The sequence below is a fragment of the Pleurodeles waltl genome, chromosome 1_2 (genome assembly GCF_031143425.1).
Source record: "Pleurodeles waltl isolate 20211129_DDA chromosome 1_2, aPleWal1.hap1.20221129, whole genome shotgun sequence".
Classification (NCBI taxonomy): domain Eukaryota; kingdom Metazoa; phylum Chordata; class Amphibia; order Caudata; family Salamandridae; genus Pleurodeles; species Pleurodeles waltl.
In genome coordinates, this window is record NC_090437.1 from 879,459,274 (window position 1) to 879,531,362 (window position 72,089).

Below are 72,089 nucleotides of genomic sequence, written 5' to 3' on the forward strand. Positions count from 1 at the left end.
TAAGGTGGCTGGCATCACAAATACTCCTCAAACAGACTAATTTATTGACAAGAAGGAAGACATACAAAGATGAACCGCAATGTAAACGTATACCACTCCTGTGTCAACTGAAGCCTGACTTAAAACGTGCTAGGTCTGCTTATAAGTCATGTAAAATACATCCGCTCTTCACTAGCTTTATCCTTAAGCTTTGAAAGTTTTTTTTTTTCTTTGATGGAGGTTGGTTCTCTGGGGATACATCACTCTAAAAAAACATCAGAATAACCACCTAACTAGTGGCTCTCCTCACTTCAGCTATACACTGAAATCACAAAATTTGCATTGTGGTTCAAATGCCCGCCCTGCAGTTTGGTCAATGTGTTGCGAAACCTCAACCCATGTGGGCTGTTGTTATGAAGGCTATAAACATGTTTTTATGTTTAAATATGTAATGGTATTTCTACAGTGGAAGCCTAGTGGTGAAAGAACAGAATGCATAATAATATGGGGGAGTTAAATGGGAGGCAGAATTACTAATACTTTCTAAACAATGGAATGGTCTTTTTCAATGGAAATGATGTGTGGTAAGCAATTGGAATGGTTACCTTGGGGCAAGGTTTTTCTTGCAGAGAAGGTCTTCAGCTTCTTCCTCAATTGGAGAAGTGAATGTGTTTGTTGGATCTGTGATAAGATGGAGATTTAGATCTTTGGTGCATGTAAAGAGAACGCCTGTCTTCTCGTCTTTTTCCTCTTGTATTTCTATGTTTTAAGTCTGGCATTACCCAGCTGCAAAGAGGAACATCCAACACCAGAGGACTTCATCTTGTATGCTAGGTAGGTTGATGTGACAGAGGTGACATCTTTGCATATGACACCACAGGTGGAGTTACCATCTCCCCAGATTGTAGGATAATCAGATCGTACATTCTCAATCTCTTGCAGCTGCATTGAGAACTATCTTTGGTTTAGTGAGATGAATGGCTGGGATATTGGCGAGCAGGGCTATGTGTGACAGGACCATAGCATGAGAGGCAATTCTGAAGTCATATTCAAGTGGTATTCTTTGAATTTGCAGAGAAGTGGAAGCTGTTGCTGAGATGTCTGTCTGTACTGTCCTAATGATGCGACTCTTGCAGCTGAGACTGCTGTTGATGAGAAATCTGAAGAACTTGATACTGAGGCTCGAGTTCGTTTGCAGTCACTGGTGATCAAAGTAAATCTTATTTTCAGAGGGTTCAGAAACTTCCTTCTTTGCATGGAGTGGTTACATATGTTACTCAAATGTGAATTTACCTTAAAAACTAGAATACATGAGGCGTTTGGCAAAACAGGAATTGTTTGTCTTGTTAAACCTACAGCCAGGAGAGCAGCTACAGAAACGGGGTCTGAGCACTGTCTCTCAGTGTACAATCTATCTGAGCGGTGTTTTATACATTTCTTTGGGCCCAATAAAACAATTGCAACATTCCTTTCTGGGTAAAGCATGTGACCAGTTGTCTCGACCTGGCATGGACACAATGTTAGTCCGTTGGTAATGTGTCAAATGTCCGGCCTGAGGGGCGCGTGGTCACTGCGTGTTGCTGTGATTGATGTGTTCTGATTTGATAATTGCTGCTAAGTACATGTGGCTTCCAACTTTATGGTGTTTTTGCGAATGCTCGCACCGCTCTAGCCATGTGTGTTTTATTGGGGCAAATTTCCTCGGACCATTGTTGTATCGCTGCGCCTATCTGGGGGACTCCTGTTCACGCATTTGTCTGCCCGCTACACACCACCCCACCTGTGACCTGTCAGTCAGTATCCTCAGGCCGAGGTCTCAGAGCCTGCCTGACCGCATATTTTTGTGCCAGAGTTGATGGAGAGTTCATGACGGGGGAATCCAATAATGGTGATGCAACCTAGTTCTTATATATGAATTTATTGTTGTGTGTTTAGGAAGCTGTCCCGGTGTGTGGTGGGTACCTATGGTACTTACACCTTATACCAGGTCCAGGTATCCCCTCTTAGTGAAGTGTAGGCAGGGTCTAGAAGCCAGGCTCTCTAGAGGTAGCTGTGGATGAGCAGCCAAGGCTTATCTAAGAGACATGCAAAGCTCATGCAATACCACTGTAGTCACGCAGCACTTACACACATGAAAGAAAGCACTCAGTTGTACAAAAATAAAGGTACTTTATTTTGGGAACAAACTACCACAAAATACTAGACAGGTAACCCACCCTTAGGAGGTAAGTAATACATTAAATATATGCACTAGCAATTAGAAATAGGCATAGAAAAGGTTAGAAAACAGTTCAAACAGCAATAACCAATAGTGACACTAGAGAGAGCACAAACCATATAATAACATTTTTTAATGCGAACAGGGTACCCCCACCTAGGTAAGTAAAATGTGTAGAGGCGAGCTGGGAGTACTAGAAAACCACAGAGGTAAGTAACACAATACCCCCCAGCGACCAGGAATGCAGGAGTAAAACACTGGATTTTCCCCAAACCACCCAATAGGAGGAAAAGAAGACACCCAGAGAAGACTGCAAGAAAGCCAGTGGTGGAATTCTGAAGAAAGAAGACCTGTGGAGAGAGGGGACCAAGTCCAAGAGTCACAGTGGAGTCGAGGAGGAGTAGGAGGTACTACCCACCCAGCTGTGGATGCAGGAGTTGGTTGACTGTAGTGAAGAACAGGTCAGTGCTGCATCCCTGGAGCCAGAGAAGAGTTCCTGATGATGATGCAGAAGATGTCCCACGCCAGAAGGAAAATTGCAGATGGGTGCCAGTGCAGGATTTCCACCAACAAGCCTTGGCAAAGGCAAACTAGCAGTTAGTGGAAAAGAGATGCTGCCAGGTACCAGAAAGGCCCAGGATGACTCAACCCAGGAAGGGGAGTCACAGGGGACCCTCAGCGTCGCAGAGTCCACAGGAGTGGAGGCAGCAGCCACAGGAATCCCACAGGACGGGGACATTGGAGTCGCAGGAGATGCCCATGCAGCACTACAAAAGAGGATCCAACGCCACAGGGGAACCGCACAGAAGGCTGTGTTTTTCAGGATGGAGTGCTGGGAGATGGAGCTACACATCGCCTGAAGATCCCTTAGAGGAGATGCAAACATGCCTTAGCTGCTGCAAGAGACGCGGTGCACGGGCGTACTGTCCTGTGTGGGAAGGCAAAGGCTTACCTCCACCAAAGTTAGACAGCTGGCAGACAAGACCAAGAGGACGACTCTGGACCACCACCCGTGATGCAGGATCCATGCAGCTCAGCAGGAGAGAAGATCCACGCAGCTGGTCATCGCTTAATGTAGGTGCCTGCGGTTGCAGGGGAGTGACTCCTTCACTCCAAGAGAGATTTCTTCTTCTTCTTTTGCAGGCTGAAGAGTTGCTGTCTTCTGAGGATGCACAGCTGGGGAAATGCTGCAGAGCTGGCAGGAGTCTTGGAAGCAATGTTTCAGAAGCGTCTTCCTGTGGATCTGCAGCTTTGTCCGTTCCTGAAGGGTCTAGTCCCGGTTCCAGTGGACAGAAGTCGAAGCAGAGGTTGCAGAGGAATCATGCTGGAATCTTGCAAGCCAAATCTGAGGACCCACCCAAGAGAGAATCCCTAAATAGCCCTGAAAGGGGGCCTGGTCACCTAACCAGGTAAGCACCTATCAGGAGGGGGCTCTGACGTCACCTGCCTGGCCACTCAGCTGCTCCCAGGGTTCCTGACTAACCTTGGAAACAAGATGGCAGAACCCAGAGACCCTCTGGAGGAGCTCTGGGCACCACCCAGGGGTAATGATGGGCAGGGCAGTGGTCACTCCCCTTTCCATTGTCCAGTTTCATGGCAGAGCAGGGACTGGGGGTCCCTGATCCGGTGTGTACTGGTTTATGCACAGAGGACATCAGATGTGCCCTTCAAACCAAACCAGTGGCTTGTGGAGGCTACCCCTCCCAAGCTAGTCACCCTTATTTCCAAAGAGAGAGGGTGTTATCTCCCTCTTCCAAAGGAAATCCTTTGTTCTGCCTTTCTGGGCTTGATCAGATCAAGCAACAGGAGGGCAGAAACCTGTCTGAGCAGTGGCAGCAGCTGGGCTGCCCGGAAAACCCTGTAAGACTGGTGGTAACAATGCTGGGTGTCCTCTAAGGAGCCCCCAGAGTGCACAGAATCATCATTCCAATACTTGCAACGGTATTGGAGTATGATTTCGACATGTTTGATACCACAAATGCCCAGGTTCATAGTTAACATTATGTAGCTGGACATAGGTAGTGACCTATGTCCACTACACAGGTACAATGGCATCCTCGCACTCACAAAGTCCAGGAAAATGGATCTGGAGTTTGTAGGGGGACCGTTGCTAGTGCAGCGGTACCCTCTCACACGGGTACCTGCACCCTTCCCTCTGGGCTGAGAGGGCCTACCATAGGGATGACTTATAGTGACGTGGTGTAGTGACCTGTAGTGAAAACGGGTGCATGCACCCGTCTCACACAGGCTGAAATGGCAGGCCTGCAGAACCCTTTGCATGGGCTCCCTATGGGTGGCAGAATAACCAATGCCCTGGGTACCTAGGTACCATATACTAGGGACTTACATCGGGGGACCAGTATGCAATTTTAGGAAGAAAAAGGTACAATTTAGGGGAAAGAGCAAAACTACTGGGGTCCTGGTTAGCAGGAACCCAGTAGACACAGCCAAACATACTGACAACAGGCAGAAAATGGGGGTAACCATGCCAAGAAAGAGGGTACTTTCCTACACAACCACCCAAATGAAGGACAAGAAGGCTAACCTTTCCCAAATTAGTCTTCATTGTCTAAGTGGAAATATTTGGAGAGTCCTTCTGCATTGGACTGGTTACTCCCAGGTATGTGTTCCACTGTATAGTCCATTCCCTGTAGGGATATGGACCACCTCAACAATTTGGGGTTTTCTCCCGTCATCTGTTTGAGCCATAGAAGGGGCTTGTGGTCTGTTTGAACAATGAAGTGAGTCTCAAACAGGTATGGCATCAGCTTCTTTAAGGCCCAGACCACAGCAAAGGCCTCCCTTTCTATCGCTGACCAAGTATAGGAGGCTATCTTCCCAATACACCTTGTGGGTGCCACTGGCATCCCCTGCTTCCTGAAGGACAGCTTGTTGTCTTAACGATTCCAGTGTGGGACAGATGTGCTGTGCCCTGCTGAACTCCTCCCTGGCAGCCCTGCACCTTCAAGTTCAGCTGTATCAGCTTTCAACTCTTCAGGTGTAGGTTCTAGCAAGACAGTGGATTCCTCCTCCTAAAAGGGAGAATCCTCACTGGAGAGTGGGGGTAGAGGGCAAATTTTGTCCTTTCTACCCTTGGCTTTGGGAGACTCTTGGGCCATTGTTCCAGGCTCCATGATTCTTTTTTAGGGTTGAGCGCAAAGCGCTTTGTCCCTGGTGTAATCTCTGTATGGGCTTTTAACTACGCCCATGTCAAGCCCATCAGTTTGGTTGGTTCGTGGGCTTGCCGTTTAAAATTAGCTTGATTTAATTAGTGAAAGGCATGCACATGTCATGCCTTTTCCGGTGTTTTGCCCTCCCCGAGTGCACCGGCCAACTAACTACTGAAAACATATGAGTCTCCATGTTTTCCGAATGGTTTCTCTTTATTTCGTAGGCAGCGCGATCTCGCTGGGCAATAGTACTTTTGCTGGTTACATGGATAATTGCACTTTTGCCGGTTACATAGATAATTGCACATTTTCCAATACGTTTCACTGTGAGCAAACTTCTGTTTCCTTTTGTGTGTTTGGTTTGCGCTCATGGCGGCTGTTGGCTCGCTTATGTGAAACTGTTTTACTTTTCATTTTTAATTTATGTGGCAAAAAAAGTCTGTTTAGGAGTTTACAACGCTAATAGCTTTAACTCTAGTTACCGCAAGACCCATTGCATTGCAAATGATTGTTGTTTTTGCTTCTTGGCCTGAGCTCTGGTCAAAGCAGATGGGATTCGCAGCATTGCTGCATAGGCCTCTAACTCCACTTCAGCCCAAGCTGAAGTCTCCATGTCATTCCCCAAAAGACACTCTACAGGTAAGTCTGTGGACACATCAAACTTCTTTGGACCAGTAATGCCAGTAAACCCCCCCCCAGCTGAAATCAACAACTGCCATGGGGTGGCATACAGTGTTGTTGTGGGCGTCAGCCACTTGGTACTGATGACCAAGTAGGTGTTTGCTCAGGGGACACCAGTTTTTCAGTCACCATAGTGACACTGGCACATGTAATCCTGTAGGCCTCTGCCTGAACACCATTAATCAAGGGCAGCTGCCTTTACTTACCAATATTAAGGGGGCAGGCAGCAAGGGATTTAAAATCAATGTCCCCATCTGAGACTAAAACATCCTCAGTAGTTTCCCTAACTAAGACAGCCCCCACCACACTTCCTAAAGTGAGCCCAGCTAGACCCTTGGAATGGCTATTACTGCCCGAGCCACCACTACTGTTGTTGCTAGGGGCACTAGTGGTAGAGGTGGGGGTTGTAGTGGTGGGTGGTTTGGTGCTTTTCTTAGGTCAGAAGCTGTCTACTGGCCTATGGCCCGTGTTCCTACAGACATAGCACTAAGGCTTTTTGTTATTGGAAGAGGAAGAGGATTTGGACCCACCCCCAGAGGAATTTTGTGAGCCTGATGAAAACTCTTTAGTTTTTGTTGTATCCCCACCCTTGTCCTGAGACTTACCTGCTTCCTTTTTCTTGTCACTGTCATCCCCAGTGTGAGCTTTTCTGCTTACCCTTGTTCTGACCCACTTGTCTGCCAATTCTTGGGAGAGGTCAGATCTGAGTCTACCAAGTACTGGTGCAACAAATCAGACACACAATTGTTCAGTATATGCTCTCTTAAAATCAGATTGTACAAGCCCTCATAATCACTGACTGCTAACATATAAACCAGCCCCCAAGGCCTTCACAGAGCAGTCCACACAATCAACCCAATCTGGGTAGGACTCTTTCCTAGTGTCACTGAACTTAATTCTGTACTGTTCAGTGGTAAGACCAAATCCATCTAACAGAGCAGACTTTAAAACTGTGTAATTGTCAGCAACCTCCTCTCTGACATTAAGACAGTAAGAAGCCTATCCCTATCCTTGTCAGAGAAGGAGCACCAAAGGATAGCAGCCCACTGTCTCTCGGGGACCCTCTGAACTTTTCAGGCTCTTTCCAGAGCAGAGAACCAGTTATGGATGTCATCCCCCACCTTGTAGTGGGGAACAACCTTGCTAAGTTTTCTAGGATCAAAAGAGTCCTCCCTGACCCTACGTTCCCTGGAACTAAAGGTGCTGCCACCATGGGGTGATAACCCCAATCCCTGCCTCTCTCTCTCCACTGCCAAGGCCTCCCTTTCTATGGCCTGCAGTTGCTACTGCAGCCTCAACTTAGCCTCCTCCAGCCTCAATTTCCTAAGCTCCCTATCTAAGGAATCATCTTCTGGAGTTGAGCGGTTTGTCCCCTCTGATACAGAGGTGACATGACAGTGGCAGGATGAGTATCTGTCCCTAGGTTTGGTAACCCTCTTAACTAGTCCCCTGGGAACAAATGGGGGGGGCTATTAACATGGCCACCTTTGGCACTACCTGTAGTGCTCCCAGCTACACTAGGGGGTTTACTAGAGACCCTGAGATCTTCTGAGGGACTCTCCTGACCCTCCTCTGTGTCCACATCCTCTCTTTCTAACACTTGGGGTTACAGTCTAGCTCCCCTTCCCTCTCCGCCTGGCTACCAGCTTGCTCCTGGTCATCCTGGAGGAGAAGTCCCAAGAGCAGACTCTTGTTAGGGTTCCTCCCTGTCTTCAGTTTCCTACTCTTACAAACTTCCTTCAGTTCCTGAAAGGTAAGGTCCTCATAGTGAGAACCCATGTTCTGAGATGTGCTAGGTAATTAAGACATTTTAGAGTGGTGTAGGGTGTGCCTAACCCCCCTAACTTCTAGTCTGTCTTACAGAAGTTTGGAGCAAGGGCTATGCCTTGACTCCTCTCTTACCCAAACCCTAGAGACTATGGGGCTCATTATGACCCTGGCGGTCCTGCTCCACCACGCCGGCAGTGGTGGCTAGACCACCAAATTATGACGACGGTAGTGAACTGGCTGCATTGACCTCCTTCGACCCGGCAGTCCATCTAACATCTCCTGTGGTATTTTGAGCAATCCTACCGCCAGGGATTCCGTGGCGGCAGCCCCACCACAAAATCCCTGGCGGTAAGGATACTGGCAACAGGAATACTCATTCCTGTCACCACTACATGACTCCCCAAGCCCCCTCCATACAGGAGCCCCCTACCCCATCAGAAGCCCTCCACCCCGATCCCAGTTCTGTACCTCTGTACCCCCCCAGCCTCCATCCCCATACTGTACCCCCGCCCCCATCCACGCACGCACACACCACACTTGCCTACATACACGCACACTCATTCACACGCCCCTGCAAACATGTCCAGAACACTCCCCCCACATATACGCAGTTACACAGGCACAGAGACACTTGCACACAAACACACACAACACCCCCCCACCATTCACATACGCACCCATTTACGCACACAACACTCAACACCCCTCTCCCCTGTCGGTCAATCACCTTACCTGGTGGTCGTCCGGGAGGGAACGGGGTCCATGGAGCTTGCTCCACCACCAACGCCCACCAACACAACACTGCTAGGCCGTCTACAATGTAGTAATACGGCGGGCGGTGTTGTGGTGACGTGGCGGTGGCGACAGAACAAGCTCCACTAGACCGCCGACTGCCAGTATGTCTGCTGGTGGCTTCCCCGCCAAATAGTAGTGCATCGACATTGAATATTCCAATATTAACATTCCCCTCTCTAGTTGAATTTGCAACTACACCATCTAACCCATACTTCATGACAGTCACATTGTTGGGAGCTACCTCCCTAGTCAATTCCATTCTACCCAATTTGAGGACTACTTTTTAATAGCAGGAAACGCACACTTGCAGGAAACCACACAAAAACAGTAGCAATATGAAAACGGGCAACAATGATGTGCACTGACCAGTCAGCCACCGGGGGATCCAGGAGAACCAGTTGATGAACTACTCCTGCTCAGGGACACCTCCTTCTTCATGCATGTCTCTTTGTAGTCAATACAATGCTTAAATGGCAAAAGTCAAAGTCCCGCTGTCCATGTCAATGGCAAGTATGAATGTCCAGCAAGATGCACCGATCTTCTTGCTCATCCCACCCTCCATTGCAGTCATCAAGTCCAACACATACTGATGTTGCATCCCCATGAGGCGGATGGCTGTCAGTTTTGCCTTGCCTGTGTTAAAGCACGCTGAAGAAGGGTATAGACCCTCCTGCTGTTACTTGTGCATTGGCGTACAGTCTGAATTCATCTGTAATGTACTTGTACTGAGTCTAGCCAAAATTATTAGCAGTTTTTTCTCTTGAGCCTGATGCAAGAGAGTCGTTGTCTTCCTTAGCGGGTGTTGGTACAGTTCTGACAGATCTTCTCTGGGAATCACCAGGGCGAGGGATGTATGGTGAGGAGGGAGCAAATGCCACGCCATCCAGGGATGAGCTGAGTGTAAGCAAACTCACCGCATTGCCAGTTAGTGTCCATCAGCGTGGAGATGCCCCATTGCCTGTCTGGAATGTGTGGGATTGTGTCACATTTTTCATTCGTGCCCAGAGGAATTGTTCCTTTGCCTCTAAAACATAAGGAATGCAGCACAAATTTCTGTACAATTAGGGATTGCCCCGTCCCTTCTATCCATGTATACCTATCTATCTCAATGTCTCAGATTTCCTGACAGGGGTTATCCATGCTGTTATTTAACCCTCCCTTACAAGACCCATTTCCCTTCGTATTATCGAGGTGGATGGCCCTGCACTGAAACTTCATGTCTGGGGTCCACTTGTTAACAAAGACAGCCCCAGATACGCTAAGGGCCACCCTGGGACCACAGATGGAAGTGGACATGTTTATATACTGGTTAGGTGTTTTTTTACCTGCAACAATCTCTTTTCTGGAAAATACTGAGGCCAAACAGTATCCTCTCCTATAGCGCCCTTTCTGGGCATTCTATCTAGCTCAGTTTGGGTATCACCAGGCTCAATGAGAAGGTATACTGCTGTGGGATTGGTCTCAGAGTGGGTCAGCTTTACTTGTACCCTGTGGGGTTCAACTCTGTAGAGTTGTATCTTGGCCCTAATCCTACATAGGTATAGATGGAGAAGACATTTAGCTTTTTCAGGGGCTACCTCTTGGGACAAGTAAAGCCTGTCAGTGCCTACTGCACGCGGTATCAGCGAACAGACGTAACATGACCCAGCTGATGTTTTGGAGCCTACTGCAGTCATGTGCTGGTACCATGTGTTGTGTAAGAGGGTGCTGAGTAGTGCGTCTGGAATGCTGGTATTCTGTTCGGTGTAGTTATAGGTAACATAGGAGAGGTCCGTACACAAGCGTGGTGACATTTTCTGAATATACTCTATTAGACTACGTCACTCTTTGGTATGAACTTGATGCTGCAGTACCCATAACAAACAGAGAATGTACACATGTGCAAAAATGCATAACTTTTTGAACATCTTGGGATGAATCCAGGGAAGATGTCTGTAGCCCTCTGCTGGTTGGAGTTTCTTAGTTTCTACGGATCAAAAAGTTTGGAGTTCTTAATGCTGTTGTGATTGTTAATGTGGTATAGTTCGACACAAAAGAGTTCACAATACAGTTCAAAGTAAAAGGTGGTCCTGTTGGGGTTACTGATGTGGTTGTTGAAGAGATGATGGTATGCTGTGAAGGTTGAGCTCTTGGAGGCTCGATTGTAGACCTGTTGGAAAAGAGCTAGGTTTTAGTTTGTTATTTGAAAAAACATTGCATCCTTTTTTGATATGTTTATTAGCATTATAATGTCTGTATTTGACATACATAAACGTATGATACATAGACACTGAAATATATACAATAGAAGAAGAAACTTCCTAGCCAAGTGTACCCAAGATAGGAAATTATGATACATTGGAGCAAGATATAACCAAGGGGGTAGTTGCGCTTGGAATGAACAGGTCTGCAATGTGTCCAAGCAATCACAGGATAATCCAAAAGTCATGTAACATAACAGAGGAAATCAACATTATAACATTATGTAAACCATGTAATAACTGAGTAATAGAGAAGACAAAACGTAAAGGAAAAAAAAGTCTGGGTAGTGTGGTATGTCCGGTGTGCCCTGACCCCCATCAGGAGCAACAGTGGTGGTGGGGAAGGGATGATGAAAGGAGGAGCGCCCTGGGTGCGGGACATAGGCCCTCATTACAACCCTGGCGGTCGGTGTTAAAGCGGCGGTAATACTGCCAACTGGCCGGCGGTAGAAGAATTGGAATCATGACCACGGCGGAAACACAGACAGCCACTTTAACACTCCGACCGCCACGGCGGTAACAACAAACACCGCAGTGGTAACCGCCAACAGCCAGGCAGAAGACAATGTTCCACCCTCCCCATTATAACCCGCCCATCAGCCAGCACTTCTGGGGCGGTACCAATGCCATCAAAAGCACGACAGAAACAGTACGTTGAAGGGAAACCACTCACCTCTCGACACCCAAGGAAGAACCAGGACGCCATGGAGCCCGAACTACAGGTGTTACCCATGCTGGTGTATCTTCTTATATACCAGGAGTACCAACACCGACGACGACGACCACGGTAAGTACTGCACCTAGCACCTAGGGGAGGGTGGAGGAAAAAGAGAGTGACACACACATGCAACACCCCCACCCTCACTCACAACACTATACACACAAACACATGCAACAACATTACAAATACACCCCGTAACAGTCAGGAATAACGCAAGGACAAAAGGAATAGACTAAAATGAGTGTTATACTAGAAACAGTCAGAAATTCATAAATATTTCAAAAACAGTATTTACAAAATATACAATATGTACAAAAGGTGAGACAATGTCCACTCAAAATGTCCGTGGCCCATTGGGCCAAAAACACATAGGCCAAGCCCACACTTAACTCCTGCCTCAATACTTAGAGAACACTGCAGGGGCATCAGGTCAAAAACACACAGGCACCTCAGGGGGACGGGGAACAGGGGGCACCTCAGCCGGAAGATCGTACGATGCCACTGCTCCTGGAGGGGGCTCCATGCTCACAGCGATGTCCTGGGGAGTGCAAGGCCATAATCTCTCAAGTCTCTCAAGTGGGTGGTACAACCACTGCTTGGTACTGGGGTGTGCAAAGCCACAGTCTCTCAAGTCTCTCGAGTGGGGGTCCTGGGGAGTGCAAAGCCACAGTCTCTCAAGGCTCTCAAGTGGGTGGTTTGCCCACTGTGTGGTCCTGGGGAGTGCAAAACCACAGTCTCTCAAGTCTCTCAAGTTGGTGGTTTGCCCACTGCCTGGTCCTGGGGAGTGCAAAGCCATAGTCTCTCAAGTGGGTGGGTAGCCCACTGCTTGCTCCAGGGGAGTGCAAAGCCACAGTCTCTAAAGTGGGTGATTTGCCCACTGCTTGGTCCTGGGGAGTGCAAGGACACAGTCTCTCAAGTGGATGGCTTCTCCACTGGTTCTTGAGGGGGCTTTGTGCCCAGTGTGCTTCATCCTGCCAAGGAGAGGGTGAGTGGATGCCTTTCTCCACTGGTTCTGGAGGGGGCTTGGTGCCCAGTGTGCTTCATCCGGCCATGAATAGGGTGAGTGGATGCCTTTCTCCACTGGATCTGGAGGGGGCTTTGTACCCAGTGTGCTTCATCCTGCCAAGGATAGGGTGAGTGGATGCCTTTCTCCACTGGGTCTGGAGGGGGCTTTGTGCCCAGTGTGCTTCATCCTGCCAAGAATAGGGTGAGTGGATGCCTTTCTCCATTGGTTTTGGAGGGGGCTTGGTGCCCAGTGTGCTTCATCCTGCCAATGATAGGGTGTCACCTTGGGTCTGGCAGCTGGAGTCTTTGAGGTGGCTTTTCTGGGTGGTTGTGGTTCCTTCCCCTTGCTGGATGCTGTCCCCTTCTTCACCTTGCCAGGTGGCGGAATGTTCTTTGCCTTGGCAGGGGTTGGTGCCACACTGGCTGGGCTGACGGGTGCCCCCGTTGAGCCTCTGACAGCTGCAGGAACCACAGCGGACGTGGACTTGGTGGCTGAGGTGCTGGCCTGGGTTTTGGCCACCCTGGCCTGAGGGGACGGACGTGGGGGGAGTGGTCAAGGGTGGCTAGGAAAAGCTTCTTAGGGACATTGGGGTGGGAAGAGGGTGAAGGTCTGGGAGTGGAGGAAGAAGGAGTGGTTGTAGGAGGTGTCAGTCTGCTGTGTTTGGCTGCAGGTGCATGAGCTGGATGCTATTGTGAGGTGGATGGCTGGTGGGTGGGTGTGTGCTTGCATTTGTGTCCTTTGGGAGGAGGGGTCACAGACACAGTGGGAGAGGACACAGGGGACGTGTGCATGGATGTGGGGGTGGTGACTGCCAGTGAGGGGCGTGATAGGCATGCTGGTGATGGAGGTAGTGGATGTGGATGTAGTGCATGCAAGTCTGAGTGGAGATGCTACTGGGAGGGAGGTGGATGAGGAGGAGGAGGGGGACACAGTGGAGGCAGTAGATGTTGGTGTTTCTGCATGGGGATGGTGCTTGTGTGAGTGCCTGTGAGATGAAGTGTGGTGCTTGTGTTTGCCTGAGACACTTCTGTGTGTTGATTTGGGTGAATGCTGGTCTGAAGCTGTGCTTGGGATAGGCTGGGGTTGAGGGGATTGGGACTGGGTAGAAAAAGTTGGGAGGCTAGAGACAGGGACAATGGCTGCCATCAATGCAGAGGCCAGAGCCAGAAATGCTCTCTGTTGGGCCGCCACGCCAGAGTGAATGCCCTACAGGTATGCATTTGTTTGTTGCAAATGCCTCTCGATACCCTGGATGGCATTCAGAATGGTTGACTGCCCAACAGTGAGGGATCTCAGGAGGTCAATAGCCTCCTCACTGAGGGCAGAAGGGCTGACTGGGGCAGGGCCTGAGGTGCCTGGGGCAAAGGAGATGCCCACCCTCCTGGGTGAGCGGGCACGGGAAAAACTCTGGGAGGGCGGTGCTGGTACGGGGGTGGCTGCTGTACCTGTTGTTGGGGTGGCACAGAAGTGTCCGCAACCACGAGGGAGCTTCCATCGGAGGAGGAGTCGCTGTCTGTGGAGTCCCCTCTTGTCCCCGTTGTGGTCCTCCCCTCGCCCTCTGTCCCACTGGTGCCCTCACCGTCAGTGAAATTGGCCTCCAGGCCCAGGGATGCAGCTCCATCTCTCCAGTGCCTCTGCTCCTCCGCCAGATGATGCTAAAGCATACAAGAAAAGGGTGACAAAACAAAAAGTGGGGGGAGAGAGAGAGGATACAATTGGTCAATGCCAGCAACAACACTACCGTTGGTGTACACAACACACAAGGAGCTGCCCTGTGCACTAGGCCATGCACTACCAGTTACAAAGTTAATCACCAGCCCATGGGGTACATTGCCTAATGCCATTAGCTGCACAGCAGAAACCCACAGGACCCTGCCCAGTAGTGGATGCCCCCTAACACTATTGGGGTTGGAGTGCTTCAGAGCCTGCCCAACAAGGGACCTACCCTGCCATGTTTGCACTGGCCTAGGGGCACCCACAGCCCACATCCCCCACCCAGGTAAACCTTAATGCGCGCAAAGTCAGGATTCTGAACCTGTACTCACCACCTTGTGGCTGCTGTAATGCCTTCAGGCGCCCATCCAACTCCAGAGAGGCTACTGCCAGCATGTGGAACATCAGGGGGGGGCCAGGGTACGATGGGCACCCCTTCCTCATTGGGAGGCCAGCCCCAGCTGGACCTTCGCCGTCTTCCTTGCCCAGCAGCGCAGGTCCTCACACCGTTTGCGGCAGTGGGTGCTCCGCCTGTCAAAGACCCACAGGGTCCGCACCTCCTTGGCGATGGCATGCCAAATACCCTTTTTCTGATGGGCGCTGACCTGCAGGAAAAAGACAGCAGAAAAAGGATTAGTCATACCATCCGGACCGTCACACTCATGGCACACTAGGTCCCTCCTATCCCCTAACGCACATGCATTGACCACCATGCATGCAGCACTCTGCCCAGGACACCTCAGCCCCCCCCTACATGTGGCTTACACACACAGCACTCCATACATTCATGGCCCAGGCATCATGCTCACGGTGTACTCACCTGTTTGTCTAGAGGACCATAGAGTAAAGTGTACTGTGGTAGGACTGCATCCATCAGTCTGTCAAGCTCCTCCTCAGTGAAGGCAGGGGCCCTTTCCCCAAACACAAGAGCCATTGTCGCTTCCGGACACAGGTCACAGCAGCACTTGCAGTGTAGGTCCTCTCCTGTTGAAGGTCAGGTAGCAAGTGAGTGAATAGATAGAAAATGGCGGTCATGTCTCCGGCGGTGACAGTACGCACAGCCGCGGACATGACCGCCGGAGTACCTCACCATAGGCTCCTGGAACACATAGGACCCAATGTTAACCGATGCGAAGTTACGCGGTGGTCATCGACCACCGACCGCAACGGCGCACAACGCCAGCGGAATTACCTAATTTCCACTTGTCTCTCCACACAGGTCAGGCAGCCGCCATTTCAGTGGGGGCACAGGACATGGCACCTAACTGCGTCACAGCAGACATTGGCACATCAACTGACTCTCGAATTCACATACAGTTTATGTAAAGGAAGAAATGCATTATTAATTCAAGAGATGTGTGAATATGTCCCTCTGCTCACCATTTTTCTCCCTAGACTTCAACCGCTGAGGAGGAAGATGAGATGGAGACATCCTCCCGTGTACAGACCCCTGGTGGACCTGACGACAATGGAGGACAGACATATTATCCTAACCTACAGACTTGTTAGGGCCACAACCCAAGAACTGTGTGCCCAATTGGAGCCAGACCTGATGTCAGTTATCCGCCACCCCACACGTTGCGGGTCCTGTCAGTGCTCCATTTCCTGGCAAGTGGTTCCTTCCAAGCGACAGTGGCCGTGGCATCAGGGATGTCACCGCCTATGTTCTCAAACGTGTTAACCAGAGTGTGGTCTGCCCTGCTGAAACACATGAGAAGCTACATCATATTCCCCCAGGTGGAGGATTTGGCCACAGTGAAAGCTGACTTTTATGCACTGGGACATATCCCCAACATCATTGGTGCCATTGATGGTACACATATAGCATTTTTACCCCCCACCCACGGAGGAATGAACAAGTGTTCAGGAGTAGAAAAAGCTATCACTCTCTGAATGTGCAGATGGTGTTTTTGGCGGACCAGTACATCTCCCATGTGAATGCCAAGTATCCTGGCTTTGTGCATGATGCCTTCATCTTGAGGAATAGCAGCATTCCATATGTGATGTTTCAACTCCAGAGGCACCGGGTGTGGCTAATAGGTGAGCCCATGGTCCCCACCAAGTTGATGTATGTATATGGGTGTGGGGTTGTCCCTAAGGGTGAGTGTATGTCTAACAGGTATCCCTCGAATATTTGCAGGTGACTCTGGTTACCCCAACCTCTCATGGTTTCTGATCCCAGTGAGGAATGCCAGGCCAAGGGTAGAGGAACGTTACAATGAGGCACATGGGCGTACAAGGAGGATAACTGAGAGAATCTTAGGCCTCCTAAAGGCCTTGTTCCGGTGCCTCCATCTGATAGGTGGATCCCTGTACTACTCACCCAAGAAGGTGTGCCAGATCATCGTTGCATGTTGCACAACCTGGCCTTGAGACGGCAGGCGCCTTTTCTGCAGGAGGATGAGCCTGGAGATGGTCTTGTGGCAGTGGTGGAGCCTGTGGACAGTGTGGAAGAGGAGGCAGAGGATGAAGATGTGGATAACAGAAGCTCTCTCATACAGCAGGTACTTCCAGTGACACACAGGTAAGACACTAACTTCACCTTCCATTTAAGTTTTCTGTTGGACAGTGGATGGGGCAGTACAATTTCCTTATGTCTACGGCCACTTACTGTACCCTTTGGCATCTCTATTTGCAGGTCTCTGTGCCCAACTCTGGCTCCTGGTGTGTTAACTGCTGCCCACTACAGGTCATACCAATGTGTATATATAATGGTACATATGAATTGCAATGTTTTCAGATTGTTATACTAATACTTATTTCAAACAATTGACAGACTCCAGATTGGTATTTGTTCCAAGGGTGTTTATTTAAGTGCTAATAAGTAGAGGGGGATGTGCAGTGGGCAGGGGGGATGGTGGAGGAATGTCCATTTAGAGTCCAGTCTCTTGGTATCACAGGTGCATTGTCCAATGGGGCATAGGAAGGGGGGCAATGGCAGTTCAAGGTGGACAGGGTGGCAGAGTGGAACAGATGGGTGACAATCAGGAGAGTCTTATTTCCTGGCGGGGGTTTTGGCAATGTTCTCTGCTTCTGCCTGGATCGCAGGGACTGTTTTCGGGGTGGTTCTCCTTCCGCAGGGGGTCGGGTGGTGGTGGCCTGTTGGTCCAGTGGCGGGGCCTCCTGTCCACTATCGCCGGCGGAGGTGGAGGGCTGTTCATCGGTGTGGCTAGTATCAGGGGCCCGTTGTTGTGCCACTGCCTCCCTCATGGTGTTGGCCATGTCAGCCAGCATCCCTGCAATGGTGACGAGGATTGTGTGGATGTGTTTGAGGTCCTCCCTGATCCCCAGGTACTGTCCCTCCTGTAGCCGCTGGGTCTCCTGCAACTTGGCCAGTATCTGGCCCAAGGTCTCCTGGGAATGGTGGTATGCTCCCAGGATCCCTGCAAGTGCCCCGTGGAGAGTGGGTTCCCTGGGTCTGTCCTCCCCCTGTCACACAGCAGTCCTACCAGCTTCCCTGTTGTCCTGTGCCTCTGTCCCCTTATCCATGTGCCCACTGCCACTGACCGCAGGTTCCTGGTTCTCTTGGGTTTGCGGGGTTGCCTGGGTTCCCTGTAGTGGTGGACACACTGCTGATTGACGTGTCCTGGGGACAGTGGTATGGGCCAGCTGGGTGGGTGCTGTGCTGGTATTTCCTGAGGGGGGAGGCACTGTGGTGGTATGGGACTGTGGCAGGGTAGCCGACTGTCCAGAGGTCCCTGATGGGCCAGGTTGGTCATCATGATTCAGGCATGCAGAGCTGCTGTCATCACTGTGGGCCTCTTCTCGGGGGGGACTGGATGTTGGTGGCACCTCCTCTCCGGTGACGTTGAGTAGGGGTCCTGTGGGGATGACAATGCAGTGTTATTGTATCTACGTGTGTCATCTGGTGCATGGGTATGTTTCCCTCTATGGTTGTTATTGGCAAGGCAGCTTTGGGTTGTGTGAGTTGTGATTTGGTTGGCTAAGTGATTGTCACTAGTGTGCATGCTGTGGTGATGGGTGTCCATGCAGGTCTGTGATGGGGGTCCATGTATTGGTTTTGCATGCAGGGCTTGGTATTGGGATGGGTAGGTTATGATGGTGGGGTATATGTGAGGGGGTGGAGTGATGGGGTGAGGGTAGGGGTAGGAGTTTGAGATGGCATGCAGGTAGGGGGGTGAAAGTAGTAAAGATTTGACTTACCAGAGTCCAGTCCTCCTGCTACTCCTGCGAGGCCCTCAGGATGCATGATCGCCAAGACTTGCTCCTCCCATGTTGTTAGTTGTGGGGGAGGAGGTGGGGTCCACCGCCAGTCCTCTGTTCGGCTACCTGGTGTCTTGCAATGACGGAACGCACCTTCCCCATAGGTCGTTCCACCTCTTCCTGATGTCATCCCTTGTTCTGGGGTGCTGTCCCACGGCGTTGACCCTGTCCACGGCTCTTCGTCATAGCTCCATCTTCCTTGCAATGGACGTCTGCTGCACCTGTGATCCGAATAGCTGTGGCTCTACCCAGATGATTTCCTCCACCATGACCCTTAGGTCCTCCTCTGAAAACCTGGGGCGTCTTTGGGGTGCCATGGATGTGTGTTGTGAGTGATATGTGTGAGGATGTGTGGGGTGATGTGTTGTGGTGTGTGCTGCGAGGTGCATGGATGGTGTATGGGTGATGGTGTTTTGTGGCTCAGATTGAGTGGGTGCTCCTGGCGTGTCTCTCTCTCTGTTAGCAATCTTTTTTTTTTTGTTGAAAGGGTTGTGAGTAATGTGGGTGTGGGTTTTATAGTGGTGTGAGTGTGTGGGTGTGGTGTGTGTATGTAAGTCAGGTGTGTGTATTTTGAATTGTTCAATGTGATGTCGTTTTGTAAGTGTGTGTGTGTATCTTGAGAGCGGCGGTGTGTACCGCCAATGGTTTACCGTGGTTGAAAGACTGCTGCGGGGATTCGTGGGTCCTGATACTGTGGCGTATTTCTGTTCGCGTAACGGTGTGGGTTTTGGTACCGCCACTTTATCACTGACCTTTGGTGTGGCAGACTTGTGTGTGTGTCTGTATAGTGGCAGATTTCTCTGTGTGGGTCATAATACGGGTAGCGGTATACTGCCACAGTCATGGTATGTTGGCGGCTGTCAGCACGGCGGTAGGCGCCATTTACCACCAAGGTTGTAATGAGGGCCATAGTCTCCATACATGTAGCAAGTACCTGTAGGCGTATGGTCATATATATTGTAGGCGGAGAACAAAAAAATCATCCAATCTGAGTGACATGGTATGTCAAGTTGAGGTAGCCAATACAAGTGCAGAGTGAACTGTCAGGCTTCATCATGTGTCATGAGTGGGGAGTAGTTTATCAAACAATCGAAAGACATACATGTCCCATGCCGTAGCCACATTTGTGCCTCCATGAGATCTCCGATTTCGTGTCATGCCTTGGCTTACGCCTGTGCCCATTTGTGAGTCTCACAAAGCCAGCAATCAATAATGGGAGGTTGTGATGCTTTCCAGTTCATAGCAATCAGACGTGTAAAAACGACTGTCACCAGATCATCAAATTTGATATAATGTTTACTGTGTTTAGTTCGGGTTATTAACCTTAAGAGACAGATGAGGGAAGTCGGGGAATCTGGACCTTTATAATCGAGGATATCAATTCCATCACCTGGATCCAGGCACAGAGCAGTGGAGGGCACTCCCATACCATATGAATGAAGGTCCCCTGTTGAAGACCACATCTGGGGCAACTAAAGCAGATCCCTAGAAACATTTTACTCAAGCGGTGCGGTGTAAGGTAGGTCTGATGAACATAACTGAATTGTGTATATTTCAGCCGTGCGTTGCGGGAAACTCATTAAACGTGTTCCACGGCAGTGGCCTATTGTTTGGAGGTGGATTCTACATGAAGGCAGTCGTCCCAATAGAGCTTGCTCTGACTGGGGGGACCGCCCTTACTTTGTTGCAGTGTTGTGTAGAGGTGCAAAATGGCCCTACAGCCGAAACCATGTGTAAGAAAGCATTGCAGCGCAGAGTACACTGGGGGTTCCACTGTTCCTGGGGATCAAATATTTGCAATCATTGATCTGATGGTTGAGTAGTAGAGAAAGACGCCCATCCCAAGGTCATATTGTTCCTGTAGGTCTTCAAAAGAAAGGAGAGTGCCCTCTCGATATAGATCCCCTAGATGAGTCAACTCTGCCTCTCTCAACAGGGAGGGATCATAGATGTCTAGTAATTTCCTCATGGTTGGTAATCCTAAAAAGGGTAGCTGAGGTGCGGATGGAACCGGGGTTCACCTGGGACAGATATAATGAGTCCAGATGAGTTTAGCTGTACGCATTAGTATCCCCTGGTTTACTGCCTGGTGTGTTGGCAGAGAACAGCCATTCTAAAAGGGTCATGCTCCTCAGGTCAGCCTGTATCAACCTCCCCTCTGCCATCGCACCACCTGCCAACCAGCACATGGGACATTGGAGCTGTGCTGCTGCGAAATACAATTCCAGGTCAGGAACTCCAAGAACACCCTCTATCCAGGGATGCTGCAGTATCAGCAGCGAAACACGTTTGCGCGCCGAGCCCCACACCAGAGCTGACTCTAGATTCCACAGGGTATGAAAGAAGGACTTAGATGGCATGACATGAAAAAAGTAAAATAATTATGGGAGCACCAACATTTTACACGCTGCCACTCTGCCCATCGCATCCAGAAAGGGTTGATTGGCATACAGAGGACAGGGCTTTCCCCTGGTTACCATCTGGTAGATCTCTGTCGGTGTGATAAAAGTTCATCCCAAGGTATTGAAAGGTATCAAAGGACCAGGGGAGGCGGCCTCCAGTGAGCAGATCACAGTGTTCCTGATCGACCCCTCACAGGGAGAAGATGCAGCATCTACCCCAGTTTACCCCGAGGACCGCTAGATCGCCAAAGTGTGGAAGGAGGACAAAAAGGGACGACAATGTAGAAGTGTGATCCCGCAAATAAATAAGGATGTCATCCGCATATTGCGACACAACATTCCAAATCCAACCCCTGATACCCTAAGCCGGGCTGCTGGAATGCAACCTGACAGACAGTGGCTCCATGGCTACAGCAAACAACACTGGGGGCAGGGACCAACCCTGATGAGTCCCTCATTCTATAGAGAAGGAGCGTGAGATGCACTGCCCGGTGCGGACTCCTGCTCTCGGACAGTGTATAGGAGTTTAACCCATTTTAAGAAGTTAGGACACTGGGCATAAGCACGCAGTACCTGTAATAAGTAGGACCAATTGAGAGTGTCAAATGCCGTTTCTAAATCTAAGGCGACCGCCACTTGAAGATCGGATTCCGAGGTAATGAAATCCATGATATGACATAAACACAAAGGTTAAAGTGGGTAGACCTGCCAGGAATTAAACCATTTTGGTCGGGCGAACCAGGGCACCTAACAGTGGGAGTAACCTATTGGCAAAGATTTTGCTTAAGATCTTGTAGTCAATGTTAAGCATTGACAAATAAGAGCCTACTTCCAGAGGATCCATGCCAGGTGTCAGGAGCACAACGATCAAAGCCTCCTGCAGAGATTCAGGAAGAACACCATTACAATGAGCCTCACTATAAACCTCAAGCAGTTAAGGAGCAACAGTGGCCTTGAAGGTTGTGTACAATTCTACTGGAAAGTCATCGGAGCCCGGTGTTTTGTCTCGTGCATTTGCTGTATTGCAAGTGCAACTTCTTCAGTTTGCAGGGTCTGCTCCACTTCCCGCTGTTGTAGGGGAGATAGAGTAGTGAGCAATCCTGCTTGCAGAAATTCTTGTATTTGGGCAGGTAGGAGTCTCCAGGGCAGGAGTATAAACATTTATAATATGCGGTGAACACCTCATTGATGTCTAGCTGGGTGTTTTTAATGGTCCCCGTCGGGTCACGTATGGCTCCTACCACGGTCTTGGGGACCGTAATAACCAAGCCAATGTACATATCAGTACAATGAATGACCTATAATCTAGGTTTTCCTGCCGTCTTAGTTCTTCCCAATACAGGCGTCGCAAGGCCACCAAACATAGGCGTATCATGAGGTCTGTGATTGCCGCCAGTTCCAAAGAGTAAATCGATTGCTCTAGGTCCAAGACATTGCGAGTGACAGTGGATTGGGTATCCCACGTCGTGGATATGCAGAGCCCTTGCATGACTACTTTCATGGTCTCCCACTCTGTCCCTCTGATACTACCCATGCCTGCATTCTCAATGAAGTATGTATAAATGTGGCGGGCCAGTGTGTCTCGATAAATTGTATCCTGGAGGGCCTCAGTTGGCAGGCGCCAAGAGGGGATAACGATTCGAGGCCTCCCCCTTTGGAACATGACTTTAAGTGGATTGTGGTCCATGAATGTCCTGCCTAAATATTCAGAGGAATGCACCAGTGGCCAGCAGTCTAAGTTACATGTATGAACTTGATGGCCTGATGCATAGTAGGAGTACTCACGTTCACATGGATGGCTCAAGACCCATATATTGTGCAAGTCTGATGACGTGGATCAGTGCTGAAAGTGCTTTGTTGCGTAAACACCAGCCTTGCCCGGCATCGGGGGCAATGATCTCAGTCAGTGTCATGTACACTATTAAAATCCCCTCCCCACATACCTGGTGCTTGTGGTGTAGATAACAGAGAGGGTGATAATGTGTCTAAAAATGCTTGTTAGGCGCATATAAGGATGCTAAATAGAAAGGGCGCCCATCAAGGTTGCCCTCTACCATCACATAACGACCATCAGCATCCATCAGGACCCTAGTTTTTACAAAGGGAACTTATGGGGTGACCCATATCAGGACCCCCGAACATATGCAGAGTACCCTGTAGCATATACTTACCCACTCCACCGCTTGTTGACTTTAACTAGTTCACCCTTAGTGCAATGGGTCTCCTGAAGACAGGCAAAGTGAACATGCCAATGCCTGAAGTAGGCACAAATTCTAAGTCTCTGAGTCAGAGAGGCTATGCTCCGGATATTATATGTAAGTACATTGTAAGTGGCAACCATGGTAATTGTGTATAAGCATGTGAATTCCGGGTCACCCCGCCACCCCAATCCCCACCCAAGCTACAGCTCCACGATGCATCTCCCAGACAATAGTAAAGAAAATGGTTAAACAGACATAAAGAACAAGTGCCCAATGGTACCATGCCAACCCCATGTAGGCAAATTAACTGATGTGTAATAGTTGCCTGCAATACAATCAAGTCCATACGGACTACTTCAATGGGGACCAGCCAAGTGAGGACAAGGGCAGTCAGAGCGTGAGCCCCTATAAGATAACCAGGCAAAACATCCCAAACTCTCGGCCCATGCGTCCCACATTTGAGGTTAAGTAAAGTATACTAAGCCCCAACCTTTCAGTTACCTGTGTATACCTTGCAGGGAGGAAGTACTCATCATAAATCATCAGCTGAGCGTTGAGTGATCTTTGGCCCCTGGTGGAACTTACTGCTGGACGACTTTGAGCCTCTGGATTCGGAGCCAGAGTCTGGTACCTGATCAGAGCGTAGAGATGCATAGGGGTTTGCACCATGTAGCGTGGCCTACATGACTGCACGTGCTTGTTCGGCAGCCACTTGATCTCTAGACTGTTTCACCTCGAGGGAGAGCCTGGGTCAGCCAGTTGGCAGATGCAGGCGCATCCCCCAGGGGACCAGATGAATTCTTAGTGTGTAACCAGGTCTACACATCTTCCGGGGAATGGAAAATATGAGTCATATCGCAGTCAACCACTAAGAGCTTCACTGGGAATAGTAGGGCATATTTCAATTTTACTTTACAAAGATGTTGTTTGACCTTGGTGTAGGAGTTTCATTGCCACTGCTATAGTGAAATCAGGATACGTTGTGATCGTGCTGTTGTCGTATTGACTTAAGTGTTGCAGGATCAAGTCTCAGTCCCGATACTTTAGTAAGCGAGCTATTATCAGGCATGGAGGAGCATCAGGTGGAGGAGGTCTGCCAGGTGTGCGATGCGCGCACTCAATGGAGAAGAATTTCTGAATTCTGTCCTCCAGGACCATCTTCAAAAGCCAGATTTCAAGGAATATCTCCGTACTAGGGCCTTCAACATGCTCAGGGAACCCTAAGAGGCGAATGTTGTTACGTAGTGAGCGCCCTTCTGCATTCTCTGCTGTGCGTTGCAGGACAGCAACCTCGGTTTCCACATGTTTCATACGGCCCTGGAGGTCCTGCACCATTGGTCACACTGTGGCAAGGGTGGATTCTGCCCCCCCACTTGGTCCACGAGTGGTTGGCTCACAGCAGGCCCACTTCTACGGATACTATGTCAATGAAGGTCTCAAAAGAAGTCTTAGTGTCCAGGATAGCTTGAAGGATGAGTCTCCTGCCCTCTTAGTCAGAGACTAGAAGGGTCTGGATTTTCCCATCATTGTATGTGAGCTCCAGCGAGGGAGGTTAGGTTAGAGGAAACTCAGTTCCAGAAGTTATCAGAAAGTTTGATGAGCAGTCGGTCAGACCTGTAAGGACGGGTCCCCATGCAAAGCAAAGCGTTGTGCGCAATGTCCATAAGCAGTAGCAGCAAGCTGCCTAAAAACCAGTGGTGTCGAGGCGCTGTCCACAGGGATCAGTGGCGACGCATGCAACGGATCATTTGCAGGCCTTCACAGAAATTTTGCGAGGTATGTCGTCATGCACTCAACAGCGCTGGCTCAAGCTGTCAGTGGCCAGTAGAAGGACCAACAAGGCCCTGTATGGCGAATATGAGTGCACTAGAACTGGTATGCAAGAGACTGCCAAGAGCTAAGTCGTGAATGCAGTAGTTTGTCATGGTACAGGGGCCTTCTGTGTAGAGCCTTACCTCTTCTTGCACTCTCCCTTTTCTATTTTTTAATCTTGGCCTGAACCTTCTTCTGATCTAATAAAATAGATGTTGACTTACTAGGTTTTGAGCCAATTTTACTCCTTTCTTTCATCTCCTATCCTACATGTACCTGTAGGTTGCGACTGACTACGGCACAGATACATTGGTAAAAAGATCTCCGGTTAAGAGCCCCCTCCATAGGGGGGCCAGTCAGACATTGCAGCGCCGGTCTGACGAGGAGCATGCCCAATGATGAAGCACGACATCCTATTGGATGTGTGAGGGTTTTTGCTTCTAACAGAAGAGTTTCCCTGTGTTTTCTTTTTTCTTGTTGGAACATTGTACCTTATATTTGTTGCTCTTTTGGCATTGCCAGTCTTCCAGTATCCTAGCGTGTGCATTGGGTGCCATCTGTGTGGGCAGTGTTTTCGACCTACAAGTGCGCGGGGATGTAGAAAGAGGAGGTGTGTCGCACTGAGCATTGGTTGGCGATCACAATGTGCTCTGGGGTCACGTGCGTCCCCCTTCAATCCCAGCAAGTGGCGTGCAACGTGACCCTCTTTAGTGGTACCAGGTGTCTTGACTACGCCCTTTTCTAAAGCCTTCCTTTGTGGTAGCTTGGGCTTCTTTTTATTGGTCCTTGGGTGCTTCCCTAGACCTTTGCATAATCTGTTTTCTTAATTGAGGTGAACCAGAGGGGGTCGTAGAGTTGTTCTGCAGCACCCATGTGCCTCTGATATTGCAATGTTTGAGATTGAGATTGTAGCTCCCTCCTGACAGTGTGTGTAAGCTCTTGTGTGTTGGCTGATTTATAGGCATGTAGTGCTTCACTACTTATCTCGTTTTCAGCACTTACATAACATGTCAGGAATGCACTTCTGAGTTCAAAGAAGACTTTTATTGTTGTTAATTCTTCCCCAACCGCTATTTCGTAAGTGACGAATCAGTAGATTTCAAGCACACGTTAATGCACAGTTTGCAATATACACAGCAGGTTATATTTATAAGATATTGAATGCAAAGCAAAACAAATACTTCACTGTGTGAGGAACTATTTACAGCTTCATCTTTCTAGGGTCTGCAAGTTGATGACTCCTTGTCAACTGTGAGAAAGAGATTTATCTACCCACACGGGATGCTGGCAACTGGCGCCTAGTTTCAGCACGAAGTCAGGCAGATTCGAATCTAATTCTCTGAAGCCTGTGACATCCGTTACAAAGATGTGCCCCCTCCTCTCAGACTCGGGAAAACTACGCAAGCCTTTGGAGACTGGCCAGATCTCCTAGACTGCTCATCTTCCCAAGCTCGAGCAGGATGGTAAACACCACCTGTACTCTCTCTTATCAGGTCTAGTCTAGTGTGCGAAGAAAACAGCTTGGTTCATCTTGTGCAAAAACACAGCTTGGAAAAATACAGCTTGGATTCTCAACTGCAATGTCTAACTCCACATTAAAGGCAATAGGCAGCTAACCTAAATATCAAATGCAATGTCTAATGTCATATCAAAGCCAATAGGCAGCTGAGCTGAATACAGCATGTCAAAGCCAATAGGCAGAATACAGAATGTAATGGCTAATGCAATGTCAAAGCCAATAGGCGGCTAAACTGGATACAGCATGTCAAAGCCAATAAGCAGAATACAGAACGTAATGGCTAATGCAATGTCAAAGCCAATAGGCGGCTAGACTGGATACAGAAAGTAATGGCTAATGCCATGTCAAAGCCCATAGGCGGCTAAACTGAACAAAACATACAATGTGCTACTGGTGAACATTGAGCAACTAATATGCGCATTGGTGAAACACAAAGTCATTGGTCAAACTTAATCAATGGCAGGACATTCCACCCTTTGACCAATTAATTTTTGTTTCACATATCTCTTGTTTCAAACAAAAACAAAAACAAAAAAAATCAGCACAAAAAAACATTATCAGCAAGTCAGATTTGAATGATCAAAGCAATCTCTGTAAAGCAATAGAAGTGAATTAACACATTGATCTCATAACCTTTCACATCAGATACATCTAAACCAAAAAGACTGAACAATTTTTATACTCTGCATGAGATTATAGGCCCGTATTTATACTTTTTTAGCGCCGCATTTGCGTCGTTTTTTGACGCTAAATCAGCGCAAACTTTCAAAATGCAATTGCATTTTGGAAGTTTGCGCCGATTTGGCGTCAAAAAACGACGCAAATGCGGCACTAAAAAAGTATAAATATGGGCCATAGTGTCTCTAATTCAACAGTGTTAGCAATTTGATGTAGCATGAGTTCTACTCATGTAAAGGTGCACGGTCCACCTGAAAGGTTTGCTGGAAGGTAAGCAAAAGTCAGCGTTCCATACGAGAAGGAAAAAAAAAAAACACAGCTTAGTTCCAGTGGAAGAATGCAATCAAACAAGTTGAACTTGAACTGAAGGCGCCATTTGCGCAAAATGGATCCATGGTGCTGGCACTTTACTCAGCCAGGTTCAGGTTGGGGGTTCGGTCCCTTCCCCGACCCCACACGCACACACCGGAAGGGGGACCACACAGCACACTCAGGGACTGTGGCGAAACGTGGTAGGATCTGCAAAAGAAACAAGTATGACATTTCTTGAAAATAACATTTGTCATTTAAAATGTACCCTTCCTCTTTCTTTCCCTGTTTTATAATCAGCAGGACATTGTTGGGGCCCTCTGTTATAATTTCTGCAGGTTCTGGAGGATCACTTGGGGCTTCAACCCACACTGAGGTTTTTATTTGCTGCACCACAGCTTCCCTTTTCTTGCACTGTCAGAAGGGCTGGGGCAGACTCCTTCTTTACCAAACCTCCATTCACTGCACTTTTGACAAGTTGGGCCATTCTGTCTCCAATTTGAATCAATAAATCAGATTATTTTCTAGGTATCAGCATAATTTCGATTTTTCCTGGGTAATCTGCAGCAATCACTCTCCCTAAAACCTGATCACTTTGCCATTTCTGTCCTGGTAACTTTCCTCTCCCCAACTGCTCTGTGACTGCTTGCATGACAGATTGCTTTTGTGCGTGCTGCACAGTTTTTATCAAATCTAGGGGAATGGGCATCTCTCTCATCTCTGCCCACCTGTAAGTGTCTTTTTCTCTCAGCTGTTCACATTTCTGGGGCACCCACTTAGCCATCCCCACTAAGGCAGAATTCTGGGTGTACACTTCTCTCTCTGAATTTTTCTCTTTAACATCTGCAGGGTAATTGAACCAGTTAGGTGCAAGCCATGTGGAAAAACAAACAGCTAAAACATTAGCAATTAACCAAAAATCAGTATAAAAATGACACATCTCACGTAGCTCTTGCTTTAAAATCTGACACACATTGTACAACGCTGTTCCTTCTCCTGTGCCATAAAACAACATTTCAGTCAATGAATCATTAGTAAAACAAACATGCTTTTTATCTTCAGTGGACACGAATTCAAATGGTGCACACAATTTCACTAGTGACTCTTTTACCTGTGGTACTCTAGCCCTGTCTTGCAAGTACCAGATCCAATGTATGATCCTAGCTAGGGGCACTATTTTCTTCCCTTGTTCTTGAATTACATGTACATCAGTATTTTCCTCTTGCACTGCGCAGAAACCTAAGGTCTGAATTATTTCATTTGCCAAATCACAAGCGCGCAGCTGCATATAATTTTTCCCAGTGACCATATACCAAAGTGTTAGGATTTCACTCAAATGAGGGCTATTCTGTTTCCAAAAATCAAACAAGCTAATGAAACTCGGTGTCTCTTGCTTAGTGCAAACAGTAAACAACCCTAAAATCTTTCTTTTTACTTCCTTTTGCAACGGTAACTCGTAAATCACATTCTGAGCTCTCTCGTTCTCGTCCGTGTTATCAGTTAAGGAATGCATTTTGGCTGCCAAAAACCCTGGCTCACACGAAGGCTCAAAGCAGCTGGAAGCTGTCTTAACTCCCTCATTACTTGAATGGGAAAAGAAAGATTCTTCTAAAACAGCATTTTTATAACTTTCAGCATTATCTTGAATTAATGTATTCTGGCTAATTTGCCCACGTAAATTCCTATTTTCATGTTCCAACTGCCTACATTTCTCCTGCATTTCTCTGTAAGCAGATAAAGGTAACCAAACCTTTCTGTCATCATTGCTTCCAAAAGGCACATTTTCTAAATATGCTTCATCACAATAAATATTTCTCAAAGCACTATCAGGCAGTTTAGCTACACATGCATTTTCAAACATGGTCTGCCGTGCTTCTGTAATTCCCCAAACAGAAATCAATTCACAGTTTTTCATAGCACCATCGGGCAGTTTAACAACACATGCATTTTCAAACATGGTCTGCCGTGCTTCTGTGATTCTCCAAACAACAAAAAACAATTTCTGTAATTCTCCAAACAACAAAAACAATTACACTTTTAAAGTGTGCACTTAGAAATCTACTAATTCGTCAAACCCCTTAACCGCCTCTTAACCACCCCACTTCTGGTACCAAATGTAGTGCTTCACTACTTATCTCGTTTTCAGCACTTACATAACATATCAGGAATGCACTTCTGAGTTCAAAGAAGACTTTTGTTGTTGTTAATTCTTCCCCAACCGCTATTTCTTAAATGACGAATCAGTAGATTTCAAGCACACGTTAATGCACAGTTTGCAATATACACAGCAGGTTATATTTATAAGATATTGAATGCAAAGCAAAACAAATACTTCAACTGGCGCCTAGTTCCAGCACGAAGTCAGGCAGATTCGAATCTAATTCTCTGATATGGGAATGAGCATATTTCTATGTTCTATTCTGCTTGGAGCTGTGATGGATCTTTTTGGACCTGTGGTTCCTGGATGTTACTTGAAAGGTCTTGAGGGAAAGGAGAAGGCAAAATATAGCTGCATGGAGAGTAAGGTGCAAAACCAAGGGCTCATCAATCCCAAATTACGGGAATGGACTGGTGTGGCTGGATGTTCTGGTGAAACACCTCTCTTGAAGCAGGGCCATGTGATGCTTCGCAATCTGCCCAAACAGCAGTTGTTGAAAGCTGATATCGAAGGACTGCCGTCAGAACAGCATACTTTCTGCGGAGGCACCATTTATTTGGAATATCGGTCGAATATCGGACCTGTTATAATATCTCTATACATTGAGATTTATGAAATACAGATCTCTCTGACCTTTGGAATATAATTTGGCTCAACATTCGGTTTTCTAACAACATTCATAATAATAAGAAAGCCTTGATAAAGTCCTTTATAAGGACGAAACACGTGTCGGCTGAACTTGGAAGAACTGGACAGTTTCCTTTTCTATTTGGATGAAGATACTTTCCCTGTATCTTAATCGTAGGAGTGGACAATTTCTATCCCCTAACCTCTTCTCCTATTACTTTGGACATTGAATGGTCATATTAGGGGACCACCGCTCTTATGTTGATTTAATATGTAATGTGTTTTATGTCGGTTTAATGTTTGTATATATTGTATAGATTTTTTGTCATCAATTTCCAATTTTTGTCTGTGATAGGCTATTATGAAATCAACTTTCTTTTTAAATGTCATTCATTCTATTTTTCACTTATTAAAATTCTATTGTGCTTTTCTAAACATTGTAATGGCTACATCTTGTACTGATACCATGCTAGTGGGAATTCGTATTATGTTTTCTTGAAAAGACTCAACGTGTAATAATCCCTCTTCTTCTTTTTGATTATTGAGAATAGAGGGTTCATACTTACCTTTTGTGTGCTCCATTCGCTTTTTTCTATAGATCTAATTTGTTAAGCTTTTTAGCCTGCATGGGGAACCTGGTTTGCATATGCTTTAGTGGTGATTTCATGATAACTGGGCAGTTTTTAGGGGACTGATACATGTCTAGCCTTTTTAAGTAATTTAGGGGAACCTTAACCTATATGCGTCTAACTTTTCCTGATTTTAGGCAATCTCAAACTTTACTCTGGTAGTGGGGAAATATATACACGAAGATTACAAGATCTAATGAGCTCAGCCTTATTTACAGATACAGCAACATAAATATTTAACAAACAGAAATAACAATGCATATGAAGGGTCACAACCTAGGAGAAAGTGCAGTTGTTAATTCACACTTCATGCAATTTGACATCAAAATAGCTAGCTTTACTTTGGCATCAAATAGCAATTTGAGAGCATAACCAACACCTTCATCTAGAGCATTAAGTAATTGACAAAACAAAATACTCAATACAAAACACAGTTGCATTAGTTCACCAGTGCCACAATGTCAAAACAACACCATTTCAACTGGCACAACACAAACAGTGATGACTTTTTCAAAAATACCTTAGCCGGCTCCTAGCGCATGCTATCCTGTGACCAGGAGAAGTTCTGCGCAGTACTCGGGGCTAAGTGAGCCTGATCATCTTGTTGATATGGGCTCCGGGGCAAAGATAACAACAATTTATGTGGAGGAAAAGGAATAACTTCAAGAATTGTAAGGCCTTCTTGGTCAAGCACAAGCTATGCCTAATTTCCTGGATCCAAATCATTTTTCTTCCCTAACATCCACACCCCATATCACACCCAGGGGTCATGCACACCATTGTCCAGTGGTCTAAGCAAACACACTTCTCACTTCTTTCAGATACCAGCAGTGTTAAGAAACCAGTAGCACTGAGAAAACCCCTTTAGACTAAAAATAAGATTGAGGTGTGGGCCCTATATCACATACAGAGCCAAGCCGTACCATCTGTATAATACCCAGTGGTCCAAGTGGTAGACACCTCGCAAAATCAAGATGCCAGCCCTTTATCACTCCCTGGGCCTATATGTACCAACTGTGTAACATCCAGTGGTCCAAGCGACCACCCCTGAGTCATACTCAGGTGACAAGCGACAAAACAATATTTAAATAATTCAAACAACATTCACCTTTTCTACTGTGCCTTCTATCAAAAAAGGTGACTTTCGCAAGTTATGTTCCTTCCTAGTTTGCCATAAGCCAATTGCTAGGCTAAGGCTCTCATGTAGTCTCTTACCCTTCAGACGGCAGACCTCCATCCCACAGATTCAGCAGAACTTCCAATCAATTGCTTTCTTACTGAGCAAATATAAACCAGTACGGGAAGGTCCACTTTCTTCGGTCACAGTCGGGCCCGAGGAACCAATCAGCTCCTGGCTCACCAAATGTTTGCTTGATTGTGAATTTACCCTAAAAAACAGAAGACAGGAGGCGTTCGGCAAAACAGGAACAGTTTGTTTAATTAAACATTATGGCCATGAGAGCAATTATAGAAACGGGGTTTAAGGACTACCTCTCAGTGTACAATCGATCTGAGTGGTGTTTTATACATTGCTTTGAGTACAATAAAAAAATGATAGCATTCCTTTTTGGGTAAGGAATGTGACCAGTTGTCATGGAGTCATAAACAAGGTCCTCATAACACAAGCAGGTGGACCTCGACCTGGTGTGGACACAATGTGGGCCAGCCGGTAATGTGTCCAGATGTCTGGCCTGAGGGTGTAGTGTTGCTGTATGTTGCTGCGCATGCTGTGTTCTGATTGGTTAAATGTTCCTAGCTTCATGTTGGATCTAACTCTATGTTGTTTTGAGGAATGCAAACACCCCACTGGCCGTGTGTGTTTTATTCAGGCCAATTTCCTCTGACCATTGTGGTGTCGCTGCACCTACCTGTGGGACTGATTTAAGATTCTTGTTTACGCATTTGTCCTCCAGTTACAAGCCACCCCACCTGTGGACTGTGAGTCAGTATCCTCAGGCATAAGTCTCAGAGTCTGTCTGACCATGTATTTTTGTGCCAGGTTTGATGGAGCGTTCATAATGGAGGGAATCAAATAATGGTGACATGACTTCATTCTTATATATGAATGTATTGTGTGTGCATCGACTAGTCCAATGTTAACATTTATGTTCCTTAGTCTAGTCCATTTAATAAAAAGAGAAGCATGTGCCCTCTCCCACACTGTGTGGCAAGCTTCAAAATATGGGTGCTTCTTTTCCAACACCAACCGGTGCAAGGCAGGCTCGTCAAGAACTGTTGTTTACAATTAATGTGAAATGGTGGTGCCAAGTTTAAAATTGTATTGAGTAGAATAAAAGATGAAGTTTATCAAATCTTTTAAAGGTTTAAAAAATTGAAAGAGAAAGGAGTGTACTGCGATTTTATGACACCTTCCTTATCTCGATTAAATGGTAATATTTTTTCTGCCCTTCCTAACCTGTGATACCATCACTGGGCTAGCACCCCCTCTTTTTGATCGATCTATCCCATCCAATGTAGTGTAAGACAGAATATGAAAGTTACCTTTCTGTCAAGTCCATCTTGTGTTCTACAATCGGTCCTCAGTAAGGAAAGTCATAGTCCAGAGGCAACTCAAAATAGGAGCCACCTTCCTACCCGGTGTTACAAGCTCTGGGTCTGCAATATGGTGTGCTCCCTTAGCTAAACCTGGTTCAAAACTCCCACTCAAAAGAAATGAAGGAAGAAAGAAATGGAGGAGAAGAAAGAGAGGATAGAAGAAAGATGGAGAAGGAGAAGAAAGGTTAGACAAAACTAAGAAAAGTAGAGGAAAGAAAAAGGCAGTCAAATGAAAAAGAATGCGGTGAAAGGGAATGAAGCAAAAAATGAAGAAAAATAACAAAAGAAGGAAAGAAAAAAAAAGGAACAAGCTTGACGTATGAAAGGGGAAAAGAAAGAGAAAGAATGAGCCTTGTTACACTCCTGAAGGTAATGAAGGCCAAGGTTATTCCAACCTTGGCTTATGGCAGCAAGAGTGTGTTGGGGAGGGATGGGAGGCTCCTAAATAACCTGGTCACTAGGATCGACAAGGTCACCCCTCGCCTGCTGAGACTTTCATCAGCCAGGCAGATCCGCTTGGAACTTGGCCTCCTCGACCACTGGCTGGCGAGGGCAGGTGTGGTCTTACATATTTGCCACAAACTCGCCTGGCCAGAGGAGGAAGCTTAGTGGCTCTTTTGTGACATGAAATGCAGTCAGGCGGGGTCAGACAGCCTCACTCCTTGTCCCTTGTGGAATGCTGCGATCAGCTGAATGCCACAGAGCTCTGGAACCTACATGTATCCCAAAATATCTTCAAGCAAAGTATCAGAAAGCGAGTACGATTTCACTCGCGTCAGCTGCACATGGATGCTCTAGCAAAGCACAGGCACTCCTGGGCAGTTATTATGTCCTACCAACAGAGGATACAACTACCTTACCTTGACTGTACAATCTCATAAAACATTAAAAAAAGCTTAAACTCTTGGCTCTCAGGATAGGGAATGGCCGTTTTTCAAACATCTAGCTAGGCTGCGTAGATTATCAGAAGCAATGTGTAGGGGCTGTGGAATTTATGAGGAATCATTTCAAAACATTGTCTCATTGTCTGCTGCTGCCCCGACTTGTTGGAAGAACAGAAAATGCTCCTAAAACCAGAATGGAATAAATTAGGTGTCTGCTCATGCCAGCAGGACGTCATCAACGCCCTTAACTCATATAACACTGTTGTGAAAATTCAGTTTGTAAAGTTTGTGAATTTAGCTGTCAACAAACTAAGTAGGCAGCAGTGCTTGATTTGTCAATAAAAATGTGTAGGTGCCCAAAGCTCTCCTCTGAAACACGCAGCTGCTGTAATTAAATGTGTGAGCACAGAATACTGAGGCAGCATAATCCCCAAAAAAATTCGGGCCTCTTTAATCCATTTACAGCCACTCCCTGCCCCCTCAGCTCACACTTGCAGCTTTCTGTGTTCGCTTTGTGACGCTTTTTCGTTTTTCTTTCCCTCCTTACCTTCCCATATATGTCTTGTACTTGCAGTAAATGCCTGAGGCAGAAGAATAAGTATCGGCCCTCAAAAATAAGTTTCGGTGACCCGCACCGGAAACCACCGGCTCAAATTAAGAACTGGTAGGCAGAATGCACCTTGTGGCGAGGCACCACCCATAAACCTTAACTTCCAATACAACATCCGCTTTTTAATCCCTGGGGGCAGTACTGACCTGTAAAAAGTTTTAAAAGTAACCAGAGGTTTAATCTGTCCATAAGCACTTTACAATAAACTGCACAATGGAGAATGATGGCTCCGGCACAGAGGAGTGGATAGCTGGCAGCGCAAAGGAAGTGTAGAAAGCGCCTATAAATGTAAATCACCATATGACACCATTTAAGTTTTAAGGTACATTGAGCTTATTTACGGATTTGGTTTTAAAGGAAATAACTGGCTACTATTACTGTTTGAAATAGTTTACTGTGCTTTGGCATCCTGCACAACCCAGTCCTACTGTGATAGTTCTTTTTATTGGATTAAATATATAGGACTACTTACAAGATGAATTTCATGAAGTCTTTGGGCGTGCAATATTATTACGTTGTTTATGGTCTTTTTATTTTGTAATGGCTTTCAGTAACCGAACGAATGGACAATTTTACGAGAAAGAGAAAGGGGAAACGATAAGGGTCGAAGAAAGAAGGAACAAGTATGGCACCTATGAGCTCCATGTTTAAATGCTTGCATGTAAGTGGCTGTTAAGCAACGGTGATGCTGTTACACGGCCCAGTGTTTTCTGTGTCATTTGGTCTGAACAAAATTCAAAGCAACTCCTGCCTTGCTTACTGGGAGTGCATTTTACTGGGGTGTTGTTTGTTCGTCTATATGATGAACTCGTGTGTTGTTATACAGAATGTCCAGTGCCATAGACAGCTGAAGATTCCTGTGATGTTATCGGTCGAATGCTGGAACCGCCATTGAAGGAAGATGCTTAGTGTGAAGTTGGAAGTTTAAAAGGGAAGGGTTGTAAGCGTGGCGCAGAGTCTTTCTTTTCAGTTCTCAGATGTCTCTTGATAACAAAAATCTGCTCTAGTACTTCAGTGTCCATTACCGCTTGGTGCAGTCACAAATCACAAATGGTTCAATAAGCCACATGGTGTTTGTTAACGCGTCCCATTATGTTAATTTATCACACATTAGGACTCGTTTTAGGCCAATGAATCTTTTGACCCAGTTGAGAGACAGCTTAGGACTTGATACCTAATCAATATGACAATCAATACGTCAATAATGTCATCAATATTTATTACCACAATGCATCTCACTTTAGTCAAAGACATTAATCGATTCAAGACACCACCATGACCTTGCAGTCATGAATAACCACACCAGTTTAGTAGATTTTTATGAATTGTATTCCCTATTTATTACAATTCTAAAAGCAGATGCGTTAATCTCAGAACCAAGAAACAAAACAGCATAGTCACGATATGGCAACTTTGATAAGATTTCATTAAGGCAAGAATCGCAAACATCAGAACATAACACGGCGTGTACATAGATCAACTTTAGCAGAGTATCATCAACGCATCAGTTCAACAAAGCATAGTTTCAGTTGTTTGTCTATTTGCGTCAATTTTAGTGAACCCCTGTCCTAACCACTGATTAGCATTAGCATGTTGGGCTTCATGCAAAACAATTTAGAACACCAATTTGGAAAATATCTAGCTACGGTCTCTGTCAAAAGTAAGCAGTTGGTACCTAGAAAGGAAAAGCAAACAGACAAATCACAATTGCATTGTCATAGTTACCTTCCAAGGTTTAGGTCAGCACTCAGGTTCAGTCTTCATCCTCAGGACATCAGTTGATTCACCATCAGTCAGAACTCAGCTCTGGGGCAAAAGGGGCACTTCCCTCATAAGGAGGCAAAGTGTAAAATGGGCAAATCTAAGGAAAAGGATGGTTCTAAGAAAATCAGCAGAGTCACCAAACAGAGTGACAAAGTTTCTGGATAAAATCAATAGCATTCCCTAACCCACCTAAATGGCTCCTGTGTCATGGGTTTTCATCCCTTTTTCGTAGTACATTCCCCTAAAATGTCATTGGTTTACGGTTATACCCCACTATCTTTACCCTATTAGAAATCGGATTATGTCATTAATCTTTCACCCCATATTTTTTTACAGACATTTTATTGGTCCATGTGATTGACGTCTTCGGAGGTATCACGTCCGGTATGATTTCATCCTTCTGTAATTCTTTGCACATCTTTTGGTCAGTAGCTCCATTGTCTTCCCCGGTTTAAACGACCTTGTACATTACACTAATTTACACTGTTGCATTTTAGCTAGCACTCGCCTACAAGCAATATGTATTTCATGAGAACGGATCCACTATGGTTACATTCAGCTTCTAGTTTGGAGAAAAACAAGAGGTCATGTCCTTTTGCGAGTCAGCACACTGCACGTTTAGAAAAACGCATTTAATATGAGAGCCAGGCAGCAAAGCGTCGGCTCATGCTAACTTAAGGCCTACAGGATTAATTTTGCTTTACTGTAATAACATAATCATTAGTATTAGTACAAAACCACACTTTAATATCATATTTTTATCAACATTAGTCATTTCTATTAGTTCCTGTATACATTGTCGGCCACTCCCTGTGGTCACTTTTCAAGTGCACTTTTAAACAAAATACACTAATACAAATACTAAGCGGCATTATCACACATTAGTTCATAAACATTTCATGCAGTCCTACTGTGGCAGTTCTTTTTATTGGATTAATTATATAGGACTACTTACAAGATGAATTTCATGAAGTCTCTGGGTGTGCAATATTAATACGTTATTTATGCTCTTTTTATTTTGTAATGGCTTTCAGTAACCGAACGAATGAACAATTTTACCAGAAAGAGAAAGTGGAAACGATAAGGGTCGAAGAAAGAAGGAACAACTATGGCACCTATGAGCTCCATGTTTCAAATGCTTGCATGTAAGTGGCTGTTAAGCAACGGTAATGCTCTTACACGGCCCAGTGTTTTCTGTGCCATTTGGTCTGAACAGAATTCAAAGCAACTCCTGTCTTGCTTACCGGGAGTGCATTTTACTGGGGTGTTGTTTGTTCGTCTATATGATGAACTCGTGTGCTGTTATAAAGAATGTCCAGTGCCATCAACAGCTGAAGATTCCTGTGATGTTATCGGTCGAATGCTGGAGCCGCCATTGAAGGAAGATGCTTAGTGTGAAGTTGGAAGTTTTAAAAGGGAAGGGTTGTAAGCGTTGCGCAGCGTCCTTCTTTTCAGTTCTCAGATGTATCTTGATAACAAAAATCTACTCCAGTACTTCAGTGTCCATTACCGCTTGGTGCAGTCACAAATCACAAATGGTTTAATAAGCCACATGTGAATACCTCCTCCACGCACATTATTCTTGTGTTTGATTTGTTTAGAGAACATTGTCGAAGTGAAAACATTGGACTCTGATAATACAAGCCCTTCTCTTATCTGAGGAAAATATTAAAGCTGCACATTGCACTCAAAAAAGAATAAGGGCCAGGCTGGCCTCTCTTGAACTCAAAGAGATCAAGCAAATCTCTCAGGGCCTGAAAAACAAAATCATTTTACAATCCCAAACCCTGCAATTTGCACTATCACAGGGTTTGCGACCGCAAAATGGCTTTTTGTTATCTACTAAACCGATTTGGGTATTCCGAATAGCCTTTCCTACTGCCTGTCCTCTTCCGACAAGGAAAGCAGTTTACCACAATGAAAACTTTGTATATTCTAAGGGGAATAGTCTAGTTAGCTCCGCCATGGGTTTGGGGTCAACAGAATGTTATATAATTACCCTTTGAAGGGATCCTCCTATCTTCTTTGCCTCAACAGAGGCAGGGAATGGGATTGCTGTTATTGAAAACAATCTTTTTTTCTGTGAGATGCATGCTGGTGTGGTTTAGATACCCATAGAGAGCTTTAATGAAACCCCGAGGCATTTCAATTAGATTTGTTACTATGGCAACATCTACAAGAAAAGAATGGTTTGAACTGATGCTCAGTGCAAGCGACCTACGTGTCAGTTTATGTGCAAATTCCTCATGTGTCGAAGATTACTGTAACCTCTGTTGTTAAAGGAAGTTCAGATCTCTTTATACGATCTTGTTCTGCAGTTTCGCCGTAAAAAAACATTCACCTAGCAAAAACAGACATATGAATGGACCTTGGATTAATACATTATCTCTCCTGAAGAATGTGCTGGGTCGAGCTGAAGTGCTTGGATCAGCTACCCCATTCTGATTATCTTGGTCTGTTCCTCCTTCACTCGACTCCCTAATCTGACTTTCAAACCGGCAGTACAACATACAAATGTCTGTAGGTGGGACACCAGGGTTCCAGTTGCCTCAACTATCCACCGTCCACGACACTGGTGCTAACACGTCCTTTTATGATAATTTATTGCACATTAGGACTCGTTTTAGGCCAATGAATCTTCCGACCCAGTTGAGAGACACCTTAGGACGAGACAGCTAATCAATATGTCAATCAATACGTCAATGATGTCATCAATATTTATTACCACCATGCATTTCACTTTAGTCAAAGACATTAATCGATTCAAGACACCACCATGACATTGCAGTCATGAATAACCACACCGGTTTAGTAGAATTTTATGAGTTTTATTCCCTATTAGTTACAATACTAAAAGTAGATGTGTTAATCTCAAAACCAAGAAACAAAACAGCATAGTCACGATATGGCAACTCTGATAAGATTTCATTAAGGCAAGAATCGCGAACATCAGAACATAACACAACGTGTACATAGATCAACTTTAGCGGAGTGTCATCAACACGTCAGTTCAACAAAGCATAGATTCAGTCATTTGTCTAATTGCGTCAGCTTAGTGAGCACCTGTCCTAACCACTGATTAGCATTGGCATGTTGGGCTTCATGCAAAACGATTTAGAACACCAATTTGGAAAACATCTAGCTATGGTCTCTGTCAAAAGTAAGCAGTTGGTATCTAGAAAGGAAAAGCAAACAGACAAATCACAATTTCATTGTCATAGTTACCCTCCAAGGTTTAGGTCAGCACCCAGGATCAGTCTTCGTCTTCAGGACATCAGTTGATTCGCCATCAGTCAAAACTCAGCTCCGGGGCAGAAAGGGGCACTTCCCTCATAAGGAGGTAAAGTGTAAAAATGGGCAATCTAAGGAAAAGGATGGTTCTAAGTAAAAATCAGCAAAGTCACTAGGCAAAGTGACAAAGTCTCTGGATCAAATCGACAGCATTTCCCTAACCAATTCTCTCTTGGCTCCCCGTGTCATGGGTTTTTATCCCTTTTTCATTGTACATTCCCCTAAAACTTAATTGGTTGAATTTTATACCCCACTATCTCTACCCTATTAGAAAACAGATTATGTCATTAATCTTGCACCCCATATTAATTTACAGATATTTTATTGGTCCATATGATTGACGTCTTCAGAGGAACCACGCCCGGTATGATTTCATCCTTCTGTAATTCTTTGCACATCTTTTGGTCAGTAGCTCCATTGTCTTCACCGGTTTAAACGACCTTGTACATTATATTAATCTACACTGTTGCATTTTAGCTAAACATTTCTACAAGCAAGATGAATTTCATGAGAACGGATCCACTATGGTTACATTCAGCTTCTAGTTAAAGAAAAACAAGAGGTCATGTCCTTTTGCGAGTCAGCACTCTGCACATTTAGAAAAAACACATTTAATATGAGAGCCAGGCAGCTAGGCTTCGGATCATGCTAACTTAAGGCCTACAAGATTCATTTAGCATAACTTTAACCCCTTCTCTGCCAGGCCTTTTCCCCCTCCTGTGCCAGGCCTATTTTTGCCTATTTGGGGCAGTTCGCGCTTAGGCCCTCATAACTTTTTGTCCACATAAGCTAACCAAGCCAAATTTGCGTCCTTTTTTTCCAACATCCTAGGGATTCTAGAGGAGCCCAGACTTTGTGGGTTCCCCTGAAGGAGGCCAAGAAATTGGCCAAAATATAGGGAAAATTTCGTTTTTTTAAAAAAAAATTGGAAAAAGTGGCTGCAGAAGAAGGCTTGTGGTTTTTCCCCTGAAAATGGCATCAACAAAGGGTTTGCGGTGCTAAACTCAACAGCTTCCCAGCTTTCAGGAACAGGCAGACTTGAATCAGAAAACCCAATTTTTCAACACAATTTTGGCATTTTACTGGGACATACCCCATTTTTGCAATTTTTTGTGCTTTCAGCCTCCTTCCAGTCAGTGACAGAAATGGGCATGAAACCAATGCTGGATCCCAGAAACCTAAACATTTCTGAAAAGTAGACAAAATTCTGAATTCAGCAAGGGGTCATTTGTGTAGATCCTACAAGGGTTTCCTACAGAAAATAACAACTGAAAAAGAAAAATATTGAAATTGAGGTGAAAAAAACATAAATGTTTCTCTACGTTTTACTCTGTAAATTTTCCCTGCAATGTCAGATTATCGAAAGCAATATACCGTTACGTCTGCTGGACTCCTCTGGTTGCGGGGATATATAGGGCTTGTAGGTTCATCAAGAACCCAAGGAACCCAGAGCCAATAAATGAGCTGCACCCTGCAGTGCGTTTTCATTCTATACCGGGTATACAGCAATTCATTTGCTGAAATATAAAGAGTAAAAAATTGCTATCAAGAAAACCTTTGTATTTCGAAAAAGGGCACAAGATAAGGTGTTGAGGAGCAGTGGTTATTTGCACATCTCTGAATTCCGGGGTGACCATACTAGCATGTGAATTACAGGGCATTTCTCAAATAGATGTCTTTTTTACACACTCTCCTATATTTGGAAGGAAAAAATGTAGAGAAAGACAAGGGGCAATAACACTTGTTTTGCTAATCTATGTTACCCCAAGTCTCCCGATAAAAATTATACCTCACTTGTGTGGGTAGGCCTAGCGCCCGCGACAGGAAATGCCCCAAAGCGCAACATGGACACATCCAATTTTTTGAAAGAAAACAGAGGTGTTTTTTGCGAAGTGCCTACCTGTAGATTTTGGCCTCTAGCTCAGCCGGCACCTAGGGAAACCTACCAAACCTGTGCATTTCTAAAAACTAGAGACCTAGGGAAATCCAAGATGGGGTGACTTGCGGGGCTCGGACCAGGTTCTGTTACCCAGAATCCTTTACAAACCTCAAAATTTGGCTAAAAAAACACATGTTCCTCACATTTCTGTGGCAGAAAGTTCTGGAATCTGAGAGGAGCCACAAATTTCCTTCCATCCAGCGTTCCCCCAAGTCTCCCGATAAAAATGATACCTCACTTGTGTGGGTAGGCCTAGCGCCCGCGACAGGAAACACCCCAAAGCGCAACGTGGACACATCCAAATTTTGGGAAGAAAACAGAGGTGTTTTTTGCGAAGTGCCTACCTGTAGATTTTGGCCTCTAGCTCAGCCGGCACCTAGGGAAACCTACCAAACCTGTGCATTTCTGAAAACTAGAGACCTAGGGGAATCCAAGATGGGGTGACTTGCGGGGTTCAGACCAGGTTCTGTTACCCAGAATCCTTTGCAAACCTCAAAATTTGGTTAAAAAAACACATGTTCCTCACATTTCTGTGGCAGAACGTTCTGGAATCTGAGAGGAGCCACAAATTTCCTTCCACCCAGCGTTCCCCCAAGTCTCCCGATAAAAATGATACCTCACTTGTGTGGGTAGGCCTAGCGCCCGCGACAGGAAACGCCCCAAAGCGCAACGTGGACACATCCAAATTTTTGGAGGAAAACAGAGGTGTTTTTTGCGAAGTGCCTACCTGTAGATTTTGGCCTCTAGCTCAGCCGGCACCTAGGGAAACCTACCAAACCTGTGCATTTCTGAAAACTAGAGACCTAGGGGAATCCAAGATGGGGTGACTTGCGGGGCTCGGACCAGGTTCTGTTACGCAGAATCCTTTGCAAACCTCAAAATTTGGCTAAAAAAACACATGTTCCTCACATTTCTGTGGCAGAAAGTTCTGGAATCTGAGAGGAGCCACAAATTTCCTTCCACCCAGCGTTCCCCCAAGTCTCCCGATAAAAATGATACCTCACTTGTGTGGGTAGGCCTAGCGCCCGCGACAGGAAACGCCCCAAAGCGCAACGTGGACACATCCAAATTTTTGGAAGAAAACAGGAGGTGTTTTTGGCGAAGTGCCTACCTGTAGATTTTGGCCTCTAGCTCAGCCGGCACCTAGGGAAACCTACCAAACCTGTGCATTTCTGAAAACTAGAGACCTAGGGGAATCCAAGATGGGGTGACTTGCGGGGTTCGGACCAGGTTTTGTTACCCAGAATCCTTTGCAAACCTCAGAATTTGGCTAAAAAAACACATGTTCCTCACATTTCTGTGGCAGAAAGTTCTGGAATCTGAGAGGAGCCACAAATGTCCTTCCACCCAGCGTTCCCCCAAGTCTCCCGATAAAAATGATACCTCACTTGTGTGGGTAGGCCTAGCGCCCACGACAGGAAACGCCCCAAAGCGCAACGTGGACACATCCACATTTTTGGAAGAAAACAGAGGTGTTTTTTGCGAAGTCCCTACCTGTAGATTTTGGCCTCTAGCTCAGCCGGCACCTAGGGAAACCTACCAAACCTGTGCATTTCTGAAAACTAGAGACCTAGGGGAATCCAAGATGGGGTGACTTGCGGGGCTCGGACCAGGTTCTGTTACGCAGAATCCTTTGCAAACCTCAAAATTTGGCTAAAAAAACACATGTTCCTCACATTTCTGTGCAGAACGTTCTGGAATCTGAGAGGAGCCACATATTTCCTTCCACCCAGCGTTCCCCCAAGTCTCCCGATAAAAATGATACCTCACTTGTGTGGGTAGGCCTAGCGCCCGCGATAGGAAACGCCCCAAAGCGCAACGTGGACACATCCACATTTTTGAAAGAAAACAGTGCCTACCTGTGGATTTTGGCCTGTAGCTCAGCCGGCACCTAGGGAAACCTACCAACCCTGTGCATTATTGAAAACTAGAGACCTAGGGGAATCCAAGATGGGGTGACTTGTGGGGCTCGGACCAGGTTCTGTTACCCAGAATCCTTTGCAAACCTCATAATTTGGCTAAAAAAACACATGCTCCTCACATTTCTGTGGCAGAAAGTTCTGGAATCTGAGAGGAGCCACAAATTTCATTCCACCCAGCGTTCCCCTAAGTCTCTCGATAAAAATGGTACCTCACTTCTGTGGGTAGGCCTAGCGCCCACGAAAGGAAATGGCCCAAACACAACGTGGACACAACATATTTTTTCACAGAAAACAGAGGTGTTTTTTGCAAAGTGCCTACCTGTGGAGTTTGGCCTCTAGCTCAGCCGGCCCCGGGAGGGGGGGGGCAGAAATGCCCTAAAATAAATTTGACCCCCCCCCCCAAACCGCCACTGCCCGAGAACAACCCTTGCCTACGGGGTCGCTCCCCCTGCGTGACATTGGCGCCAAAAAACAAATCCCCGGTGCCTAGTGGTTTCTGCCCCCTTGGGGGCAGATTGACCTAAAATCGACCAATCTGCCCCCAAGGGGGGCAGAAATGGCCTAAATACAATTTGCCCCCCAGGGGAGCGACCCTTGCCTGATGGGTCGCTCCCCATCTCTAAAAAAACAAACAAATAAAAAAAAAACACAAAAAAAATGTCCCTTGGCGCCTGGAGGTTTCTGCCCCCCCCTGGGGGCAGTTCGGCCTAATAATAGGCAGGTCTGCCCCCAGGGGGGGCAGAAATGGCCTAAAATAAATTCCCCCCCCAGCCCCCACCACCCCCCCCAGGAGCGACCCTTGCCTACGGGGTCGCTCCCCCTGCGTGACATTGGCGCCAAAAAACAAATCCCAGGTGCCTAGTGGTTTCTGCCCCCTTGGGGGCAGATTGACCTAAAATCGGCCAATCTGCCCCCAAGGGGGGCAGAAATGGCCTAAATACAATTTGCCCCCCAGGGCAGCGACCCTTGCCTGATGGGTCGCTACCCATCTCTAAAAAAAAATAAAAAAATAAAAATTGCCCTGGCGCCTAGAGGGTTCTGCCCCCCCCGGGGGCAGTTTGGCCTAATAATAGGCCGATCTGCCCCCGGGGGGCAGAAATGTCCTAAAATAAATTTGCCCCCACAACCCCCAACCCCCCTCCGGGAGCGACCCTTGCCTACGGGGTCGCTCCCCCTGCGTGACATTGGCTCCAAAAAACAAATCCCAGGTGCCTAGTGGTTTCTGCCCCCTTGGGGGCAGATTGACCTAAAATCGGCCAATCTGCCCCCAAGGGGGGCAGAAATGGCCTAAATACAATTTGCCCCCCAGGGGAGCGACCCTTGCCTGATGGGTCGCTCCCCATCTCTAAAAAAACAAACAAACAAAAAAAAAACACAAAAAAAAGTCCCCTGGCGCCTGGAGGTTTCTGCCCCCCCCTGGGGGCAGTTCGGCCTAATAATAGGCAGGTCTGCCCCCAGGGTCGCTCCCCATCTCTAAAAAAAAAAAAAAAAAAAAAAAAAAAAACATTCCCCTGGCGGAGGGGGGGGCAGAAGTGGCCTAAAATAAATTGCCCCCCCCAGGGAGCGACCCTTGCCTAAAGGGTCGCTCCCCTTGCGTGAAATTCACACAAAGAAAAAACTCCCTGGTGTCTAGTGGTTTCTACCCCCCTTGGGGGCAGATTGGCCTCATCAAAATAGGCCAATCTGTCCCCAAGGGGGGCAGAAATGGCCTAAATATAATTTTCCCCCATGGGGAGCGACCCTTGCCTAAGGGGTCGCTCCCCACCTAAAAAAAAAAAAAAACGTACAAAAAAATGTTTATCCCTGGTGCCTAGAGGTTTCTGCCCCCCCTGGGGGCAGAAAAGGCCTTTCCGAAAAAATGCCCCCCCTGGGAGCGACCCTTGCCCAAGGGGTCGCTCCCTTTTGTCAGTATCAGTAAACAAAAAAAAATCCCTGGTGTCTAGTGGGGTTTCAAAAGTCGGATTGCTTGCAATCCGGCTTTTGAAACCCTCGGAGAGACTTCAAAGGGAAGGAAATACATTTCCTTCCCTTTGAAGCCCCTCCGGGCCTCCCCCACGTGATTGAAAGAGAAATCCTTAGCATTTCTCTTTCAATCGCGCTGGAAGCAGCCCCTGTGACTAATCAGCGCGCACTCGCGCACTGACGTCACAGGGGGGGGGTGGGGGGGTTGGCGGTGGAAGGGGAAGGTCTTCCCCTTCCATCCCCGCCTTGGGGGGGAGGGGGGTGCACGGGGGTGCGCTAGCGCGCCCCCAAGTTCCCCTGTGCCATGGACGAGATGATCTCGTCCAAGGCACAGGGGAACTGTAGCCTTGGACGAGATCATCTCGTCCAAGGCACAGAACAGGTTAATAACATAATCATTAATAATTAGTACAAAACCATTCTTTAATACAAATACTTATAAGCATTAATCATCTTCATTAGTACCCGAATACATTGGCGGCCACTCCCTGTGGTCGCATTTCAAGTGCACGTTTAAGCAAAATACTTTAATACAATTTCTATGCGCCATTATTACCTCTAACTAATTTTATGCTATGCTCTTTAGCTAACTTGTTCATAAACTCAATCACAGCACAAAGGAAAACACCACATCCAAATTTGAATAAAAATATTGCATATGCTCCTGATCATAGAATATTGTTAGCAGCAGACTACAGCTTATCCCGTAAGTTAATGGCAAGCTATGATAAGTGACTCCCTCCTGTACTGATGAAGAAATCTTTGTGCACACATAAAAGTTTCTCGCATCCATTGTATCAACATACTCATTCAGCAAGCGATAGAAGACATTAGTGGAGAGTTCCCCCTTTGAATTAGTTCCCTCATGCAAGTGCTGTGTATCTTACTCAAACGTTTCCCACGGTGTTAGTGTTGCAGTCTCAGGTTTTGAAGCATTGTTAGTCGCTTTCTTATCCAACCATGGCATTCCCGCAATCACACCCACAATTATTATTGCACACACAATACATAATATAACACTTAACCAACCACACACTTTACCTTTCTTGCTACTTCCTCTAGTGTAAGCCATGATCTGTAAAGAATCAGATAGCAGAATAACTCGAAGCAAACAATCAACTTGAGGACGATTTAAAAGCTCTTTTTTTTTTCAAAGTCTCTCTTTCTCTCTGCGTATATTTACAGCGTTTCGCTCACCCCGGGACCCTTTTGTCAAATCAGGTTAGCAGCTTGTCATAATCGGTTTTTCAAAGTTCATTCAGGTTTCAAGTGTCACATCTGGTAATTTATAAGTCTCTTTTCTCAGCTATCAGCTTTCTATTTCGATTTCAATTTTAACACAGTCTCTTGCTTAAAGAGGTTTCAGGTACCGTAGTATTGGCCTGGTACTTCTCGATCAAAACAAAACGCTAAGAATTCTTGTTGCCACTCAGATGTTGTGGCATATGCCCATTTAGGACCAGCGTACCTTCTATTTGCAACTCTTTTTCTTTTCAGCCTGCTTACACTCTGCAGCTCTCCTTCACTCAGATCCTCTTTTCTGGTTGTATCTATTTCTTCCTCTATTGTTTCACCTGGGACAACTTTCTCTCTTGCAGATTGCTTCTTTGGCCAGTTATCACCTTTATGCGTTTTCTTCCTGCTAGGCCTTTCAGGACGCTGAACAGCTCCCTCCTCTTGTGCTATGGTGTTTTCTCTTGACAGACCTGCAACTGGCTCAGGAGATGCCGGTGTGCTTTGACCTTCCTCTATTATTTCCCCTTCTTCTTCTGGGTCTGTAACAGGTTCAAGCTGTAACCCGTATCCGTCTACTTCTGGGAGAACCTCTCCTTGGCTTAGTTCTCCTGCTGCCTCCACTGAGATAGGCTTACTGTCACCTCTCTCAAACTCGTTTGCTGCTTGAGGGATTAGGCCGTCCTCAGTGGGCTCTCCTGCAGTCTCAGTTCCCCTTTGACTGTCCTCTGGCCCTGAGACTTCCTTCTCCGGAATTGCTGAGTCGGAAACTTCAAGTTCCTCATCAGTCGGACATGTCCCCTTCTTTGTGTGACTGGCATGTATCCAGTTTGGAACGCCTGCATATTTCACAGCAGTGGTTGTTGTCAGTATTACTTGATATGGCCCCTTCCAGCGCGGCTCCAAACACGACTTCCTTACGTGCTTCTTGACAACCACCCAGTCACCGGTATGCAGGTTGTGACCTGGATCACTGATCGGTGGCAATGTGTTGGTCTCCACCTAGTGGGAAAAAAAGCGGACCACATCAGCCAAACCTTTGCAGTGGTACAACACCATATCATCTGTGATATTCACAAGAGCATTTGCAGGTACTGTGGGCAACCTCATAGCTCTGTCCATGAGAATCTCATGGGGTGATAGTCCTGTCTTCTTATCAGGTGTGTTTCTCATTGACATTAGCACTAAAGGCAATGCATCTGGCCACTTCATATTGGTAGCTGCACACATTTTTGCCATTCTTGACTTCAAGGTACCATTCATCTGTTCCACTAGTCATGATGCTTCGGGGCGGTAGCTACAATGCAGCTTCTGTTCAATGTCTAATGCAGCACACAAGAGCTTTATCACCTCATTGTCGAAGTGTCTGCCCCTATCTGATTCTAAAGAGACCAGGAAACCGAACCTTGGTATTAAATCTCTAAGCAATAGCTTTGCAACTGTGAGACTGTCATTTCTACGTGTAGGGTAGGCTTCAATCCAGTGACTGAAAACGCACACAATCACCAACACGTACCTCAAGCCTCCACACAGGCATCTCAATGAAATCCATCTGCATCTTGCTAAACGGACCTCCAGCTCTCCCTATGTGGCTCAAAATCACCACAGTCCCTTTTCCTGCATTCATCTGTTGACAGATGATGCACCTGTGACAGGTAACCTCTGCGGCTTGTCCGAATTGTGGATTGAACCAATCAATTTTGAACAATCTGATCATTGCGTCTCTCCCAAGGTGTACCTGACCATGGTAAAGTCTTGCAAACTGTGACAAAAGACTGTTTGGCAAAACTAGTTTCCCCTCCTCTGAGACCCACAAGTCGTCAGCTCTTTGTACACATTGCATTCTCTGCCAGAAGTGTTTCTCTTCCCTGCTAGCAGGACCCTGCAGTGATTTTAGCTCATCAAATGTGTCAACAACTCTTAATGCAAAGTTCAAACACGTCTCATTTTCAGTTTGCTGTAGCAATTCTCACTGATCCTTGAACGATATACAGTTCAATGCGCAAAACCTTGCGATTTGATCTGCATAGCCGTTTCCCATTGACACAAAGGGGGTCATTCTAACATTGGCGGGCGGCGGAGGCCGCCCGCCAATGTTCCCCCTCCAAAATACCGCTCCGCGGTCGCAAGACCGCTGAGGGTATTTTGGGATTTGCCCTGGGCTGGCGGGCGGCCGCCAAAAGGCCGCCCGCCAGCCCAGGGCAAATCAACCTTCCCACTAGGACGCCGGCTCAGAATTGAGCCGGCGGAGTGGGAAGGTGCGACGGGTGCAGTTGCACCCGTCGCGTATTTCAGTGTCTGCTTTGCAGACACTGAAATACTTTGCGGGGCCCTCTTACGGGGGCCCCCTGCAGTGCCCATGCCAGACCCGCCAGGAACAGGATGGCGGTAGGGGGTGTCAGAATCCCCATGGGGGCGGAGCGCGCTCCGCCGCCATGGAGGATTCCCCCGAGCAGCGGAAAGTCGGCGGGAGACCGCCGACTTTCCGTTTCTGACCGCGGCTGAACCGCCGCGGTCAGAATGCTCGAGGGAGCACCGCCAGCCTGTTGGTGGTGCTCCCGTGGTCAGTGACCCTGGCGGTCACCGGCCGCCAGGGTCAGAATGACCCCCAAAGTCTTGTGACTTAACATGAGCATTGCATTTCACCACAGCAATTTCAAGAGGTAACTGAATCGCATGCAACAAATCCTTAATTTGTTCGCCGTTTTTCACTGGAGAACCAGAAGAGGTCATGAAACCCCTCTGTGACCACAATTGGCCGAAATCATGTACAATTCCAAATCCGTATCTGCTGTAAGTATAGATAGTGACTTTCAGATTTTCAGCTGCGTGGCATGCCTTAGTAAGGGCAATCAGTTCAGCCACTTGTGCGGAATATACTCTTTCGAGCCAGGAGGATTCTATAATACCGGTGATTGTACACACAGCATATCCGGCTCTCAGTATTCCGACTGAGTCTCTCAAACATGATCCATCAACAAGCATAATGCAGTCATTTTCCTTTAACTGCGTGTCTTTAATGTCAGGTCTGGGTTTGGTGCACAGTTCTGTTACCTCAAGACAGTCATGCTCCACCTCCTCTGTGTTATTAATTTCAGTGTTTTCAACAGGAAGTAGAGTTGCCGGGTTCAATACAGTACATCGCTTCAAGGAGACATTAGGCGACCCCAGAACAATTGTCTCATATCGGGTATGTCGGGCATTTGTCATATGCTGAGTCTTAGTTAAGGTCAATAGAATCTCAACTGAATGCGGAACCATTACTGTCAAGGGATGTCCCATTACTATGCCTTCACACTGTGTGAGGCTCTGACCAACTGCCGCAACTGCGCGCAAACAACCCGGTAAGGCTGCTGCAACTGGGTCCAAGGTAGCTGAAAAATATGCTACAGGGCGGTTTGCACCTCCATGGACCTGTGTTAAGACAGACAAAGAACAGGCATCACGTTCATGACAAAACAGTAGAAAAGGTTTCGTGCAATCAGGCATACCTAAGGCTGGTGCCCTACACATGCACTCTCTCAATTCCATGAATGACTCAAGCTCTTCCTTGGACAAAGCTATCGTGTATGGTTCACCCTTAGTTTCCTTGCCTGTCGGCTTTATCAATGGTTTTGAGATAATCAAAAAGTTGGGAATCCACTGACGACAGTAACCCACCATTCCCAAAAACATTCTGACATCTCGGGGGATTCATCTATAGTATGGCCGTCACCCTCTCTTTTGATATTCTCCTGGACCCTTTCTCAATCAGGTGTCCTAAGTATTTCACCTCTTTCTGACAGTACTGCAACGTCTTTAGGGATACTTTATGTCTGTTCTTTCCCAAATGGTTCAGTAAGGCAATTGTCTCATACCTGCAGTCATCTTTTGTTCTGGACGCAATCAGCAAGTCATCAATTTACTGCACTAGAGTCGAACTAAAAGGCAGTTCTAGTGACTCCAACTCCTTCTTCAATATCTGATTGAAGATGGACGGTGACTCAGAAAACCCTTGAGGAATTCTGCACCAACTGTACACCTTGTCCAGGAATTTGAAACTGAATAAAAATTGGCTGTCCTCATGGAGAGGCATTGAAAAGAACGCTTGTGACAGATCCACAACTGTGAACCACTCTGCATCACACAGAACCTGAAACATAATCACTGCTGGATTCGACACTATGGGGCAACACTTGACCACAATCTTGTTTATTTTTCACAAATCCTGCACAAGTCGAACTTTCCCACAAGGCTTTTTCAAACCCATTATTGGTGAATTAAATGGGCTGCTCAATACCTCCTTCAGGACTCCTTGCTTTACAAAGTCTGCAATTATCTGCAACACCTGTATAAAGACATCTTGTGCCATGTGATACTGCGGCACCTGAGGAAACACTGCATTCGGCTTCACTTATACTTTAACCGGTTCAACTCCTTTTATCAATCCCACTTCCTTTCCTGTTAGGTCCCACACTTTCTCTGTCACCGTTCCTTGCAACTCAGCTGGCAAGTCAGTCACTGTAAGCATCGGGGATAGGGTTATCAAAGGGTAATCTTAATTTGCGGTCTCTGTTTCTGATTCTGTAAATTGCCCATCATCCCCCTCATCATCACTGTTTGTCTGCACCTCAATTCCATCATTAGAACAGGTAATCAAACATTTCGTTTTATACAGCAAGTCTCTTCCCAGTAGGGATACCGGACTAGAATCGCAGACTACAAACTTATGCAGTCCCTGAAAGTTGCCAATCTCGACTTGAACTGGATCAGTAATTGGGTTCGTCATATACTGGTTTGCTACTCCTACCACTCTTATGGTACGCCCTGAAAGTGGTAATTTCGGAACCTCTGCACTTCTGACTGTAGAGCGCGTAGCACCCGTGTCAACCAAGAATGAAACCTTGTGACCCATCACCTTTCCCTCTACATAGGGTCCCCTCTGATCTACTTCTAGGGACGCTGCAAGCCTGCACTCCTCACTGTCTGAACTGTCATCCGACCATTCATCATTCATTCCATCTTCACCACGCAATGGGAACTGCTGTACTGTATTATTTTGACTCATCGTTTGGCCTGTGACCTGCTGAGGAAGCATCACCTGTTGCTGTCCCATTGGAGCTAATGGTAATTGCATTTGCTGTCTAGGTACCATAGGAACCTGCTGTTGTACCTGCTGCATTTGTGCTGGTTGAACACGCAGCATTTGCATTTGCCGCATGGTCTGTAACCCCTGCATCTGTACCATGTTATTCTGGAAGTTCTGGTTTTGACCTCTCAATTTTGGACCCCTCACATTTTGAAATGTACCGACATCTGTGCTTTGTTGAACAACACCATCATGCACCGCATTTGGGCATTCCCGTTTCCAATGCCCCACGCCCCCGCACGTGTGACATGGTGACATCTTTTTCATCCCTTGCGCATCATTTTGAACCACAACAGTCTGAACCGCGATTCACAAAACCTCGACCTCGGCCTCTCGGTTGCGCCTGAAACACGCCATTCCTTTGAGGTTGCTGTTGTACCATCTGCTGGATTCCATTACCTTGCATACCTGCCTGCGCTGCCTTTATCTGCATCACCATCACTTTCTCCTTCAACTTTCTCTGCTTTAATTCAATCTCGTCACTACAATATTTTGCATACTGCAACACCTCATCAATCGGCTTCGCTTTCCAACAAATCAAATGATTCTTAATCATCTGGCTAACCTCTGGTCTCAGCCCTTCAACAAATCTGAACACAAGATGGTTCATGTCTTTCAGCTCAATAGTCTCAGTACCACTGTAATGCTTAAACGCTTTCAACAACCTCTCATAATAAGCATGGATGGACTCTTTAACCTCCTGTGAGGTCCGATCGATTTTCTGCCACTCAGTCACTTTTGGCGACACTTTCTGCTTCAAAAACTCAATCACTTTATGATAATACTTCATTACCTCCTCGGACGGGGTTCCAGTCACCTTATCCCTTGCAGGTTCCTGCGTCGGCCAGTCCACATCTCTTTTGCACTCAAGCCATAAGTCAGGTGGAACAATAATCTCAAATAAGGTATTCAAGTCCTCCCAGAGACACTTCGCAAGTTTCACAAATCTGTCTGTCTGCTGATACCACTCTATCGGTTTCTCTCTCAACCTAGGATAATCATTTGTAAAGGACAGAATGTCTCCCCTAGTCCACGGTACATGGACTAGAACCCCTCCAGCTGTTTCTCTCATCGGAAACATCTTTACTGTCCCAGTGTCCGGTGAAGCTTTAGTCGGACTTGATCCCGGACTGTCACTTTTCTCCTTATCTCTTTTCTTTGCCCATCTGCCTTCCCATTTTTTTAATGCTCCCCAGATTTGCGCACTCTGCAGTATTTCTTTAAGATGCGCCTTTATTCTGGCCGACCTCATGTGATCAAAATCTTTAGAGTCGAAGTCTAGTCTGTAACTCCTTTTCAAATGTTTAGTATTCTCAATGTCAATATTGTATTTGTCTGCCAGGTTCGCCAACCTCTGATGCACCTTGCCCACTTCTTTAGTGATTTTGGGGCACAAGTATCTCAATTCTACTTCTGTGTATGATTCTAATCTGTTTACCCCTATTGTCCCTTGCACTAGCTCAGCAGCTTTAGGTAGTCATCTCTCTCCGATTTCTCTGCAGTCACTATAGCGGGTTGTGAGGTTTTGTTATTTCCCAGCCATTTGTTTCGCTGCTGCACGGAAAAGCCTTGCAACAAGATATTTCCTGACTGCATCAAGGGTGTTTGTGATGCATTAAAGCCAGTGAGAGAGCGTAGTTTATATAATCTATATTAACATGAAATGTTTATGAAATAATGTGTGATAATGCCGCATAGAAATTGTATTAATGTATTTTGCTTAAATGTGCACTTGAAACATGACCACGGGGAGTGGCCGCCAATGTATACGGGGACTAATGAAGATGATTAATGCTTATAAGTATTTGTATTAAAGAATGGTTTTGCACTAATTATTAATGATTATGTTATTAAAGTTAGGCTAAATGAATCTTGTAGGCCTTAAGTTAGCATGAGCCGAAGCCTAGCTGCCTGGCTCTCATATTAAATGTGTTTTTTCTAAACGTGCAGTGTGCTGACTCACAAAAGGACATGACCTCTTGTTTTTCTTCAACTAGAAGCTGAATGTAACCATAGTGGATCCGTTCTCATGAAATTCATCTTGCTTGTAGAAATGTTTAGCTAAAATGCAACAGTGTAGATTAATATAATGTACAAGGTCGTTTAAACCGGTGAAGACAATGGAGCTACTGACCAAAAGATGTGCAAAGAATTACAGAAGGATGAAATCATACTGGGCGTGGTACCTCTGAAGACGTCAATCATATGGACCAATAAAATGTCTGTAAATTAATATGGGGTGAAAGACTAATGACATCATCTGTTTTCCAATAGGGTAGAGATAGTGCGGTATAAAATTCAACCAATTAAGTTTTAGGGGAATGTACAATTAAAAAGGGATAAAAACCCATGACACTGGGAGCCAAGAGAGAATTGGTTAGGGAAATGCTGTTGATTTGATCCAGAGACTTTGTCACTTTGCCTAGTGACTTTGCTGATTTTTACTTAGAACCATCCTTTTCCTTAGATTGCCCATTTTTACACTTTACCTCCTTATGAGGGAAGTGCCCCTTTCTGCCCCAGAGCTGAGTTTTGACTGATGGCGAATCAACTGATGTCCTGAAGACGAAGACTGATCCTGAGTGCTGACCTAAACCTTGGAGGGTAACTATGACAATGAAATTGTGATTTGTCTGTTTGCTTTTCCTTTCTAGGTACCAACTGCTTACTTTTGACAGAGACCATAGCTAGATGTTTTCCAAATTGGTGTTCTAAATTGTTTTGCATGAAGCCCAACATGCCAATGCTAATCAGTGGTTAGGACAGGTGCTCACTAAGCTGATGCAAATAGACTAATGACTGAATCTATGCTTTGTTGAGCTGACGCGTTGATGACACTCTGATGACACTCTGCTAAAGTTGATATATGTACACATCATGTTATGTTCTGATGTTTGCGATTCTTTCCTTAATGAAATCTTATCAGATTTGCCATATCGTGACTATCCTGTTTTGTTTTTGCTGTTTTGTTTCTTGGTTTTGAGATTAACACATCTACTTTTAGAATTGTAACTAATAGGGAATACAACTCATAAAATTCTAATAAACCGGTGTGGTTATTCATGACTGCAAGATCATGGTGGTATCTTGAATCGATTAGTGTCTTTGACTAAAGTGAAATGCATGGTGGTAATAAATATTGATGACATCATTAACGTATTGATTGACATATTGATTAGCTATCTCGTCCTAAGGTGTCTCTCAACTGTGTCGGAAGATTCATTGGCCTAAAACGAGCCCTAATGTGCAATAAATTATTATAAAGGGACGCGTTAGCAGTTCTGGTAGCAGAGCGACGGTTTAGGCGGAGGTGCTGGCGGTGGTGCATGTGTCTGCAACTGTTGAGGGACACAGCAGGACATCTCCTGCACTTATTTTGGTAGTATTAAAGCGCTTACTTTCTTTAAAAAGTATTAGAAAAAAATACAATTATTTATATAAAAATATTTCAATTACGTTAGAATAAATAAAATAAATTACATTGTTGCATTTTAACAGTATGCGTTTTGTAATGAAATATGTTGTACATGTTTTCTAAGTATTGACTGTTTTCCATTGTTGTATACAAAAATGTGATGGATGGAATATTTGAATTAATCTCAGCCACTGGGAATTACTCTGGACTTATCCCAGTCCATCATTATTTTGCACACCATGCCACCTCAGTTTGGACCACACCACATGCAAATCAGTCATGACCATGCTCCAGTGGGAACAGTCCAGCATGAAATGCCAGGCCAGGTTCTCCCTGAACCACAACAATGGAAAACATGTACAACATATTTCATTACAAAACATATTTTACAACACATACATTTACATTTTTATATTAGTTTATTAAAACTACTTTTATAGCGCATACTGTTAAAATGCAACAATGTAATTGATTTTATTTATTCTAACGTAATTGAAATATTTTTATATAAATATGTATACTTTTTAAAGAAAGTAAGCGCTTTAATACTACCAAAATAAGTACATTCTCAATATATAGTTTATTTTGTACCAAAATTATGCTAATCATAAACCTTTGGTTTGCTTCTTTTTTATGGATGTAATAGCAATAATTATTGTTTAAAAAGCATCACAAGGGCCATGTCCTCAGCAATGAAAACATTTATCGGGGCACTCTGGCCCTCATTACAACCCTGGCAGTTGGTGTTAAAGCAGTGGTAATAACGCCAATAGGCCGGTGGAAAAAAAAAATGGAATCACGACCATGGCGGAAACCGCCAACATAGACAGCCACTTTAACACTCCGACCGCCGCGGCGGGCGAAACAAACACCGCAGCGGTAACCCCAACACAATGTACCGCCCACACTATTACAAGAGGCCTATCCACCACCTTTTCCGGGGCGGTACCAACGCGCTCAAAAGCACGGCAGAAACAGTACTTGAAAAGGAAACCACTCAACGCCCAACGAGGAACCAGGACGCCATGGAGCCCGAACTACACGTCCTGCCCATGCTGGTCTTCCTCCTTCTATTTCAGAAGCATGAAAGATGCCATCGACGACCACGGTGAGTACTGCACCTACAACACAGGGGAGGGGGGAGGGAAAAGAGAGTGACACACACACGCAACACGCAATACCCCCACCCTCACCCACAACACCATACACACAAATACATGCAGCAACATTACATATACACCCCATCACCCCCTGGAAGAACGCAAGGACAAAATTAAATGATTGTAATGATTGTAATCAATAAAAATCAGATAGTGCAAGTTCAAAAATCAGTATATACAAATATGTACACCAACTACACAAGTCCGGATAGTATTCAAACATCATCCGTGGATCAGTGTCCCAAAATGCATAGGCAAAGCCCACACAAGATACCTGACTCGAAACGGAGAGAACACTGCAGGGGCATCAGATCGAAATGAAACAGGCACCTCAGCGGGAGGGGGGCACCTCAGCCGGATGAACGCACGACACCACTGCTCCACAAGGGGGCTCCATGCCCACTGCTGTATCCTGGGGAGTGCAAAGCCACAGTCTCACAAGTCTTTACAGTGGGTGGTTTGCCCACTGCTCTATCCTGAGGAGTGCAAAGTCGCAGTCTCACAAGTCTTTCCAGTGGGTGGTTTGCCCACTACTCTATCCTGGGGAGTGCAAAGCCACAGTCTCACAAGTTTTTCCAGTGGGTGGTTTGCCCACTGCTCTAACCTGGGGAGTGCAAAGCCACAGTCTCACAAGTGGATAACAGTCTCCACTGGTTCTGGAGGGGGCTTGGTGCCCAGAGTGCTTCATCCTGCCAAGGACTGAGGAAGTGGATGCTTTTCTCCACTGGTTCTGGAGGGGGCTTGGTGCCCAGAGTGCATCATATACAGTGTGGCTGATCCCATTCCCTCACATGGGTGTGTGTGTCACGAGATTACCTGGGAACAGATAGCATAATACACCATGGAGGCAGAGACATACCCCACCATGTTGCGGCTTCGCCTGCAACGTGCAGGTGCAAACAGTGATGAGAGTCATGCCCCATGGAAGCTAGGCAGGGTCCAGGACGTCTCCTCCAGCCTCGGACAGCTGCCCACTGGGGATGATAGACATGTCAGCTGTGGTGGCACTGTCTAAGCACGTCGCGGGGCTGGTGGCGGTGCTTGCGGCGGTGTCTGTGGCGGAGGTGCTGGCGGTGGTGCATGTGTCTGCACCTGTTGAGGGACACAGCAGGACGTCTCCTGCAGCCTCAGACGGCTGCCCACTGGGGATGATGCTGGGGACTGTTGTTGAGGCAGCAGACGTGCAGGTGGCAGTGCTGGTGGCGGTGCAGGTGGCGGTGCTGGTGGAGGTGCAGGTGGCAGTGCTGGTGTCGGTGTCCACCGCCGTACAGGTTGGAGTAGTGGTTGACAGAAGGGGTGACTCAAGTCTCTCAGTCGGAGACACCGTGCCCTGTCCTGACCTGCTCTTCGGCTTGTGTCCCTTCCCCACCTTATATGTTGCTGCTGGTGTCTTGCCACTGTCCCCTTTTGGTTTGGAGGAGCCCTTGCTTGCTGGTAGGTGCAGCTTATCCCTCTGGCATGTGGGCACCTTCTTCACCTTGACAGGTGGCGGAATGGCCTGCTCCTTGACCTCGCTAGGTGGCACACTGGCAGCCCTGATGGGTGGTGCACTCGATGAAACCGGAGTTGCTGGCACCACTGTGCTGGGGGATTTGGTGGCTGAGGTGCTGGGATGGGACCTGGAAAGCCAGGCCCTAGGGGAAGGATGGGGGGGAGGTGTAGGGAAGAGGTCAATGTTAGCTAGGAAAAGTTTCTTAGACACACTTGGATGGGAAGATGGAGGGGGTTTGGGAGTGGAGGAAGAGGTAGTGGTTGTAGGAGGTGTACATTGGCTGAATTTGGGTGATGGTGCATCGGCCGGAGGCTGTTGTGAGGTGGATGGCTGTTGGGTGGGTGTGTGCCTGCGTTTGTGTACTTTGGGAGGAGGGCTCACAGACACACTGGGAGAGGACACAGGGGATGTGTGAATGGTAGTGAGGTGGTGATTACACGTGAACGGTGTGTGGTGATGGACGTGCTGGTGATGGAGGTAGTGGCTGAGGATGTAGTGCATGCAGGTGTGAGTGGAGACGAGACATGGAGGGAGGAGGAGGACGTGGGGGGACACAGTGGAGGCAGTGGATGTTGCTGTGTCTGCATGGGTATGGTGCTTGTGTGAGTGCCTGTGGGATGTGTGGTGCTTATGTTTGCCATGTCCACTCTTGTGTGTTGATGAGTGTACATGCTGGTCTGATGGTGTGCTTGGGATAGGCTGAGGTACAGGGGATTGGGTCGGGGTGAAGGAAGTTGGAGGGGGGAGGCTGGACACAGGGACAATGGCTGCCATCAGTGCTGAGGCCAGAGCCTGAAATGCTCTCTGTTGGGCCGCCTGCCCAGAATGAATGCCCTCCAGGTATTGTATTGTATTGTAATCGTATTTATATAGCGCTTACTACCCCTGACGAGGCGTCAAAGCGCTTTTCGATGAGTAGCACGCTACTCCGGAACCCAACAAGAATTAGTGATGGATTAGTATCGTTAAATAATGAGTACAGTTTTAGTATTATTATGAGTTAATTTGAGTCGCGGATATGAGAGTTTGTTAGTTAGATTGACTGGAGTAATGGAGGGGTGGAGGAGGAAAGAAATCCAGAAGTGTTAATTGGGAGTATATCCTTCATTTACTCAACCCAAAGGCTTGGGATGAGTAAAGGGGGTTGGAGGGGGAAGAGTATGTGGAAGGGTTAGGGAGAGCATAGTAGCAGGGTGAGATGAATGCAGGAGAATTTAGTAGGGTTGCGTGGGAGGTCACAGAGGTAGAGTGAGGTTTGGTGAGTTAGATGTGGCGGTGGAGGGAAGAGCTTAGGCAGAGATATTTAGGAGATGAAAGTGGTAGAAGGGATTTGGGATGAGTCAGAGTGAGAATGGAGGACAGTTTGATAGAGACATGACATAAGTGTGATGAGTAGATAAGTGTGATAAGATGAGAGCAGGAATTCATAGATATCTAGTATAACAACCCAAAACTAGGAGCCATGCAATGATCTACGAACATGCCAAGCACAGAAACAACATATACACATATATATATATATATATATATATATATATATATATATATATATATATATATATATATACATACACACACACATGAATACACACACATATGCACATACAATACATAATTAGAACCATGGGTAAAATATACTTAGTCAGACAGGTTTTAAGAGTGTGTGTGTATTTTATTGTTATGACATAGTAGCAATACATATTTTCCAAAGAAACTATAAATAAATAGAAATATACATAGAATCTGAAAAAAATATTTATCCACATAGGCATATGCAGTTCATAGTTGTTTGAAAAAGGTGGTTATGAAGGAAAGAGCCAACTCTTGAGTAGTTTTCTGAAGACAAGAAAGTTATCTGTGGCTCTTATAGTTGGGGGTAATGAATTCCATAGTTTGGCTGCTTGGACGGAGAAGGATGTACCACCTATAGTCTTTTTCTTGTATGGTGGTGTTCTAAGGCGGGGTGGGTGCCAGTCTTGAGCGGAGGGTCCTTTGTTGGATGTATTTGGTAATTTTCTTTCTGATAAAAAGCGATCCTGTTCCATGTATAGCTTTGTGGGTGATACAAAGCAGCTTGAAAGTGCATCTTCTGGCAACGGGTAACCAGTGTAGTGCTCTCAAGGCAGGGGAGATGTGGGCTTGCGGCTTTATATGTAGTAGTAGCCTGGCTGCGGAATTCTGGATATGTTGTTGTTTTTTCATAACAGATAGAGATGATCCATGGTAGAGGCTATTGGCATAATCCAGTTTGGATAGTACAAGCGAGATAGTAGCTTGCACCTTGTGTGGAAATCCGAGGTGGGGGAAGATGCGTTGTAAAGTCTTTAAGGTGATGAAGCTTGTGCATGCTAATTTGTCTACTTGGGCATTCATAGTTAACTTGGAATCCATGGTGATTCCTAGGTTTTTAACTTCTTTGGATAATTGAGGAGGTGGCCCGAGATCGTCAGGCCAGACGCACAGAGGGTCATAATTTTTCCAGTCACCACATATGAGTATTTCTGTTTTGGAGGTATTGAGTTTGAAATGGCTCCAGGTCATCCACTGATCAACGGCTCTGAGGCAACTGAAGATTTGTGAGTTTTCAATGTTTTTGGGGTCTTCTAATTTAAGTAGTATTTGTTTGTCATCTGCATAGTTGTAGCATGTGAGATGGAAATCATTGATCAGTTCTGGTAAAGATATCATGTAGATGTTGAAAAGCAAAGGTGAGATGATTGACCCTTGGGGGACCCCTGCTTTTGTGAGGTAGGGTTCGGACGAGAAGGGGGGCGAGTGGATGATATTCGCTCTTTTTTGAAGATAGGAAGTAATCCAGTCGAGAGCAATCCCTTGTATGCCTGCTTCGTGGAGTCTTTGAATTAGGGTGTCATGGTCAACCGTATCAAAGGCAGCTGAGAGGTCCAAGAGAAGTAGTGCAGCAACTCCATTTTGGTCGACTGTGTTTTTAAGATCGTCCCAGATTGCCATGAGTGTCGATTTAGTGCTTCTTCCTGGGCGGAATCCAGTTTGGAAGTCTGAAAGAATAGAATTGTCTTCAATGAATTGTGACATCTGGGCGAATGCTGCTCTTTCTATCAATTTGCCCAGGAAAGGTCCATTTGTGATTGGTCTGTAGTTGTTGGGGTCTTGCGGGTCTAGGTTTGTTTTCTTTAATAATGGTCATATGTATGCCTTTTTCAGGTCTGCAGGAAAAGTTCCTGAAGTTAAAGAGTTGTTGATGATTCTTCTTACAGGTGTGGCAGCAGAAGTAGATAGCAGGATGTTCTTGAAGATTTGTGGTGGGCAAGGGTCAGAAGGGCAACCAGAAGGTCTGCTTGCTTTGACCAAATCCATAAATTCATCCTGGGATATTTGTTTGAAGGACTGCAGAGGTTGGGATGGTTTATTCTTAAAGGGTATTTTAGTAAAGGGGTTGGTGTTGATGGTTTTCTTCTGTTTTAAATAGGAGTCCAATGTGTCTGCCTTGGTTGTGTAGTGAGTTGCCAATTTGTTTGTGAAATCTTGAGTGGTGGGATGACTTCCTTCCATTCATGTAGGTTTTCGAAATTCATTGAGAATTTTACACAATTCCTTGGTTGTAGATTGAGCATTTTGAATTCTGTCTGAGTAGTATCTTTTTGTTAGCTTTTTTGATTGATGATTTGTATGTCCTTTATCTTTTTAAGTTCTGTGTTTCTCCAAGGTGTTGGTTTTCTTTTGTTGTGTTTAGTTTTTCTGAGTGGTATTAGGACATCAAAACCTTCCTGTAGCCACTCATAAAGTTTTGGTACAGAATTAATTGTATCTAGATCTGTGTTTGCTGTTAGTTGTGTTTCTAAGTGATCCAAATTGAGTTTGCTCCATGGTCGATAGGTGTATGTATGTAAGTAGTTGTGGGGTGTGTTGATTTGTGGAGTTGTATGTTGGAAAGTTATCATATGGTGGTCTGACCAGGTGGTTGGTGTGATGCTCTGAATCGTAATGAGTTCAGGCTTAGCAAAAATGACATCTAGGATGTGACCAGCGATGTGTGTGGGATTGTGTACAATCTGATGTAGGTTCAATGCGAGTAGGCCAGTGGTGATAGCTTTTGGATGGGTCATATTGCGTTTGTCAAACCAAATGTTTAGATCCCCAAGAATGCATAGATTGGAGTATAGTGTAATAAGGTTTGAGACTGTGTCGAGAAAAGCATCTGGGAAAGTGGAGTTGTTAGGTGGAGGTCTGTGAAGGAGGAGAAAGTTACAGGAGGAAGTTGGAGTAGGGTGGCATCTGGTAAGGAGGGCTTCATAACCTTGTATGGAGATGTTGTCTGTTTTACTGAGGTTCATTGCCTGTTTGAATATAAGAGCTAGTCCACCTCCTCTCTTGACTATACGGTTTTGTGTGATGGTTTGATAGCCCGGAGGAAGGGCTTCGTGTAACACTGGTGCCATGTCATCTCCCAACCAGGATTCCGTAATGAATAGTAAGTCAGGTTGTGTGTCTGTGAGCAGGTCGTAGATGTGGTGCTTGTTTTTTGAGAGTGATTGAGCATTTATGAGCTGCCAGTTTAGATAAGGTGTGTTAGTGGTAGTGTTGTTTTGTTTAGTAGAAGGGTAAGTAGTGTAATGTGAGCTTGAAGCAGGGTTGTTGCTAGTTGTGATAACTGTTTGAAGCTCACAATAGTCTTGCTTTTCAATATAGTGTTCCTCTTCTAGCAGGTTAAGGAGGCATTTTGTTGGGTCGTTGTGTGTGGGTGGTGGACTTGGTGGCTGAGAGAGCCATGAGGAGTGTAGTGTTTTTTGTAGGGTAGTTTTATTATGTAACAGACAAGGGGATGCGAGGTTGCTATGAGTGGCATGTTTTTTATTTTGTTTGCGTTTGTTTAGTGTGGATGGAGTATGGGTTAGGGGTGGTGGAGGAGCATGTGGATCATAATGTAAGGCTCTAAATTGTGCAATGGAGGAAAGGCGAGTAAATGAAAGTTGCTGGGTTGGGGTGCTTGTGGTAGGTGTTTGTGACGAGTGGGGGGGGTAGGGGTGGAGATAGGATGGAATTTGTATTCTTTGTGTAGTCCTGGGGGTGGGAGTGGGTATGACGATGAGTGTAATGTAAGTTTGTATTGCTTTGATGTGCTGATGTTTGTGGTCAGTATTGTTTTTGTGGAATAATGAGAGGGGATATTGGTGTAGTTGTTTTTGGTGAGGGATTTGTATGTGAGTTAGTGGTGATAAGTGGAATTTGAGTGTTAGATGGGGGTTGATGTGTTTTGGAGATGACTGTATGAGGTGTGTAAGAGGTGATGGGTGTGTGTCAGGGAAGAAAGTATTAGTTGAGATGCCCGGAAGAGGTAATATGTGTGGTGAAGTGAAATGTGGGGATTGTATGGTTGTGTGTAATTGGTGAGGAGAGTGGAAGAGTGTTTGTAGATGATGTGTTTGAATGCAGGGTTTGGGCATTGTTATGATGAGAGGTGGTCTGTGTGGAGCGAACAGCGGATAGTGTTGTTGGTTAGTATCAGCAGAGAGTGTGTATCTCGGAAACTGAAACTGAGAGAAATGTATGTTGTAGTTTTGTATTGTGTGGGTGGTTGCAGGTAGTGTTAGTGGGAGGGGACAGAGTAGTGTTTGCTGTGAGAAGGCAGGTGTTTGACTGTAGTAGTTGTGGGGGTATGTGTATATGTGTTGTATGTAGGGTATTGTGTTGGGTGATGGGGCAATGCAATCTGTCTGCGGTCAGTTTGTGATGCATGGTTTGGATGCCTTAGTAGAATATGTGGTTGCATGTTGAGGGATGGGTAGGGGGTGACACCATTCATGGTCATATGTGAATTATGTAAATTGGGCAGCATTTCTGGCCCTAGTGCCTAGTCCCTACCTGTCCCGAACAGGCCCAAACAGACAGCTGCCCTTGTCCTCTCCGCCCTTTGCCTCAACGCCCGGGCTGAGACGCCCTGAGTCCTAGCCTTTTATAGCCCTACTGGCCAATAAGAAGCTGTTCCTAACCCTAGCCAATCCAATTTCAAACCCTGATTTAGCCAACTAATGGGAGACCCAGCCCTAATCACCAGTCATAGCCCTATTCCTGACCACCAATCACAGCCCCAGCCCTAAAACCAGCAACCAATCAGAATCTCAGCCCTATCCACCAATCACAGCCCTAGAACCAACAGCCAATCAGAATCTCAGCCCTATCCACCAATCACAGCCCTAGAACCAACAGCCAATCAGAATTTCAGCCCTATCCACCAATCACAGCCCTAGAACCAACAGCCAATCAGAATCCCAGCCCGATCCACCAATCACAGCCCTAGAACCAACAGCCAATCAAAAGCTCAGCCATATCCACCAATCACAGCCCTAGAACCAACAGTCAATCAATATCCCAGCCCTATCCACCAATCACAGCCTTAGAACCAACAGCCAATCAGAATCTCAGCCCTATCCACCAATCACAGCCCTAGAACCAACAGCCAATCAGAATCTCAGCTCTATCCACCAATCATAACTGCATCCCTGGAGCTAGCAACCAATGAAACACCGTCACCCAGCAACCTATCACAACAGCATATGCAACAACCACAAGGAACTTATATAAGGAGCAAGTCCCTGTGGGCAGGGGGAAAGGCAAATGCTGCTCTATTCAGAATCTCCTTGGATACAGACAGGCTGAATCCACACTTCCAAGCTAGCAGAGTCTACTTTCCAGGTAAGGGGGAGATTGTTTAAGAGACAAACACTGCAATAGTGCTGGGCGCACACTCTAAAAATTGGGCTTTTTTAAAGGCAAAAATACAGGGGGGCAGACAGTTTTTAAGCACAATTTAAATCACACAAACAGATTAAAACAGTCTCCTAAAAACCACACTCTGCAAGATGTATGTTGCCTTTTTACTAAGAATAGGGGGAAAAAGGGGGGGAGGGGGGCCACAAACTTGCAAGGGAATTCACACAGTCACAGCAAAAACGATTTTTACAAAAACACCACTTTAAAAGAGGCCAGGCTGCCTGAAACACAGAGAGTCCACAGTAAAACAAACACTTTTTGAACAAATAATACTATTTACCCAGAAAAATCTTTGGGCTCCTTACCTAGGTCTTTTTGGAATCCTTGAACACTGGACTGTATCAGGACACAGGGGAGATGCAACACCCTGGTTGGCATTCAAAATGGTAGATTGCCCAACAGTGAGGGATCTCAGGAGGTCAACAGTCTCCTCACTGAGGGCAGCAGGGCTGACTAGGTCAGGGCCTGAGGTGCCTGGGGCGAAGGAGATGCCCACCCTCCTGGGTGGGCGGGCACAGGACACACGCTGAGGGGCTGCTGGGAGGGCGGTGCTGGTAGGGGGTGGCGGCTGTACCTGTTGATGAGGTGGGCACAGAGGTGCCTGCCACCGCAAGCGAGCTCCCATCAGAGGAGGAGTCGCTGTCGCTGGTGTATGCGCCTGTCCCCGTCGTGGAGCTCCAGTCGCCCTCCGCCCCACTGATGGCTTCAGACTCCGTTACTTCACCCTCCAGGGCCATGTGGGATACAGCTCCCTCCTGCTCCGGTGCCACTGCTCCTCCGCCAGATGATGCTAATGCACTCAAGAACAGGGTGACAAAACAAAAAGGGGGGGAAAGACAGAAGAAACACATGTTCAGTGCATGCAACACCACTACCATTGGCGGACACAACACACAGGGAGCAGCCCTTGCACTAAGCCATGCACTACAGTTCTTAGGAAATTCACATGCCCATGGGGGACGATGCCTAAGCCCATTTGCTGCACACCTGGAACCCACAGGAGCCTGATTAGGTGTAAATGGCTATTACCACTATTGGGGTTGTAGTGCCACAGAGCCTGCCTAACAAGGGACCTACCCTACCAAGTTCGCCCTGGCCTAGGGGAACCAACAGCCCACTTCCCCCAGCCAGACACCTCGTAAAGCGCGCAGAGTCAGTTGAATGAGAGTGTACTCACACCCTTGTGGCTGCTGTGATGCCCTCAAGTGCCCATCCAACTCCGGATAGGCCACTGCCAGGATCCGGTACATCAGGGGGGTTATGGTGCGACGGGCACCCCTTCCACGTTGGGAGGCCATCCCCAGCTGGGCCTCCGCCGTCTTCTTGCTCCAGCCGCGCTGGTCCTCCCATCTTTTCCGGCAGTGGGTGCGCCGTCTATGGTAGACCCCCAGGGTCCGGACGTCCTTGGAGATGGCACGCCAAATACCCTTCTTCTGGTGGGCGCTGACCTAGAGGAAAAGTGAAATTAGAATGGATGTTACTATCCCGTACAGTTCATCTCACGCATTGCCTAAACACCTCCCACCCTGGTCCAGACATATATACACACACACTATTCTCACATGCTGGTCTGTCCCCCTCCCCACCCTCTTCCATCCATGACACTACATACAATCATGTGCCATCCACCATGCTCACAGTGTACTCACCTGGAGGACCATACTGTTGCGTGTACTGGGGGAGGACCCCATCCACCAGTTTCTCCATCTCCTTCTAAGTGAGGGCAGTGGCCCATTCCCCAGACACTGTAGCCATCGTCGCTTCCAGACACAGGTCACAGCAGCACTTGCAGTGTAGGTCCTCTCCTGTTGAAGGTCAGGTATCAAGTGAGGGAACAGTTAGAAAATGGCACCCATGTCCGCGGCGGTGTGTACCGTCACTGCCGGCATACATCATCATTGGCTCCTGGAACCCATAGGGCCCAATGTTAACCAATGCTGAATTGCACCCCGGTCTTCGACCGCCTACTGCGACAGTGTACAACACCAGCGCAGTTACCTCATTTCCCCTTGTCCCACCTTACAGGTCAGGCAGCCACCATTTCAGGGGGCCACATGGCAGGCAAAAAAACTGTGTCACATCTATTTAGGCCAGGAAAATGAGCAGACAAAGGCACATGGCGAATTTGTAACGTTTTTGCAAAAAACACATTGTGATACCTAAGTGCTGGGTGACCCTCTCCTCGATAGGGCACATCCGTTGGGGCAGGTGATGAGATGGCGCCATCCTCCGGTGTACAGACCCCTGGTGGAACTGTCGACAATGGAAGAGAGACACATCATTATCACTTACAGACTTGATCGTGCAACAATCCAGGAACTGTGTGCCCAGTTGGAGCCAGACCTAATGTCAGCTATCCGCCATCCCACAGGAATACCCCCTCTAGTGCAGGTTCTGTCTGTACTCCATGTCCTGGCCAGTGGGTCTTTTCAAACAACAGTGGCTATGGCATCAGGGATGTCCCAGCCAATGTTCTCTAACATGTTGTCCAGAGTGTTGTCTGCCCTGCTGAAACACATGCGCAGCTACATCGTTTTCCCTCAAGTGGAGGAATTGCCCACAGTGAAAGGTGAATTCTATGCCCAGGGACATATCCCCAACATCATTGGTGCCATTGATGGTACACATGTGGCATTTGCCCCTCCCCCCCCCGCAGGAATGAACAGGTGTACAGAAACCGGAAAAGCTACCATTCAATGAATGTGCAGATGGTGTGTTTGGCAGACCAGTACATCTCCCATGTGAATGCCAAGTATCCTGGCTTGGTGCATTACGCTTACATCTTGAGGAATAGCAGCATCCCTTATGTGATGGGGCAACTCCAGAGGCACCGTGTGTGGCTAATAGGTGAGCCTAAAGTCCCCACACAGTTCCATTTGGTGTCTGGGTAACAGGAGATTCCCTGATGTTTGGAGGATGTCTAACAGTTCTCCCTCGATATTTGCAGGTGACTCTGGTTACCCCAACCTGTCATGGCTACTGACCCCAGTGAGGAATCCCAGGACAAGGGCAGAGGAACGCTACAATGACGCACATGGGCGAACCAGGAGGATAATAGAACGCATCTTGGGCCTCCTGAAGGCTAGAATCCGGTGCCTCCATCTGACAGGTGGAAGACAACTGCTTCCCACATCTCATACTATTGTAGGAGCTAGCATAAATCTGCCTTTTTCACTCTGTGTATGGACCCTGACTGGTCACTTTGGCTTTCCATTTCACAGATGTGGCTCCCAATGTGTGCCCTCTGCTATGTTTACTCCTGGCCTACAGCTGTGTAACCTTGGTATGTGAACAAGAACATTGACATTGCTATATTCCAGAGATTTTGCAATTATACATTTGTGAAAGCACAGACTGACTCCAGATTGTTTTGTGAATCAAGGGTGTTTATTTCTGTGCAAATAAGTGGAGGGGGGTGTGAAATGGGCTGGGGTGATGGTGGAGGAATGTCCATGGCAGAGTCCAGTCTATTTGTATCACAGGTGCATTGTCCAATGGGGCATAGGAAGTGGAGCAATGGCAGTTTAAGGTGGACAGGGTGACAAAGAGGGACAGAAGGGTGACACTCAGGATGGTCCTATTTCCTGGCGGGGTCTTGGCAATGTTCTCTGTCTTGTTCCTGGATCTCAGGGACCATTTGCGGGATGGTTCTCCTTCTGCAGGGGGTGGGGTGCTGGTGGCCTGTTGGTCCTGTGGCGGTGCCTCCTGTCCACTAGCACCGGTGGAGGGCTGGTCATCGTCCAGGCTAGTGTCAGGGGCCTGTTTGTGTCCCGCTGTTTCCCTCATGGTGTTGACAAGGTCTCCCAGCATGCCCTGCAATGGTGACCAGGGTGGAGTTAATGGACTTCAAGTCCTCCCTGATCCCAAGGTAGTGTTCCTCCTGCATCCGCCTTGTCTCCTGAAACTTGGCCAGTACCGTGCCCGTGGTCTCCTGGGAATGGTGGTATGCTCCCATGATGTTGGAGAGTGCGTCGTGGAGAATGGGTTCCCTGGGCCTGTCCTCCCCCTGTTGCACAGCAGTCCTCCCAGCTTCCCTGTTATCCTGTGCCTCTGTCCTCTGAACCGTGTGCCCACTGCCACTGACCCCAGATCCCTGATTGTCTTGGGTTGGTGGGTTTGCCTGGGGACCCTGTAGTGGTGGACACACTGCTGATTGATGTGTCCTGTGGACAGAGGGATGGGCCCGCTGGGTGGGTGCTGTGGTGGTGTTTCCTGAGGAGGGAGGCTCTGTGGTGGTTTGTGACTGTGTCAGGGGAACCGACTGTCCAGAGGTCCCTGATGGGCTAGGCTGGTCATCTTGATCCAGGTGTGCAGAACTGCTGTCATCACTGTGGGCCTCTTCTGTGGGGGGACTGGATATGTCTGGCACCTCCTGTCCTCCGGTGACGTTGGGTATGGGTCCTGTTGGGGTGTAAATGCATAGTTTTAGTATCTGTATGTGCCATCTTGTGCATTAGGTGAGTTACCCTCTACTCCTGTGCTTCCATTGTCGTGTTTGCCATTGTGTGATTAGTGTTTTGGGGTCTGTGTGGGTATCTGTACTGGACATGCTTTGCTAGTGGGTGTCCATGCTTTGGTGTTGCATGCAGGGGTTGGTATTGGGATGTGTGGGTTGTGATAGTGGGGCATATGTGAGGTGTTGGAGTGATGGGGGTGAGGGTGGGGGAATGTGATGGCATGGAGGTGGGGTAGGGGAATATGGTAGTTAAGATATGACTTAACAGAGTCCAGTCCTCCTGCTACTCCTGGGAGGCTCTCAGGATGCATGGTTGCCAACACTTGATCCTCCCATGTTGTTAGTTTGGGGGAGGAGGTGGGGGTCCACCGCCAGTCCTCTGTACAGCAATCTGGTGTCTTAATACCACGGAAGATACCTTACCCCGTAGGTCATTCCACCTCTTCCTGATGTCATCCCGTGTTCTTGGATGTTGTCCCACTGCATTGACCATGTCGACAATTCTCCGCCATAGCTCCATCTTCCTTGCAATGGATGTCTGCTGCACCTGTGATCCGAATAGCTGTGGCTCTACCCCGATGATTTCCTCCACCATGACCCTGAGCTCCTCCTCAGAAAACCTGGGGTGTCTTTGAGGTGCCATGATGTGGTGTGGGTGATGTGTGAGGTGCTGTCTGTTGTGCTGTGTGGGGGGTGTGTTGGTGTGTGTTGTTTGAGGTGCGTGGATGTTGGTTGCAAGGGTTTGTGGGTAATGTGGGTGTGTGTTTTATAGTGTTGTGAGCGTGTGGTGTGGTGTGTGTATGTGTATCAGATGTTTGTATTTTGAATTGTCCAATGTAGTTGTGTTTTGTGAATGTGTGTGTATTTTGAGCGCGGCGGTGTGTACCACCAATGGATTACTGCGGTTGAATGACCGCCGCGTTGATTCATGGGTCGTGATAGTGTGGGAGTATTCTTGTTGGCGTGACGGTGTAGGTTTTGGTATCGCCAGTTTATCACTGACCTGTGGTGTGGCGGACTTGTGTGGGTGTCTGTATTGTGGCGGATTCCGAGATGTGGGTCGTGATACCTGTAGCGGAATTCCGCTGCCGCAACGGTATGTTGGCAGTCTTCAGCACAGCAGAAAGCGGGATTTACCGCCAGGGTTGTAATGAGGGCCTCTATTCCTTGCTGCTAGAAACATAAAGATGAGCACTGTGTTGATTCTATTTTAACTCGAAATTACCACCTTCTGTATCTTAAGGCATTTGTACGTATAAATAATTTATTTGAATACAATATTTTCCCAAAATTATAAGTGCTAAAAGATAAGTAAAAGCTATGTTTTTTTTATTATATTTCTAATTATTATATACATACATATATATATATGTGTATACGTATATATATATATATATATATATATATACATATATATATACATATATCACCTACTGGCGGTCGCCAATAGGTAGTTATAGTTAGGACCATGTTTCCATAGGAAAAGCATTTTTTGACTTGCCTATATCTTTGGTGCCTTTTGACGAATTGTCACAAAAGTTTCCCCAAAAAAGTGCGCCGGTGATTCTTGTTGTGCATGGAAAGTATAGGGGTGAGCCATCAAGCAGGGGCCAAAAAATTAGGGGGGTAAAAAAAAGTCTGTTTTCCATGTTAATTCCTACAGGAGTTTTGAATATGACTACAGCCTGAAACCCTGGACAGAATTACACCAAATTTGGCAGACAGCTAGATTTTGTTCAGCAGAATGTGCTTTTTGTTATTTGGTGTTAATTCGGGCAGCGGATCCCCCACAACGTTTTCACGATTATCATGGCAAATTCACGAATGCGCGTTCCAACAGGAATGCTGGGTTAATCTGACCAGAAACTTGCAGCCACCATTTTAGGTTATGGGGTACAGTCCCTGGGGCTGAAAAATAAAATAAATAGAGATATAAGGGGTCACAGTGGAGGCACCCTTACCCAGGGGTTGATATAGGTGTCTTTGAGGGTCAAATTTGAGTTTAAAATAAAACATTTTTCATCCTGCGTGATATTTGTGAATACATCGCAACACTCCAGTGTAATGTTGCATCAAATTAGTGAATATTAGTGATTTTAAAAAAAACACATTCACAGTCTCATTCATACAGTAAATCATTCAATCTTAGAAGGACTCAGACACTCATGCACCCACTCACGGACACGCTCAGAGTCATACACCCACTTTCAGACCCACTCAGGCACTGACACATCCACTCACAGACCCACTCAGACCCCCACGCACCTACTCACAGATGCACTCAGACACTCATGCACCCACTCACAGACCCACTCACAGACCCACTCAGACCCTCATGCACCCACTCACAGACCCACTTCGACACTGACACACCCACTCAAAGACCCACACTGATGCACCCACTCACAGACCCACTCATACACTGATGCACCTGCTCACAGACCCACTCAGAGACTCATGCACCCAGTCACAGACCCAATCAGACACTGACACACACACTCACAGACCCACTCAGACCCTCATGCATGCACTCACAGAGCCAGACACTGACACACCTACTCACAGACCCACTCAGACACTCATGCACCTACTCACAGACCCACTCAGACACTGATGCACCACTCACAGACCCACTCAGACGCTCATGCACAACTCACAGACCCACTCAGACACTC